Source organism: Rhea americana, unplaced genomic scaffold, assembly GCF_003343005.1.
Source record: "Rhea americana isolate MKP2758 unplaced genomic scaffold, rheAme1 scaffold_92, whole genome shotgun sequence".
Lineage (NCBI taxonomy): Eukaryota > Metazoa > Chordata > Aves > Rheiformes > Rheidae > Rhea > Rhea americana.
Window position 1 is genome coordinate 461,148 of NW_028187111.1, and position 72,089 is coordinate 533,236.

General features: G+C 41.0%; 2 protein-coding genes across 5 annotated transcripts in view; one reads left to right on the top strand and one right to left on the bottom strand.

Annotated features, from left to right (window-relative positions):
• Nucleotides 1-8,923: 8,923 nt before the first annotated feature.
• On the top strand, nt 8,924-48,389 carry CLCN1 (chloride voltage-gated channel 1). Its single transcript, XM_085324650.1, has 23 exons — nt 8,924-9,115; nt 17,123-17,276; nt 17,801-17,932; nt 18,698-18,826; nt 18,931-19,064; nt 19,427-19,504; nt 23,148-23,226; nt 23,633-23,758; nt 29,356-29,440; nt 32,698-32,799; nt 34,616-34,700; nt 35,111-35,260; nt 37,930-37,999; nt 39,494-39,604; nt 39,738-39,951; nt 40,608-40,741; nt 41,272-41,498; nt 41,618-41,723; nt 43,494-43,576; nt 44,325-44,363; nt 45,000-45,104; nt 47,360-47,446; nt 47,915-48,389. Exons 1-23 carry the CDS (start codon nt 8,927-8,929, stop codon nt 48,305-48,307), a joined length of 3,012 nt encoding a protein of 1,003 aa, XP_085180776.1. The 5' UTR covers nt 8,924-8,926; the 3' UTR covers nt 48,308-48,389.
• Nucleotides 48,390-61,840: 13,451 nt separating this feature from the next.
• Nucleotides 61,841-72,089, bottom strand: part of FAM131B (family with sequence similarity 131 member B) — a 31,676-nt gene continuing 21,427 nt past the window's right edge. For 3 of the 4 annotated variants that reach the window (XM_085324656.1, XM_085324658.1, XM_085324657.1), the window contains exons 3-7: nt 71,259-71,294; nt 66,464-66,557; nt 65,669-65,866; nt 65,203-65,346; nt 62,827-64,794 (exon numbers count right to left, since the gene is read on the bottom strand). In XM_085324656.1, the coding sequence (XP_085180782.1) occupies nt 64,256-64,794; nt 65,203-65,346; nt 65,669-65,866; nt 66,464-66,557; nt 71,259-71,294 (1,011 nt within the window). In that variant the 3' untranslated portion in view covers nt 62,827-64,255. Of the gene's footprint in view, nt 62,399-62,826; nt 64,795-65,202; nt 65,347-65,668; nt 65,867-66,463; nt 66,558-71,258; nt 71,295-72,089 lie in introns of those variants that run through there. The other variant, XR_014898186.1, reaches the window with a different exon arrangement.

Below are 72,089 nucleotides of genomic sequence, written 5' to 3' on the forward strand. Positions count from 1 at the left end.
TCCAGCTGACGAGAGAACTACATTTTTTCTCTGATTGTGCTACGCGTTATCGCTGGTCATACTACTACTGGGGAGTGTGTTATGGGAAACAGGGAACAGAGCAAGAGACTACAAGACCCCTGGTGTGCAGGGGGATTAGGTGTCCTTGTACGWATACCTGTATTTGGTTGGGGGAAGGAGAAAGAAATGAGAAGCTTAGCCAGAACTGTAAAATATCTACTAGCATAAGTGTTGGTAAATGAAGATTTAAAAAAAAAACCCTTAATGGTAGTGATAACATGTCTGTGCTACTGCTTTCATATTGATTGATATTATTTATCTCACGTAGCTGAGACAGGAAAGAACACACTAATACAGTCAGAGCAACTGGTACATGGCATTCATGGGGTCCACCTGAGTAGGAGTTTATAGCATTTGCTCTAGTGATACAATTTGAGCAGCAAAACTCTGAAACGTAGGCAAGACCTAAGTGTTACTAAGAGAAGGTTCATAGATGCTTATGCCTGTGCAGTGATCAGAAACCCTCTTCTCATTTGTAGGTGTACCACTGTCTTTCCTAGTGTTCACATGGCAGTGTATCAGATGGATTAGGGAGCTAAGCTGGCCAAAAATGAATTTTCTTTTGTTGCTGCATCAAGCTTCTTGATCATTACTCACAGGACCTCAGATGAATAAAGTGGGAATGTCTTTTTCAACCAGCCTGTTCCTTAGGTCCCTTAAGCCAGTAATGTAATCACCCTCTCAGAGAAACCAACAGATCTTAGAGCCTCCAAGAAGTGTATTTTCAAGCCTTTGAAAACTTAACATACTCCTGCAAAATGAAACAATTGCTTCTCTCCCTGTATACTTCTATCCCAGCCATGTCCTGCTGGAGATGATGTCTTCACACTCCCAAGGCCCCTCTTTTTCCCAGCCCCTAGCTCACGCATCCCCCTAACATGCTCTTAAAACTTTTTCTTTTCACCTCTGTCCAGATCATTTTGCTTTGTAAATCAGTCCTCCACCTATACTTTTCAGCTATTATCACATTTTTTCTTGGTTAGACATGGCTTACCCAGAAGGCAGTATTCTTCTCTTGCAAGTTCAATGTGAAATGAAGAACACGGACCAGCCCTGTTCTGTACAGCTCAGCAGTCCATTTTCTTCCTACCCTTACGATGTCAGGTCATGCTGTTTCCACTACTGCAATTGCATGATTGACAGAYTGAAAATGCAACTATTAATTTTAGCTGTGCAACAAGCAATCTGCAGAGAAAGGAGAGAAAAGAATGAATCGTCTACAGACCGTGGGCTACCTACCACTTCACAAGGATGGCTTTAGCTGAGAACAAACTACAGGGCATAATGCAGATGGCCTAATAGGGAATATTCACCATTTCAAATAAGAGTTCATCATCTGAGTACATAGAAAAAGACTAATTGCCCCAAGAGGCTGTAGATTCTCCATCCTGGAATAACTACAAATTCCAACCTTGGATGCATCCCTAATGAGTTTGATCACTAGGGATGAAGCTGCATTTCCTAGACATTCCTTAGCCTCTTCTACTACAAATGGCTTCAAGCTGATTATATCATTAATGCTTGTGATGCTACCTTCTTCTCCTAGAAAATAATCAGAGCTCCACTGAGCACACTTCAAACAGCTCATTGAGTGTTTATTAGTCCATGCTGATTTGAGCAGCATTTGGATGCCTAATACAGAATTGAAAAGCTTTCCAGATTGTAAGCAAGAAGCAATCTAGTTTTATTCTTTATCTCTTCTTTTTGCTTTACTTTTTGATACTTGTATACACACTGTACCTATTTTATTTGTTTTTGTTTTATTCAGAGACAAAGAAGGCAGATCARGTCTTACCCTTCCCAGTAAGACAGTGATGGTCACTTCTTCCTTTAGAGAGCTATGGAGCATAGGCAAGGAACAGATGATTTAATAGGGACCACAGGGTGCTGTAACAGAGAAGATAGAGGGTTATAATTTAAGAGGAGGGGCAGCTGTAGGGGAGGAGCCATCCAATCCTTTGAGATGGTGAAAACAATTTCTCAGGCAATGGAGGGTGAGTGCAAAATTTTAATAGCTCAGAAGGTCATTGAGTTAATTGCAACCAAACTGGGCCTGGAAGCAAGATTGTATCCTGCAAGGTCACAGTGGGTGAAGAATGTGTATGAACTATGTACTTACTCCTTCACTGCCTGACTTAGACACTTTGAGTGTTATTTGTTTAAAAAATCAATTATTTTTGTTTTTATTCTAATAAAAATTACTCTTTTTTAGAGGTTAAAAGTCTGTTGATCTTTTCTGAAGAGCTCTCAGGGAGATCTAGGCAGATTCACCTTAAAGGTTCTGGATGACATGGAATCCACTCATAAACCCTAATTTTGCTGTCTGCTCTTTCATTTATTTTTTTGTACCTTGTTCTGGCTGCTGGGCTTGTTAAAGTTCTCTCTGCTTGTTCTTTTTGCTATCAGTTCCAAACTGTGGCCATACTACAATGTAAGATAAGACAACCTCAAATTAACTAGTGATCTAATTACGTACTAGCATCTACACAGATACGGCTTTTTTGATTTTATTTGGGGGTGAATCTGCACAGTGCTCTATGTAGACCATGAGAGTTGAGTTCTTTCTGGGACATAAACCTGTTCCTTTAAAACTCACTTGTTTTTTGCTACGATCTGTAAAAAAGAATGTCATGTCATAATCTGTTCAAGTTTCCTTCTAGGCTCATCTACTCTATCTACTTTAATGGCTCCTTTGTGTCCTTTTTTTTTTCCTGTTAGTGTTTTTCTGCTTTCAGTTCTGAGATCTACTTTTTCCCCTTCCAGCTCTCTTGTGATAACATCATAATTTCTCAATTTGAGTTACGAAAGCTGAGGATTCTCTGAATCTGCCCTGTTTCTGTCAATTCTCCTCTATTCAATCTATCAAAAATCCCCTTAAATATCTTCGTATTATCTTCTGCTTTCTCCATGAGAGCCCTTAAACTTTCTAGACTTTCTTTCTAGTCTTCACCATGAAGTCTACTCATCTGTTAAGATATCTTTAAGAGTTCTCTATTATCATTTCTCCCTAATCAGTTTTGTTCAMAATGTCCTGCTGCACAGCTTAAATTTCTCACTACTGTGAGAAACCTTTCTGTTTCCTTACTGTTCAAACCTTTGTCCATGCTCTGTTTCTTCATTCACTATAAAAGCTCTGCCTGTCTCCTTCCCTCCAACTAACTCTTTTCAAAGCATTCTTTCTTACCAAACCTCTGATCACATCCTATAGCTCTTTGAGGCCTCATTGGGTACCTTGCCTCATAAAATGTCCTATTAAAGCTCATTTTCTGATCTACAAGATATTGCTTTATCTTAGGGCCGTTGAAGTCTTTTTCCTGCCTTCACACGTTTTTTTTGTTCCATCCTTATCTATTGCTCGAGGTGAAGTACACTTGCTGTGGCCTCTTCCTGTCCTGCATCATATCTCCTTCCATGTTCTCTTTGCCTATTATTGCTTCTATCTTTATCCCTTATTGCCTCCTTTAGTCACCCTTCTCTTTCTCCTTTTCTCCTTTCTTCTCAAAACTCCTTTTTCTCCCTTCATTTTTACAGTTTCCTTTGTCTCTCTTATATTATCTCCTTTACAATTTTATGGAATTCTTGGACTGAATTCTCTGAAGCATGAAATGTAATTTATTCTTTATTTATAAATTACTCCTTTTATTTATAAATTACTCCTTCCTGATCTTTATGTGTCGTTCTGAGTAATAATAACTCTGCCTCCACAAATTCAACTCATGTCAATTTAGGGCAGTAAAGGAATCTTATAATTTCTGTGTATGTAGAATTGATGTTGACTGTTAAACAGATATTAGGTTTCATTCTAGAGAATTCTGCAGTCTAGTAGTGGGCCATGAGGTCTGTATACAGTGAGGCCATAAAGTGCTCTAGATCTTTCAGGATGAAGCTGCTAGAGTAACATAAAAAGAGCTAGTATAAACAGAAGATTTGGAAATTAGTATGTTGTCTGATAATTGTGTGGGAAAGGCACAGGGGACAATATTAACCTTGTCCCCCTTGATTAATAGCACTGTGATTTCAGGTGATAAATCTCCCTGGTGCAGGACTATGAGAGAAGTGCTGATATTCAACGTCAGCCTGTATCTCCCTCTCACTCAATCATTTTTTTATCTCCCCCCACCCCCTCATACTATCAGAATTTTCACTATATAGGCAGTAGGATGGGGAGGATCGGGACTATATTTCTGCATTCTGAAAGACATTCAGGAAAAGAGAATAGAGGCAGAAAGAGACAGGGAGACAAGGCAAAAGGGTAAGACCTGAGACAAAACTGAGAAAAGGAGGGAGAAAGATAAGATGGCTGACTGGAGAAGAGACCTGTCTGGGGTGAGACTTCTATCTTCTATTCCTTTCTTCTTCTCATTTAAGACCTTACTTTGGGCTGTAGTTGGAGTTTCATGCATCATGAAGGTGTCCTGCTTAAAGGAGACACAATGGAGATGGCACTTTGGTGTCCCTCTAGGGACTGTAATATATGAAGAATGAACTACTATACAAGCAGGTGCAATACCTTTTCTCTTGTGTGCTGTGGGGCAATCTAGAAACTGTCATACTGAGGCCTTTGCATCTTTTGTAAGCTCTTTCAAGAGGTTTAGGTGTACCTATGGAGTTGTGAAAAGTCTTGTCTACAGGGGGTCGATGTCTGTGACTAGTACAAAGATGATTATTACATCTTCCTCTATCTTTCACAGACATCTAAAATGAGATTTTTGTACTGCTCTCCTGAGTCTTCTGATAACCTCCCAAGCACTAGCAGTACCACCTTGCTATGTCCTGCCAGAAGGGTAGTGCTAAATCTGGGTAGCAGAAAGGAGGCAGGGCAGAGAGTAGGATAGATGCACAATAGAAAAGATATATAGAGAGAAATTATAGCAGGAAATTACAGAAAACATGAAAGGGGAGGTCTAAAAGCATTTGTGCAGCCATAGTGCAGAAAGGCAAATCTTTGTGGTTGTGCTTAAGATTCTCTGTGCTTTGGGGGCTTTGTTGGTCTGGAAACATGGATAAGACAATAGGTAGAGCCAGAGCAGTACTCTTGATTAGACCAGCTGGGGCAGCTGGATAAAGTAGGCAAGCTGTTGCCCCTGCAAGTTCTACTTTGAGTCTGAAATAGAAGTAGCATTGTTCAAAGCTAAACACAAGTTGARAGTAGTTGCTTTGAACTTAACTGGGTTAGTATCAGTAAGACTCTCTGTGACAGAAGGTTGTTGCTGTCTCCTGGAATAGAGAGGATGTTAACAGCGCCAGGAGAGCTGATAAAGTGCTTACCTTTAGGCAAAAGAGAGGAAGGGATGATTTATAATCTATGGAACATGGTAATATTAGTGTGCAGAAGATAAATAATAACATGTCATAAAGTAAATAGCTCTACAGATAGCATATATTTTGTTCATTGAAATTCGCTGGAATTGTGAATTTCATTTCTCAGTCTTATCCTTGTAAGACAATCTGTGCATAACAATTGTTCAATTTAATCTGCATAATTATCTGTCTACCATTTGGTGTACTGAATGAGGTGTATTACACTACAGAAAGGACAAGTGAGGATACACAGGTTTTGTGGATTGTCTTTCTCATGAYGATAGTAAAGGTTTCTTGTTTGAGTAACACCTAGAGCCATTCAGTGAATGCTGGGCCTTGGGGTCCTTCATGCTCTTAGTGATGAGTTGAGTGAAGCTGAGACCCATTTGGAGCCTGAGAGGGACAGTACTGGAAAATATCTTTCAAGGTAGGATCATCTTATTTTATGCTATAATTATATAATGATTTTCCTTGGGAATTCCACAATAGGATCATGTGTGACAGGCAGTAGTGTTTGGTTAGCTGTCAATAGGAGGGTCTTTTTCTACTGAAGCAATTTTTTATGTGCTATTCATGCACCTCTTGAAAAATGAGAGCTAGAAGAGTGCCCTTCTGAGTAAAGGTTCTCTTTAGTTTACTGAGGTGGGTATAATTAGTGTTTTCTTCCAATAAGTATGATAATGACTGAGGATCTGATGCTGTATTACAGCTTTGACATTTGCTGGGGTTTAGAGCTGTTGGTCTTTAGGTTTTCCGTGTACGGTATAGATCTGTATTCTATACACTTTTTTGTACATTATATATATTATAAAATGTATGCTATACACCATTTTTCATGTAAGCCACAGTTCCTACATAAGTGACATTAGTCTTCCAAAAGCATCTTGATAGGCTGGGAATGGTAAATGAAATTGTGATGGAAATCAGTGAAGCTGTCTGGAATTTCTGTGAAGATAATAAAGACAATATCTATGTATCCTAGACACAGTTACTTAGAAACTCTTCTGTAAAGTGATTCATGTCAAGTTTTGCCTACTGACAGGCCACAGTCTTCCTGGAAATATTGTTTATTGAAAGTAAAGAGGGTTCTGATAAGAATCAGACAAATGAGCCTACATGTTCAGGGCCAGCATTGATCTGGCTTTTGTAAGTTTTCAGAGCTTGCCTGACATGCCATGTGGTGTGGGCTGTTAGTGGACAGACTAACAATATCCTTAGTGATCACATATGTATTGGTGGGGACGTGAAGAGGTGGTTTATGGAGGAAATTGAGTACATCTTCATCTTGAAGACTTTGTAACCTGCTCTGCAGGATCAGGCAGAGTGAGAGAAAGCAAGATACATCTCCAGGAAAGCTGTTGCAGGGGTCTGCAAAATGGAACGCTTTGGAGACACTACGTGCTGTGAGGCTGCTGTGCTGAACCAATGAGAGGATCTTTTGCCTCTTTCTCCTATCCTGCCTCTGAATCTTTTAGCTTGCAATGCGAAATCTGGGGATCCATAATTCTGGAGAGATGATAGTTTATGCAAGAGAAAGAAGAAGGAGTTAGCAGTAGCTCTTTTGTGTTTGTGCCTGAGGCATGCGGGAGTCTTACTTTTTTTGCAAACAATTCCTAGGATCTTCAGCCCACTTCTCTTTGTTGATTAATAGCCATCAAAAGCCGTGAAATCACAGGTAGACCACTGACAGTGTGGGAGGTGTCTCTAGGCCACGTTTGTTGGAAAATGCTTCTCATTCCTGTTACTGTTTTGTAGTTCAATGGCCTTGATTGAGCTCATTGCTTTTCACTTGGCTGAGAAACAGGTGTCAGATAGAGAGGGGAAACTACTGAATGCTCTGATCTGTGGAAAAGTGAGCATCAAGAAGAAATTTCTGTGTGTAATTGAATACCCACAGAGTGATCTGGATCTGATCTGATCTGGTCTGATCTGACCTTCAGAGAGACCTGAACAGACTGGAGAGCTGTGTGGAGAGGAACCTCATGAGGTTCAACGAGGGCAAGTGCAGAGTCCTGCACCTGGGGAGAAATAACCCTAGGCACCAGTACAAGCTGGGGGCTGACCTACTGGAAAGCAGCTCTGCAGAGAAGGACTTGGGAGTGCTGGTGGATGACAAGTTGACTATGAGCCAGCAATGTGGCCTTGTGGTCAGGAAGGCCAATGGTCTCCTGGGGTGCATTAGGAAGGGTGTTGCCAGCAGGTCAAGGGAGGTGATCCTGCCCCTCTACTCAGCCCTGGTGAGGCCTCATCTCGAGTACTGCRTCCAGTTCTGGGCTCCCCAGTACAAGASAGACRTGGAGGTACTGSAGAGAGTCCAGCAAAGGGCTACAAGGATGATCAGAGGGCTGGAGCATCTCTCCTATGAGGAAAGGCTGTGAGAGTTGGGTCTGTTGAGCCTAGAGAAGAGAAGACTGAGGGGGGTTCTTATCAATGTCTATTAACACATCAAGGGAGGGTGTCAAGAGGATGGGGCCAAAATCTTTTCAGTAGTGTCATGCAACAGGACAAGAGGCAACAGGCACAAACTGAAACACAGGAAGTTCCACCTGAATATGAGGAAGAACTTCTTTACTGTAAGAGTGACAGAGCCCTGGAACTGGTTGCCTGGAGAGGCTGTGGAGACATTCAAGGCCCGCCTGGATGCAACTCTGTCTAACATGCTCTAGGTGACCCTGCTGAGCAGAGAGGTTGGACTAGATGATCTCCTGAGGTCYCTTCCAACGTTCCTCATTCTGTGATTCTGTGATTCTGTGATTCTGTGATCTGGTTACATTCTCTAAAAGTGTTCAACATAAGGAGAAGCAGAAATGCTGGGATTTAGTAGTAATGCCAAAAAATTTGCAGAGGTGCTTCGGAAGTGCTTCTGTTGTGTACTCTGGACTTGAGACTTAGCAAAGGTGTCTTAGGACAGTAGATATGCACCCATCTTGTTCTATTTCACCACAGAAACTGGCATGGTCATCTTTATGATGTTTCTCACTCTTTCAGAGGCTGGTATCTGAGGAGAAAAAAAGGAAACCCCCTGAATTTTGTTCCCATTGCAAATATGGCTTGCTCAGGACAAGGGAGATGTGCAGGAAGAGATCTTCTGTAGAAGTAATCTTGCCTCCTCCTGTCTGCTTTGTGACTCTGTATTTCTAACTCTCTCTTTCTTACTGCTGTCTTTTCTTCCCCTCCCCCTTCCCTCTCCTTCAGGAGTTCCCTGTGGCAWACACCTGATATTCAATCCTGGTGGAGTTAGTGCCTTTTGCTCAGATCAGATGTGGCATTGAGGAATCATGTGACAGAGGAAGGTTGCTATAAATATAGTTAAGCCCTGCAATCACTGCCTTTGGGCGCTAAGAGGAGAAAGTGAGAGACACAAGGAGGAGGAGGGGTAGAGAGAAAGGGTGTGCAGAAACAGGGCAAGTCGGAGTGGTGTGAGAAGAGAAAGAAAGGAAAGAGGGAACAGAAGAAGAAAGAGTGCAGAGGCCATGCTCAAGGCCAGACCATGAGTTGGTTCTAAGTAAGGTCTAAAGTAGCAGCTCTAGACAGTTACAACTGAGCATGAGGAAACAATAGAGGCATGGAGAGCTCAGAGCACAAGAAACGGGAATCTAGACCGAAATCAGCTTTGTGGGGGGGCACATCGCAGTACAACTATGTCCGCTTTGAGAGATGCACCCGTTACGGGATACCTTTGGAGGCAGAACGCGAGGCCAGGGGGACAGGGGACGACCTGCACTATCTGGAGAACTCTCTCAGCCACTCACAGGTAGGGCTGGATAATGGGGACCTTTATGGCAGCACAGGTCTCATTGGGAACACATAGATTCTTGTGGATCCTAGGATGGTGCTATAGAGTGCACAACCCTGTCCATTCCTAGTCCTACCAACTCTCTCCTTCTCTTCTTGACTCTCAGGTCAGGCATTGACTTTCGCAGTCATACTTACACCCAGGAATACTACTGGCATTTCAAATTAGGAGTTAATTCTGCCATGGCCAGCAAGAGAGTTATAATGGGCAAACTGGGATGAGGAATCAACCCATTAATGTATTTCTGGCATTGAAGGCTAAGGCTGCCTTCAGCTGCATTGTGATATTAAGTAGAGAAACAGAAGAGTGAATACAAACTGAGTGAACAGAGTTGTATAGATGGGTATCCACTGGCACAGCTGTATAGACAAAGTCTTACAGAGCTCCATTCTGACTTTTCCCTGACCGAAGAGCAATTCGTGCTTGTAGACCCATACATGTATATTGATAGTTCTGGTAGCTCTTTTGGGAGGTRTAAGTGAGGGATTTTCTAACCCTTACACCTGACCTGACTCTTGCTCTGACTCATACAAGCAGTAGTTGCAGAAAAAAGTGCTTGAGTCATAAATGGACTCTGGCTATGGATCTTTTTCCCATGTCCTCTGTATCTCCTCTACCTCTCCTCTGGGACAGCCTCCTGCTAAGTTCAGGGGTGGGAGGGTGAATTTGCATCAGAGACTTGGTGTCTTGTTTCTGACCACTCCGCTCAGACTAAACTGACATAAAAGGACATCGTAACAATGAAGGAACTAGTCTAGTGATGACAGAGAGAGAGAATATGTGAATATGAAATTCATACAGGAAAAACATGAGGGGAGTTTTCTTGAATCCCCTTCCACAAATATTTAGGTGAATTAYTGGAGGTAGGAAAATGTATAATCTCTGAAGGAGTTTTGTGATTCAGTGATAGGAAAAAAAACATATCTGCCATAAAGAAAATCTCTTCTACTAGATAAGCATCCCAGCGGGGATGAAGTGCCACATTGCATGGATTTGGGAACCAATCTTATGGCCATATTCAGGAAATTCTCTTCTGAAACTAGCTAAAATGACTAAGAATTTGCAAATGTCTTCTACACTAAACTGTTCCAAAACCATTCACTGGCTGATATGGAAGAAGCAGCAAAAACTGGAAGGTGTCTGGAAAGACAGTTGACTTCAGTAATTTACGTTATGTTTACAATGATGTAAGGCAACAATTTGGCTGTAGCAGCCATACTAAGTGGATGAGTGCTGCAGGATGAGCATAGGTAAGTGATGTGATGGAGGTGTGCTGAGGTCCTGCCAGCAAATGGGGTATGTCAGAATTCAATGCTTAAGGAAAAAGCATTTGGAGTGAGCAGAGCAGGGACAGCCACTGTCACCTAGCTCCTTTAAGAGCACCATAGTCACCCCAATGGTTAAAGCTAGCAGTAGTGGCCCTCATTACCTACTGCCACAGGTGGGGCACCCACGCTGGGAGATGAAGCTCTCAGGTAGAAGGGGCCCAAGTGAGTGGCTGCTCACTTCAAGAGGAAGTGTCCCATCTCCATCAGCTGTACCTGACTCTAGAGCTGGCTCTAGGTAGTGTCACAGCTCTGCTGGGAGGATGCTACATGCCTGGCATATGGAGTACAAGTGGAACAATGTCTAGGGCCTGACAGTTGAGGCAAGATATACCTTGTGTTACAGGGACCATTAGTGACTTATATGAAAGGGGCCTGTGAAGTACAAATTGTTTCTCCGGTAAAGCACATCCATGCACAAAATATCCCAATTTACATATATCCACCCCACATGATATTCCTAAATGCCTAATACCACTCTCACAAGCAGGCACAGATGACACAGTGAAGCAGTACAGCCTACCTCCATGTTCTTGCTTCCTGGCACTGGAGTGTCTTTGCATTCAGCTACAGCGGCATGCTGGTCATGTGGATGTTGACAATCTCCTGCACAAAACAGCAGGCCATCAGATGCATTCCTCATGCATACCTTCAACCAGTAATGTCCCCAAACAAGCATGCATATGCAAATATGCTTTGTAATCTTGAACTGAGATATACATAGATTTACTGAAAACATACCTTAGAAATATATTTGTGTAAACACTCAGATACACATATATGAACAATTATGTTTATGTATACGGCCTTGTATGAAGACACATTCCTGAAAAAAATGGCTTGCTGTGCATATATATATTTTCTCATGCATTTGTGAACAGACAGTTGAAGTACAAATATGCATACTAATGTACACATCTTGTACAAACACGCATGCTTGTGCTATTTACATGGAAAACAACCTGCTGCACATTTTCATCTATTTCCATGCAGAGTAACTCTTAATATTTCTTTCCCTCTTGTGATGTGTCAAAATACCTCGCAGAAGAGAGGTTTTAGAATGCATGGAGTTCTCAGACCACTGCCTGTTGTTCTGATAGCTATTCTGTCATTTTCTTGTGCTAGCTATTGTCTTGTGTTTTATTATGTAAGTTGAATCTGTGATTTGACTGGGTTTAGGCAGGACTCAGCACAGTGGAATCTTTGTCTTCTAATAGATCTAGCAGTTAATAAATAATAAATTAATAATAATAGTAGATAATAATATATACATAATTACTGACAATTAAGATAGTAGATACCAGGCATACAATAGAAGGTAAAAATACATTGATAAAAATATACAAACCGGTACATGATAGGATTTGGGATTTTTTTCTTTCTGCATTAGAAATAAGAGCCTTTTCTCAAGCAACTCCAAGTGGTGAAGTATTTAGAGGTTATGTTATTCGTGACTGAAGAAAGGTTGTTTATGGAAGAGAGCTCCCTTAGACATGCACAAGTTTAACGCAAGGGACATGTAATGGGTCATTAAGCAGTGCAGTATTATAGAACAACAAATTCACAGAAAGATTTAGGTGACTAAAGGCCTCTGGAGGCCTTTAGCTCTAACACTTGCTCGCAGCAGGGCTAACTCCAAAGCAAGATCAGGTTGCTCAGGGGCTCATCCAGGTAAGTCTTGAACATCTCCAAGAGTGGCAATTCCCCAGCATCTCTGGGCACCTGTGCCAGTGTCGAACCACCTTTGGGAAGCGGCAGATGGGGATATGTTTTCCTTACATGCAATCAGACTTTTCTTTTGTTGTAAGCTGTGCCTGTTTCCTCTTGTCCTTCACTGTGCTCCTCTGAGAAGTCTGGTTCTGTTGCCTTTCCAACCCTGCCTTTAGGTAGAGGGAGCTGATATTAGATTCTCTCCCTTCGCCTTCTCTTCTCCAGGGAAAATCATTATTTACTTGCTGTCACATCCCATCCTAGCTCCTCACATATGCTTCCTTGGGTCTACATCTAAGCAGTTGAACCTAGACTTTGTACAGAGATTTAGATCTACTTATGAAGCATGGGTTTTGGAAGTCTTAACCTTGAGATCAGATATCGCTACTCTTTTGCTACCTGCCAATAAAGAACTAAAAAAAATAAAAAAAAAAACATTTCAGGAATAGCAGCATGGCTGCAAGGCAGGAGTGAGAGGAATGAGCATTTTATAGAGCCCAAGGTTGCCACAAGGTCCAGGAGGAGAAGATTAGAAAGAAGTGTGCACTAGCAGTGCTGGAGGAAGAGAATTCAGCACTAGATTATGCTATATAGAATATATTGTTTAGTCTAAATGGCATGAGAAATAGCAAAGGCTTTGGGCTGAGAGGGGGAGAGAAGTTTTATGCAGGTATTGAGCATCACAATARCTCTTAAAAAAGTCTTGAGATCATTGTAGTATATATGTTTTTGCCCGGAGATTCTGCACAGCTATTTCTCCAGTAACTCAGGCAACAGAACTTCCCAGTCTTTTGGGGAAAACAAACCCTGCTGGTTTACAGGTCAACATTAATAAATGTTTCCTTGCTGAAAATGAATTTTACCCAAGTTGTGCTTTCTCCTTGAATTGTTTCCCCCCCACGCCTTAGTAGTATTTATACCTTCAGCTGCTTGTATAACATTATCATGTTCCCACTTACTCACCATTTGGCCAAGCTAGACATAATATTACCTTTCTGGCTTATCTCTCTAGATGGTAATTGGTATCTACTAAAATTCTCTCCCATTTTTCTGATGCTCAGAAACTCTGTGTTCCATGTGTTACAGAGGTAGTGTTAGAAGAACAGAACAGAGTAAGCCTTATTGTATTTTTAGTTCTATATGTCTTCTGATGGAAAGAGTGTTTCTGACCTAAACTGATATTGCTAAAAGGTCATCTCATGATTTCCAGATTCTTACTCTGTCCCACAATCTCCTACAATTTGAGATAGTGCCAGAATCCAGAAGAAGCAAAGTAAATGTATGAAATACTCTTTTAGTTGAGACTAACTTGTACTCCCAGAACAAAATCTTCATTTAAGACCTTCCTTGTATCCTGAGACCAACTCATTTTCTTCCATGTCCTGAGTCAATCATTTTCCAGTCAGATTGAATGAGTGAATTAGGATGCTGTACCAGAACTTTTATCCCTTGAACTTCATATTTGGCATGAGTTTATAGTTTGAATTAAGTTGTATTTGATAGGAACTCATCCCTCATGAGTCTGTGATAGCAAATTAAACATTAGTTGAGATTATTGTTAGTGTAAAGATGATTTATCCAAAATCTGTTACTGCTTGGCATTGCTGGCTAAAATAGGCATGGTGAGGGAAACAATTTGCACAGTCTTCTGTTTAGGACTGGATTTTGTTTCTGACAGCTTACCTCGTATGTGAAATCTGTCAGAACCTTCAACTTAATATTTCGCTGTCTTGTTCTGTATTATGGGGATCGGAGATCCCTCACTGCTGGGAGTCTGCATTGCTTAATTTGGGGCTTGTTGTCATAAAAATGATGGAGTTAATAAATATATTAAAATCTTTCAGTTTCCAGTACAGTGATAAGTGGAAGAATACTTTCAGATAGATGTCCAGATAGGATGAATCTGTTTAAGCGACAGTAGGAAAGCCACCTAGAGGTGTATTCTGGGAACGAACTGTTGTGCATGTAAGTTGCACAAACATGCGCAAAAAAAAATGCTTAGGACTTTCAGTCATATTTGCTATGTGGAGATTTGAATTGTTCAGCACTGGAACAGGTGCTCAGAGAAGCTGGGGAATCTCCACCCTTGGAGATGTTCAGAGCATGCCTGCACAAGATCCTGAGCTGCCTGATCTAGTTTTAGAGTTAGCATGCTCTAATGGGCATGCTGGGACACTTGAGCCTGGAACTGGACTAGATCTCACCAGAGGTGCCTTCCAGCCTAAGTCTTTCTGTGAGCCTCTGAATCTACTTGATCACAAATTCTCTCAGATCAGCTGCATTATCCCCTTTCAACAGTTGATGTCTGAGATCCTGGAAGTCCCAAGGGAACATGAGCAACACCTCCTGTCACTTAGAAAAGAGATCAAGCAAAGCTGTAAAATATAAGCATCACCTAAACACATGTAGTTATACTTGATATGTCTCAAATGTCTTGTGATTGTCCAGATGAAGTCTCTAGTTTTGCTCACCTGAGCATCAGCTGCTCTCCTTCTACAACCACTCAGAAAATCTTAGAGAAGCAAATTTGTGCTGAGGAGGAAGCAAAGGGTCACAATCTGTTAGCTGTGAAGTGCCAAGACCGCAGGCCATGCATCAGATGGGAACTTCAAACTCAAATGTATTTCACTGAAGGGCATGTGGAGAGGAGAGGCTTATTCTGTGTTTCTTAGACACCTCCACCTATTACCTGAAGGAAGAAGGTAGGATGGCTGCTCCCAAGGGAATCTGATAAATGAACAAGTGGGCATAGTCAGGATCCTTCAAGCTTCCTTGAGATCTCTTTGCTGAAGAGAAGGCGCAGCTGCCACATTTACTGCAGATCCACGTGCAAAAATGTCATATATGTTCCTCAGTAAGCTCATGTAGCTACTTGTGAGTTGCATGTAACCAAACTGCATTTCAAGATCAGTATCTGGTGGCAATGACTAGATTTGGTAGTTAGTAATGTCAGAGGAGTTGGGCACTTAGGAGGGTGGTTTGGATAAATAATGGGAGGTAGCGCGCAGTACCCTGTGATAACTCTGCACTGATGCTGCTTCTTTTCCACTGTGTACACCATCCATGGCTGCATGCCTCATTAAGCTTTTATTGGCAGCAGGATGAACATTTGCAGGCCATTACTGCAGCCTGTTTGGTAGCATGATACCTCACTAAACCTTCAAAGATGTTTGACAGTGTTGCCGCAGTGTATGAGAAAGCCCTGAGGGTGGCAGCCTCTTGTGTATCTCTATTCTTTTGTATCTCTAGAAAGCATATTTAATCTCTTTCCTTCAGACCTGAGCCTGTTCTGACTCTTTCTGAGGATATTAGAAAGTGATTAGCATTCTGTGATCATATCTTGTACCCCCAAAAAGGAACTGAAAAGATTTAGGAGAGATGGGGAGCAGGGCAAATGGAGGAAAATCTAACAAACCTCCATCTTAGGTAATTTTTCAAAAACTAGGAGTTAGCCAGACCCATTCACAAATAGACTGTAGGTACTTACAGTGGCCAAGGTCACCCCCAAATTTCTAGACCAGCTGCCAATGGATATTGGTCCATTAATGAGTCTTTGAGCTTAGTACTTGTAGAATAAATCAAGTCGTAAGATAATGTCAGAAGTTTTACACACAAATGTAATTCCTGCAGTATTCTTTTAGGAGAAAAAATCCTGTGTCCCTTCATTACTTTGTAAAACCTTACGGCATCAGTTATGGAGTAGCATACGCAGTATCACATAAATATCAGTGCACATCTGCATCTTTTGAAAGGGTACATACATTTAACCATGAGAAATTTTATCTGCCTTTAGTATATCTGATATTTCAAATTCACCTATTTCCTTTTTCCTCACTACGTAGTATCTGACGTTCTTTTAGAGCTCCCATCTTKCCCTGTCAGCTGGAGCAAACTAGAGTAGCTGATGACTTGTACAGAAATCATGTCTCTGTGTGGGTAAGGTACTGGCTGGTCATGCTCATCACAGTGACACTTGAGTGGGACAGGCATGCTCAAAGCAGGATTGCATTGGATCCCTCAGAAGCAAATATACTTAGTGTTTGAATCTCATATGAATGCTATTGAGGAGGAGGAGGAAGAGTTTCATTATTGCAAGAAGATACCTCATCTTAGCCTCTGTAATTAAACCTACCTGGCTTTTTCACCCTCCTCTCCTTTTTCTTTTAATTGTATGATTAAGTTCTGCCTAAGATCCTTTGGCAATCTGACCCAGAGAGATCTACGTGTTTTTTTTTTACAGACAGAGCTTTCAGAACAGAGCACCATTCTGTTCCAAGACAGAATGCAGCTTTAAAGCTATTGTTAAAGTTAGGATACAGAGAAGTTTGGATTAGTACTGGTACCTTGATATAGAGGAAAGAGAGGGCACATTGCTAAAGACTTTTGCTGCCCCCAAATAAATATCCAGGTTCTTTCTGGAAATTAACATGTTAGTTGTACATGACAAAAGGTTGGGAAGCTCAGTCAAATGGTCTGTCCCAGACCTGCAATTGTATATAAGAAAGCCTAAGGATCTTCTCCAGCCATCAGTGTTTGTGCTATGTACAGTATGCATGCAGAGCAGCAGAGCAGCTGCTGTTAGTATGAACAAGACTGTCTCCTTTCACTCTGCAGTTTGGTTACATGCAACTCACAAGTAGCTACATGAGCTTACTGAGGAACATATATGACATTTTTGCACGTGGATCTGCAGTAAATGTGGCAGCTGCGCCTTCTCTTCAGCAAAGAGATCTCAAGAACCAGAATGGAAAAAGAAAAAAAGATGGGTTATCTCTGTCCTAAATTTTCTGTGTTCTTGTTTCCCTGACTGGATACCCATGTATCTGCACGTCTAACTGTTAGTAGATCTACCTTTTCATGTTTCATGCTGTCTGTGAAGCGATTGGCCTTAACTTTTCATCTTGATCTCTCTTGCTTTCTGCTCCTCTAGCTTTATGGCCAATACACAGACCAGATAACTGACTTTGCAGAGAAGGAAGAAGCAAAACTACTGAATAAGAAACAAGTCCAAAAGAACAATGGAAGACCCCTGAAACATGAGAGTCAAAAAGAGATCAAAGAAGAACACTATTCCAAATATCAAGGTAGGGACAATTCATCTCTGCTTACACTGAGACCAAACATTGGGCAGGACAGCCAGAGAGATGGAACTTAAACAGGGCAAAAAGACAAGGAAGCTTTGACAGGGGAGAAGTGAAAAAGGAAAGAAAATGAATCACAGTGGATTGAAAAGACATTTCCATGTCCCCTTTCATACTAGAAATATCCCAGATTTGTTTAGCAAGAAGTCACAAGGTAATCTCTGCTTCTACAACAGATCCCTGTAACATGATGAGAAGAACTTTCTTGTGTCAGATTTTTACTGCTCATGTCCAAGAGGTTAAAATCCTTAAATCCTTTTTTTTTTTTTTTTTTTTTTTTTTTTGTAATCATATAAGACTTTGCAGAACTGTGTTTGGTGGGCATGAGTTCCAGTCCTTCAATGCTATGCCCAGAATTCTTCCAAATAAGTCCTTACTCTTGTCAGTTCTCAGCACAGGAAAGGAGAGACAGACGCAGGCTTCATTTCTGTCCCTTCACTGTTTCTGGTTTACTATCTCCTCAACAGACTGTGCTAGATGCATCCAGAAGTATGTTACAAAGAAGCTTGGAGAGGACTGGATTTTCTTGATTCTGCTGGGTCTGGTTATGGCGCTGGTGAGCTGGGGAATGGATTATGCCAGCGCAAAGAGCCTACAGGGTGGGTCCCATTCAAATACTGCAAACGCACATTGTAAATCAAATTAATGTTTTACAAAGCCCAGTGATCAACGTTCCTCCTCCTTTAATGTCAGTGTCCCACCCTTACTCCTTGCTGCCAGGGAAGTTTGAAATACTTGTAGTATAGTAGAAAGGAAGTTGAGTAGGACATAGCTCTTTAAGGGGATGGTAGGGAATAATGTGGAAGGAAGTGGGCATGGAGCAAAGGATATGTGTGTGAATCAAAGACAAACCATTATTTTGGCTTCCTTTCCCTCCTGCTCCCTAGTAATTATAGGACCACAAGGAAGTGGTAATCTGGTCCTTCCTATTATACTGGTTCCCATCCGCCCCAGGTTTGTGTCTTTATTTTTAAATGATTGAGATAGAGGGAAGGGTACTAGCAGTTGATGGACCACTATTGTGATCCAGGGCTAATGTCACCAAATGAAGATCCCTCATTCAATAATTCATCCCCACAACTACATGCAATGTAACTTTGCTAATGCCACATTAGGATACAGGTATTAATATTGACTGTATACAGAAGGCTGTTTCTATCCATTCCAGCAGAATCCCTGTTTTATCCAGAAAGCTGTACTCCAAGGCATTGTCCTGCTTCCCTTAGAAAACTAGGACCTTAGGATAGCATTTCTCAGGGAGATTTAGTATGGGCAAGTTTAGCAAATGTGTGATTCCTTGATGTTTACCAAACTGTTTGGAGCACCTGCGGTTACTGACAACTTCTTTGCTTGTCTGTCAACAGCCTACAAGTGGATGTACAGAGAGCTGCACCCGAATGTCACTATGCAGTATTTGGCATGGGTCACATACCCGCTTGTTCTCATTCTGTTTGCGGCCATTTTCTGCCACCTCGTCTCCCCACAGGCTGTTGGTGAGGGCAGAAGGCATGGAAAGATCTGTTTCTGTCTGTCTCTTTTTCTTGTTCAATTTGGCTGTTGACTGTTTCTTCATCTCCTGTTCTGTTGTTGTTTTCAGGGTCTGGGATTCCAGAGCTGAAGACAATTATGAGGGGAGTGGTCCTCAAGGAATACCTCACCCTCAAAGCTTTTGTGGCCAAAGTTGTGGGCCTTACAGCTGGACTTGGAAGTGGCATGCCCGTGGGGAAAGAGGTGAATGTTGCTATCTTCATATGCCATGGTTGCCAGGGTCTGAGAGGTGGGAGGTATTGTCTATGGAAGAAGAGTCTATAAATATTTTCTTTCCTTTGTCACCATTCCTCTTCTCAAACCTCTTTGCTTTCTACCAACTTTTATCTCCCATTGGCTATTTTCCTTTCTCTATGAAAGGCTTGATATACAGAAGTTCAGAGACTCAAGTCACGTAGTCTTTGAGAGGAAGAAGAATGAAGGACAGGTTAGGATAGTCAAAGTATTTGTGAGATCTGCAATGACTAAATGGTCATTTAGGTCATAGAGGTCATATGGTCATAGAGGGCAACCCTCTCTGATTTTCTCCTTTTCTTCTCTTGCAGGGTCCTTTTGTGCATATTGCCAGTATCTGTGCTGCTGTACTCAGCAAGTTCATGTCGATCTTCTGTGGTGTGTATGAGGTAAGACATGTCTCTGCATACAGCTCTTCTACACATCAGACTCCTAAGATACTAGCTGATTCCTCCTGTGGAGGAAGGATAATATGTGTAGGTCCAAGATACAGAGGGATCATACTGATCRATTTCATCACACTGCCACAGAGCAGTAAATTACCAAGGAAAATATGGGAGGCCAGATATACAGCCCAGTAACTGTGTAGCACCAGCCAGGTATATTACCTACTACATTACATAGCGGCTGGTTAGGAATATGAGTTTGGCAAGTTTTCTGTCTCTTGATGCGGAAACCTTTGCACTGCAGTCAATGTCTGTGTAAAACAAATTCTTAAGTAGCTGTAAACAAAGATCAATTTGTCTTTAAACCAGAATATGTAGTGCATTGCTAATTATAGATACAGTCTCCAGGCTTTTGCTGTCATAGAACAGCCTGTGTGGGGAGATCACTGTACCGACTAGTCGTATAAAAAAATCTATTAACTGTCTATATACCTATATGTAATAATTGCTTTACATACAGGCTCCTAGCAGAAACTGGCTATGCAGTACAACAGTAGGAGGTGCTGTTGTACTTGAGTAGATCCTGTCTGCGCATAGTGACCAGTTCTCACTGCTGGAGACAAGCTGACTACACTAAAGACTGTACTAAAGCGTGTAGAGGCTGCTATTTAGAAAAGCAATGGTTGAATCTGCTGCTGGCTGTTGCTTTATTTCAATGTTATGAGTACTAACCCCTCGGCTTTGCTCCCTCTAACCCCAGCATGCCCTTCTCTGCCTGCACTCTCTGTTCCAGAATGTGCACAGGCAGCTCGATCTCCTGGTGGCGGCTTGCGCAGTTGGAGTTGGATGTTGCTTCGGGGCTCCTCTTGGAGGCAAGTGTCTTCCTATATGTGACATTTAACATACATCTCATCTTGCTTTTTGCTATGAGATCTGCTCTTGGGCAGGTTCTCCACAAATGTCTCTCCAGCTCTGTAGCATCAGGACTTATTTCTTTCCTCACGTAACTGGTGGCAATGGAAGAAAGGGAGAGCTTTATCCTGCAAAGGCCATAGGAAAAGCAAGACCTTTTAAGGTGTTGATTTCTAATGACATAGCTTGTTCATTCTCTGCCTGCCTTCCAGGGACATTGTTCAACTCGGTCTATTCACAGAATAATAAAGATTTAGTAGAGAATAGAAGCTAAAAATCACTTCACATAAGGAGTGACATAATTTAAGGGCAGGAGATGACAGCAGTTATGACAGGAAGTGATAGCATGAACAGTGAACGACTACCTATATTTTTATCAGTGGACTGGAGAACAGAAAAATCTGTATGCAAAGTTTTGGGCTGTCTTGTGTGAGAGAAATGCAGAGGGCTAATAAGATGCTTGGGAGGCTGGAGTAATAATACAGAGAGAGAGGCTGAGGGAGCTGAGTTAGATCAGCTTGGAGGAGAAAARGCTAAAGGAAGATAGTTTATTTGCTATCTTCAACCACTTAAAGGGGAATTCTAAAGAAGATGGATCAGACCCTTCTCAGAGGCAAATAGTGCAAAAGGCAATGGACACAATTTGCAAATGGGAAATTTGGACTATTTATAAAGAAAAAATGCCCCCTTCCCCTGCGGCTGGTTCAGTATTGGCACAGATGCCCAGAGAGGATGGGCACCTTGGAGATGTTCAGGACTCAGCTGGGCAGGATCCTGAGCAACCTGATATAGCCCTGCAGTTAGTCAACCTCTGAGCAAAGAGTTGGAGGACAGACCTCCAGAGTCTGAAGCCTAAGACTTACTGTGAGTCTGTGATTACATCATAGTAGAGGAATTAGAAGTTATCGTAGTTTCCCTAGCCCTAATTGTATTCCTCTTATGGATTCCCATGAGCTTCTCAAATGTGATTTCCATTACCTGGGAGACATAATCTTTAGTTTACCTTAGTCCTGGATACAGCTTGCAAATTTATACGATATCACCCATGGTGTATGTTTTTTTGATATTATTGCTGATGAACACCAGCCTGTGTATTTACAAGCAGACCTCAATTCGTGTTGGAAAAGCCAGTTTAGTCCTTGACAAGCAAACGATGCACAGGCCTGCATTTTCTGAGAGTCCTCTAGTACTCTTCAGTTTTTTTGTTTCAGTCTCTCTGGATGTTTCCATTCTGCTAGAAGCATCAGAGAACAAGCCAAGATCATCCTCCATACTGCTTAAGTATTAGCATGATTCCTGGCCTGGTTTTGGTCTGTGCCATTCAGCGGTCTGATACAGTGCCAGGTTATGGTTTGAGGGATGCCACGTGCCAGTGACCATTCTCAGTGGCCAACACAGATAAGAGCATACCATGCGTGAGTCTTTCAGTCTTACATTGTTCTTACACTATCCCATCCCTCTACTCTGTATATGTATTGCCACACTTCAAGCCATGTAACAGATATCCTCAGTTTCAAGCTGTGAATCACTGTGCTGGTGGGCTACAGCACAACCCTCACACTACTCCAGACACTTAGAACRGAAGCCCCTGTCATGTCTTCCTTCCCACCTTCCACAAATTATTGTATCACAGGGGCAATACACAGTGCCCAGAGGAGACCCAGGACAAAGATGTGGATTTGGCCAGACTGTTTTGGGTCAGGGGATGGTCCCTGGCCCTTTTTTGTTGGGCTGTGCAGACATGGCCTGGACACATCTCTTAGCTGAAGCTCCATCAAGCACTTGCTCAGGTAAGTGGGACTTCATAGCCTTTGCCTTTAGAAGTCACCTTGGTCATTTCTATTCCCACAGTAACACAAAACCGCTCTTTCTCAAAACTCCACTCCTGTGGGAGATTTAATACACTGCTTTAGGGATGTGCGATAGCAGGAAGTACCAAACACATAGACTTTAACCCTAGTGTTCTTTATATTAGAAACCACCTGAGATATAGACAACACAAAATAAAACCTATCTTCTCCCCTTTCCTAAGGCTCTTCACCATTCTCAGGCACTTTGGGGTCCTCAGGTGCTCTTCCAAATCTTGGAGAAAGAGTAAAAGGGGATTTTCTCCCTTTCAGCAGCTCTATGTCCTCCAGAACAGTCTCAAGAGAGACTCTATCTTTTATAACATCTATTTCACTTTAGTATCTTGATTGCTTTCACAAAGAGAGTAAGAAATTTTACTGCATGATTGGTTACCCACTTACCTACTCAGGATGACAGAACATACAGCAGCTGTCTGAGTTCAATTCTGGATATGCATGTGCCTTGTGCATCCAGACTCAGAGTTATTTTCTTCGAGGCGCTCTCTGGTGCATGTGCATCCTGAGATTCCCTGCCAAAGTAAAAGAGATGGAGTAAAACAAACATGTGGGCCTCCAGCTTCCCAAGGATTTTCCATGAGACATTTCTTCGATAGTGACAGAAACGTAAATGTTTCAATGATAGGATGCTGCCTTCTCCATGTGTCTTGAAGATGTGGTTCCAGGCGTATACCTATCTTGAGCCAAGTCTTTTGAATATTTTGAAGCCATCCAGGAGGGAGAAGCAAGATAAGCATAGATATAACTCTAAGATTGGTGACACAGTTAGAGGACACCATTGGCTGTACCTTTTATTCTGTTACTCACTCTTTTGTTTCTTTCCTTTTTTCTTCTGTTTGTTTGTCTCTCTTTGCCTCTTCCACCAGTAGCAGCCATATTATTATACAGATGTCCTGACTGTGGGTTGTGCTGTTGGGGTCGGCTGCTGCTTTGGGACACCACTTGGAGGCAAGTGGCTGTTCATTTTGCTTTTGTTTTTTTCAGGTACTTAAATCCTCTTCTGTCTAGTCTTGTTTTCCTTTTCCCCTTTCCTGCACTCTGTTCTTGGTCTGTCACATACCTTAAACAAGCAAATTTGCCTTTAATGTTTCCAGTATCCTCAGCTTCTCTGACACAGTCTTTTCTCCATGTATTGTCAGCCTTCTGCAAGCAAGGGCAGAAGGCTCTTTAGAAGCCTATCTAGGAGCCTTTCTCATGCTTCTGACATTACACTTCTGATAGGATTTTACTTTGCCCCCTTTGCAAACTCTATGGTGCAGACACTATGACCATAGCAGGAAGATGACAGCAGTGTCAAGAGAGTGTGAAGAGTTCTGGGTTTACTTACAAGTGACTACATCTTTGTTTTTTCCAGGGGTCCTTTTCAGCATTGAGGTTACTTCCACTTACTTTGCTGTGCGCAATTATTGGAGAGGTTTCTTTGCAGCTACCTTTAGTGCCTTCATTTTCCGAGTCCTTGCTGTCTGGAACAAGGATGCAGGTAAGCTAAGAACCATTTTTCACTCTGTGCCAAAGTTGCTCTGTTAATTTATTATTTTCCATCTTTCTCAAAGCCAAAGCTTGAAACTTCTGCCATCCCATATGACTTCCAGCAGTAGGGAAGGAAACAGAAAGAGAAGCATCTTATATCACCACTTGTCTAGCTTATCTGTTCCTAGGTATATGGGGCAAATGACCAAAAAATGACTGAATATGACTCCTCATCAAGTAAGAGGGCCCTTAAGGTGAGATTTTTGCCTCTAGTCAACAAAATGTCAAGGCTGCCAACCTAGAGGTATCCCATCATAGAGAAGATACTACAGTGTAGGTTGCTCTAGTGCACTACAAGTGCCATGGTTAGGTTTGGTCATCTCTTGACCAGAAGCATAAAAAATAAGAAATAATTTAGGGAATTGAGGTGGTAAGATGATTAGGAGGCCACAAGATTAGTGGGATCTGAAGAAAAAGAAGACTGAAAGGTCCAAATGTACTCCATGGTACTCCATGGCAGCTCTGAAGGAAAAAAAAATAACTGTCCTCAAGTAACTGAAAAAGGTAAGTTCAACTTTTGTGCAGACAGAAATAGCAGAGCAAACCTGTTCAGGAAAGCATTTCAAATACTGTAGGAATGGAGTTCCAGCTGATGCAAGAGGCTGCCATTTCTTTGCAAACTTCTTGTTTATTATGCCTTTATCGTTTATTCTTCTACTTTTATCTGTTTTATATATCTGAACTAAAGGTGGCCCTTCTTTTACTTAAAAACTACTATAATTTATGTCTGTATTGACTTCACAGGGTTGGATTTCTCTATGCAAAAATATCTCTATTTTACTTGAATGTGCTTTTGAATCCAGATAYAGAAAATGACTACATCTTTGCCTGTGGAAACACTGCCTTCTATTGAGGGATATTCAGCCATCATACCAAGCACAAAAATATGTGTTCTGTTCTTTCCAGAGAAAGATAAAAGGAATTTTAAGATAAATGATAAGAGATAATCTCCTTCCTTCATTTCATCTACTCTAGTTCCTTCTCTGATCTCTCAAATCATTAGAAATTAGCTTAATCCTGAAACATCAGACCTACTATCTCTTCTTCAAAATCATCTGGATGGCCTTAATATCCATATTAATGGCTCCTTACATTCTGCCTCAGTGACTCTCTGGGTTAATAAGTTCCATGATCCCACTGTGTATAAAAAATACTTCCTTTTCATAGTTAYGAATTTGCTTTGTCTGTGTCACCAGTCTCCTTGTCCTTGTATTAAGGAACTAGAAACTTTTGCCTAGACTAATCATTTATTATCTTATGATCTTTTATCATGCCTGTTCTAACTTACCTCTCCTGTCTTTCCTTGCTCACTTCCCTTCAAAAGTTACAAGCCCAGTCTATTCAGTCTTTGTTCATGCAAGGATTTTTCTTAAGCCCACTCTCTGATGCCTTCACAATTTCTTAAGTCTTGTATGCTCTCAGAAATTAAGCACTCTGTAGATAAGCTGATGATTTTATGCTAGTTTCCTGTGTGAACACTGTTATCAGTTAGTAAGAATACCTTTGTATGAGATAAGTAAATGTACTTGAACATGGAAGAAATTGCTTACCTTAGTGTGCGCAATGCACATCCACTTGTAATGTTCATGCAGAATATCTAAACTACTGCAAATTCTTACATAATTCGTGAAGTAATTTTTCTGCTTAGACAAGCATTTTTCATCTTCTTCCCAAAAAAAATTTGGGATAAAACGATCAGAACTGCAAGCAGATGAGATGAGTACTGATTTATTTGAAGGTAATACAATATTTTTTGCATTATGAACCCATTCCTTTTGCAACATTTACACATTTCTAGCAGCTGCAGTTAAAAAAAAGGAAAAAAGACATTTCTATTAGAGCTGTCTACACTGATCAAATCTCTTTCTTGAGATGGTATCATTAGATTTCTTTATCATGTATCAATAATCTTCCCCACTGAATGCATCACTTGGCATTCATCAGCACGGAACATTGCCTTTCTTACACGCTCTTCTCTGCTCCCAGTCAGGCTAAACCAATTTAGTAACGTGTACACATTCTACTACCTTCCACAGAAAATTATTAATCATAGACTCATAGAAAGATTTAGGCTGAAAGAGACCCCTGGAGGTCTTTAGTTCAAACTGCTGCTTACAGCCGGGCCAACTTTCCACTGCTTCTCTGGGCATCTGTTTCAGTGCTGAACCACTCTCAAAAGAAGCAGTTTTTCAGTATATATTGTTAAAATTTCCTTGCTGCAAGCTGTGCACTTTGACTCTTGTCCTGTCAGTGTGTTTCTATAACTTTTCTGTTAGGTACAGGAACTCTCCTTGGCCTTCTCACTTCCAAGCTGAATAGAGCTAGTTATCCTTTTCATGTACATCATGTACTGCATGCCCCTGACCATCTTGAGACCCTTCCCTAGGCTCTCACAAGTTTTGTTATATTTCTTTTATACTGGGGAATCCAAAATGGTTGCGGTATGCTAGATATGGCCTTATCACTGCCGTATGGAGGGAAATAATTCCTTCCTCAGCCTGCTAATTGTGCTCTTGCTAATGTGGCCACAAGGGTGAAAACTGAACCAGGCCTCCCAGCCTTTTCTGAAGAACTCTTTCCATTCACTAGTTCCCTAGATTGTACAATGCACCTGCCATTCCAGAGCAGGCCCAAACATTTGTCTTTGTTGAACTTAGAGGTTCCGACCAGTCCAGTCCTGAGTTTACTGAGGCTGCTCTGTATTGATGGCTGCCCAGCCCTCCAACTTATTCACCATGCCACCTCTCTCCTCCCATTTGGTTTTATCAGTAAATTCACTAATCATACTTTCTACCTTATCATCCAGGACATTGATGAAAATGTTAAACAGAATCGGCTCCAATACTGACCCTTGAGAAAATTCATTCAACACCAGAGTCCCAAGAAAATAATTTGCAGCTCCTATTATATGTCTGTTGTGACAAACCCACTTTTTTCTCTCTTTGGATTAGCTTCTGATCCATAGTAACATTTTCCCTTTTTCCATTTGATCAGTGGAGCTCAGCATATAGCTCCACAGTCTCATGTGGGAACTTTCAATAATCTAAGTAGATAATATTCCCTTTAATCTTGTTTTACAGCCTTATTCAAAAGACTCCAGGTGACAAACAAACTTCCTATTCATTTGAACTTTTTTTTTTTTTTTTTTTTTTTTTTTTTTTTTTTTTTTTTTTTTTTTTTTTTTTTTTTAAATTTTTTTTTTTTTTTTTTTTTTGCCTTGGCTTTGAGGTTCAAGAGAAAAATTTCCAGGCTTTTACTTGTTTTTTAAAATCTATATATATTTTACCAGTTTGCCAGATACTAACACAAGATTCTGTTTGCATTTCACCACATTGTTCTAGAATCTTCTTAAAAACAGATGCTTCCCTCAGTCACAGCAACCTGTAGTGCTCATCCCACAAGGTGACTATTTTGTTAAACAACGCACATTTGTATTTCATCATCTGCCTCCAAACACTTCTCAAAAGCATAATCTCCAGAATTTTATTGCCTTCTAAGTCATCACCTTGTTCTAATGCCTCTTTAATTGTTATTTTTTTAACCTCCAAGCTGCATCATTGCTCCCAAGAAGTAGAAAGTAAGGAAGCAATATCTTTAGAGGAGGCAGCTGCAAATAAGTTGTGTAGCTTCTGAAAAAAGTTCTTTTTTTTCTTATACCCACAAACTCCAGGCTTCTGGATACTGTTGTCTTTGTTAGTTGGCTTTGTGTCACATCCTCCAGAACATCTGGCCCATTCTGCTTGGCTGCTGCAACTTCTGCCCCTGTTAGTTAATCATGGAAGACTAAAGTTCTGCAATTGTCAGGATTTCTACTTGGCCACATCTTGAGCCTTTGTCTTATGTGTCACAGTGCTTTATGCCTTGCCTTCCTTCTACCCTTTCTGGTCACTTCTACACATGGCTTATTGTTATTTTAATATCCACAGATTTTTTAAGTAGAACTTCCCATTTCACAACAGTCTTTTTTTGTGATGGAACATTTTTCTCTTAACATTCACCACATTAGAGTTTGGTGGCTACTCTAAACTACTTAACTGGCTACATCTGTAGCCAGTGGAGTGCCTCTAGAAATCAGCTTAATCATTCAGCTTCAGGACATAAGCTGAGGGTAGATGCACTAAATCCTTCTATGGATGTCTCTTGCTATCTCTTTGGAACATAGAGGGAACCTAGACTAAGTGCTGTGACCTGTTTACCTTCACTCTGGTCACTTTTGCCACCTTGTCAGACCGTTGGAAATTGAGGTTATTATACTTTCGTCACTGTCAATTGGTGACTTAGACTGTCTGTTTCCTACAACTAAATTAAAATTATCCCTTTCTTGGGCTCTTCTACAGAAAAGAGGATGTCCTTCTTTTCACCATCTTCTACCCTCCCTTGTCCTGACTCAATTTTCTGCCCTCACTTATGCCATTTCTACTGTTCAGTTGACCCTTCCATTCAACTCATTATCCTGGAAAAGGACTAATTCAGGAAGTAAGAAGATAGGTTTTCTGATGTATTAATGAGGTGAAAGAACTCCATGAACACTCTGTAATGTGTCAAAGGAGGGAAGGAGCAGAAGGAGAAGAGGAGGACGAAGAGAGAGGGAATAAGAGATTCCCATTTTGGAGAGTAACATGCTGTTACACAGGATCGTCTATCTTAGGTAACGTAGAGCATAGCGAACTGATTAAATCATTGTTCTTAACCTGGTCCTGTGTGACCAGTTAATAAGTAATTAAAGTCTCCCATCGTTATCATATTATGCTTGATCTTCACTGCTTCTTTTCTTTTCTCATTATGTATATAATTCCTTGATCCAGAAGTCTGTAAAATTTGGTTGGAATTTATATCTATACCCATTCTGTTACGTTTCCACCTTGTATTGGCTCGGTGTTTTTGACTTCACCAGCTGGCATACAGGTTTTTACCATTTCCACATAATTAGGCACCTACATGTAAAAGCAGGGGAGGCTTCACAATCTGAGTCATTTTTGCTGTGCAATACTACCAGGAGAGGTGAGCTGGAGAAGATGAGTCTTAGCTGATCTTTTCCATCTCTGGTTTCTAACACTGTTTTATTCTTTTGGTACCACTCATAAAAATTGCATAGATGCAACTTCAGAGAGGATCTGAGCTGTGTTTCCAGATGGTAATCACAACTGTATGTGACAAGGGTTCTCCAGGGATGTGAGCACTGCCTGCCTCTGCAAAAAGGGTTTTTGTAGAGTCAGTGAGCAAAATGGGAAGACCTTTTATATTATAAAGAAAAGCTAAAAGAAAAAAAAAAAAAAAGAAAATCCTGTAAAAATCTAGGATTGCAGCTAAAAATACATACATTCTCTGAACACAAACCTATATCATCTAGACTACTGGGATCACAAGTGCTCAAAAATAGTCAATACTAAAATCAGAGCGGTTTGCACATCTGTAACATTGTATATAATATCATACAACCACACACGTGTATAACTATTTCCCCTCTCCCTACCCCCAGCTTTATGGCATTTAGCATCTCACCTCATTCTTCCCTTTCCTTTTCTACCTTTTTCCTCTCTTACACAGTCACCATCACAGCCCTGTTCAGAACTAACTTTCGCATGGATTTCCCCTTTGATCTGCAAGAGCTACCAGCATTTGCTGTAATAGGGTAAGTCCACAGGGACTCAGCTCCTTGCACTATGAAGGATATCCAGTGAGCACTGTTAGGATTTCCTTTGCAAAACAGAGTTACAGCTCCTTGCGGCATTTTGACCATCACCAGTAAGTCCTCTTCTTGTTGGGATTCTGCCTTAAGAAATGGTTCTCATGTAAACAAATAGGTAAAGAAGGAAACAAGGGCAGTACGTAGGCGTATGTCATTTCCTTTCCATATATCTTTTTCAGATATTAAGTTATGGAGAGAAAAAACTAGCTCAGGCTATGTTCTAGGTATAGATTTACTCAACAGTCCTTTAACCATCTTGATGACATTCTCAGATGACCTGAATAAGCCAGTAAGGCCTTTTTGCTGAGCAGTAGTTCCTTTTCTTTATCATGAGTTTATTTGCCCAGATCTTGAGGACATGAGGGCTATTGGTGAAGAGAAAGTGGTATTTCTGAGACTTCTGCTATCTTCTGCAAGGCCATCTCCAGGCAAAAATGCTCTGTCAGCCTGGGTTGGAGAATGGGAGGAATGGGTTAGAATAAGTTAAGACTGATTTGCATGTTTATTTTCTATCATTTTGGAGCAGTTCTGCATTAGAAACTAAGGCCAAGTCTTTTCTAGCTTGGATATCTAGGAAGYTATACACAATTTATTAAGATCTGGGCAATCAGTACATTGCAACCTAATGCTCCCATAGTAAGAAATGAAAATTAGAGAAAACAAACTTCAGAGGATCTAGGGGGGTGGGACAAAAGAGTTAACCATGAAGTTTGACTTTTACAAGGACAGAATGATTATCCTTTCCAAAAGAGGTATGTTCCATAGAAGCACTAGTAAAAATAGCTGAATAATAATTGGAGCCAGTAGGGACAATGGTTGGATTGTTAAGTTCTGTGCCAGTCAGTGTTTATTGAGATATCTGAGTTAGTTTTAATTGTGTAGAAAATTTTAGGAAGTGAAAGAGTAAATTTGAGAAAAAATGGGAACAGAATTGTGGAATACTGGAGAAAAAWCTGAGTTTGGAATTGCTGCTAGGGAAAGTTTTGGGTTAGAGTGAAAAGGCTCCAGGGAAATCACTGCAGAACAGTAGTGAGGGCAATACATTGTAGGAAAAAATACTTGTGCTGGCATGATGAATGTATTCTGTGGGGGCCTGGGTCCAAGATGAGAAATATAGCTCAGGTTTTCCAGCTCCTTTTGGGAGGCTGCTCACATATTCATTTACTTGACTTGTAAAACTCAAGGGGGATTTTTAAAGACCTCAAATACATTTAAAATCTATCAATATCGAGGAGCTTTTGCTAATCATATTTATCCACTTTGTTCTCCTTGCCCTTAAATAAATTGCATGCTTTCACTTGCTTGCTGAACATGAGGGAATCTGTTTGTTTAGATAGGTAAGAAAAAAGACAATCCTTCTGATTTACAACTGATAAAATGCAAAACTTGTTGTCATTGGTTTTTGAACTGAATTGGCAGATGTGTTTTTCTGTGGTGTTGCACATAGGCTAGGGAAAGTGTGTAGTGTATGATGGATGTGAAATACTTTCAAAGGCCAGGAGGACCAGTGNGGGGGGGGGGGGGGGGGGGGGGGGGGGGGGAGTTAGAGATTTAGAAGGCTACAAATTCTCTTAAAGTTTAGTCTCTCCTCAAAGCTGAACTCTCTATCTATCTAGCTTACTTCTTTACTTTCACGTAGCATGAAAAGCTGAGCCAGTCCAAGTGGTACAGACAGGTAGATCTTGTCCTCCTGTGCCAGCAAAAGTTGATAATTTGCAAAACTCGTATAGGAGAAGCACTTCTATTTTCTTGGGAAATTGATAAGCAGGAATGGAGGGATCTGCTTTACTGATGCAAAGTATTATAAAAGAGATTCAGTTCACTGTGCAGCTATCGAATGCTTATATTGCCCAAGGGACTGGTCTAGTTCAGCAGTACTACTGAATAGTGCTAGTTTAAATTATTTAAGAGAAGTTCATCAGACACATTTTGCTTTCTATGAATAGTATTATATTAGATATAATTTGTTTCTATGTCACTTTCAAACAGCCAAGCCCATGGCAAGAATTTTTCAAAATATGGATTTGGCTTTCTTTTTCAGTAAGGTAAAATTGTCTTTGAATGAGATTTTTAAAAGCAAAAACCTGCAAAACATATGAAAAAAGRAAAAAAATATTATTTTTAAAAATAATAGAATGAATAAATTGTTYATTTATCCTCAGTGTTCTGTGGCTTAATAATATGCTGCATAAAATAATAATTCTTCTTAACAATTTTAAAAGGAACTCTTTTTTTAATTTCATGTTTGAGTATTAGGCCCTATTTACCCAGGTCTTGTTAAGACAGAGAATATAAGAATGAAGGACATTTCTTACAGCCAGCTATACTTTCTTGGACTGATTAGGATTAAAAACATAGAGTAGTTAGGAACAAATACCTGACATAATTGGGTTTAAGAAAAGTTACTATCACTTTTTATACACAATATAGAAAAATAATTTTGCTGAATCAGAACCAGATTCCTTCCTTCCTTCTTTTTTTACTATCCCCTCCTCTAATTTGATGTCTAAGTTCTGATGGGACAGATCTTTGTCCAGTTGCCCTTCTCCAGTCTCCTCTGAGATCTATCAGTCTTTATTTATAGGTTCTGATACTGTTCACATCATCCAAGCATTTGACCAGTTCAAATTAAAAATAGCCACAGAAAAGCATGCTCTAGCTAATTTTCAGTACATTAATTCTGAGCGGAACTATTGACAAACCCTATATTCAACCAAGGTGTAGCTGAGATAGAAAAGTCATCATATGATATCTGTCTTGCCAACAAAATCGTACTTTATTTCTCCACTGATTGCACGTGGTTGTTGGGGTGGGGGTGKGGGGGGGTGCATTTATAGGAGGCATTTGTAAGACAGAGCATTGCAAAGAAAAGGAGAGGAACAGGTAGAATTCAGAAGCAGCCTTATTGTGTCCTGGAACTGGTCATCAGCTCCTGACATGGGATTTTCCCCATTTAAACAAGCAAAAGTTTAAGCAGTAAAATGGGATTGTGTGCATCAAGGAAGTCCAAAGTGGTCTCTCCCTTTTCATCAGGAAGCTAGTGTCTTCAAGAGAGTTGCTATAGGAACACCCCTGTAGGTAACATTTGAAAGGCTTCATGAACAGCTGAAGAGGAAATATACTACAACTCATTTTTTTGGTTGATAATTTGCATGTTGTGTTCTGTTTTGTACTATTTTATTTCATTTCCTTCACTTTAGGATATGCTCTGGATTCCTTGGAGCACTTTTCGTTTATCTCAATCGCCAAGTGGTCCTATGCATCCGGCGTCATACAGCTCTAAGTCAGTTTCTCACCAAATAGTGAGTGCATTCGAGGATACTCTCTTTTAGGGACCAGCTTTGATACCCTACTCGTACCGGATAGTAACAAATGCTTTCTGGAAACTGGTAGAACTATCTGAGGTGTGAGACAGTAAAAGTATGAGAATCCGAGTTTATTTGAGGGTAACATATCTGTTACCCTCATCTGCAAACATAAATCTGATGTAAGCTGGATTTTCCTCTTGACCAGCTCCAATAGTTTCAAATAGCTTCTTAAATTCAGAAGGAGAGTATACTGCAATATATATTAAGAGGACAGGGCAGACAGTTGACTGAACAGCAAATATTCTTAATTAGAAAATCAATTATAATGTTTTTTAAGAGGCACTGCTTAATTTTTAGTATATATTAAAGAAAAAAAGAAATCCAAAATTTGACCTAGGAGTTCAACATTGTTTATATTTTAAGAAAATTCAATACAACTGAAATGCAGCTGCATCTTAAAAATCTAAAAGTTATTTTTAAATCAAAATGTATACAAAAATGTAAAAAACCTGCTGCAGCATTCCAATTACTGCATACTTAAGAACCAAAACCTGTAACTGAGAGTAACCAAATGATATGAATTGCTGCATGGAAGAAAAATGTGAACCAAAATAAAGARCTTAGCAATAAAGGTTTTACAAAGCACTTAAATATTTTTGTCCTCTCTAATAAATCCAAAGTTACTGTTAATAATTTGAAGAAGAAAATGTATCTAATTTTAAATATTTTGAGTCTCTTTACAAAAGAAATGTGATGCTATGAGAATTTTTGTAGTTGAGAGGTGTGGAGGACCTACATTTGTTAGAAACTTGCACATTTGAGCAGAAAAAAATCTGTAGTTAAAAGAAAGTTCAAAATAGCTTCATTTATGATGTGGAAGAAAAAATGTCTTTTGTTATTTTATAGGATTATCTGTAGAGCCATCAAAATTGTAACAGAGGAAATACAGAAGTGGAGTGAAGCCTGAGAAGCAAGGAATTTGCTCTAAAATTTTAATAATTATAGGTTCTTAGACTGCAATGAGTTAAAGATTATATGATATGTCTTCTTGAATAACATGGCTCTTCAGCCAGAAACCCCTGTAATGGACTCAGTGATTTATTGAGGGAGGCCTAGCAATGACAACCGAGCATGTGGAGGCAGCCTAGGTTCTGAGGGCTCGCAGCATACCCTTGCAGAAACGCAGCCTGGGATTGGACACACTGGTGGCAAAACGTGGATGGCTTCAGCCTGCTGTCCAGCCATGTCCCGCATGGCCCAGTACTACCAGACACCCGAAGTCGTGGTAGTCAGCAATTCAAGAGAAAGTAAAGCAAATTTTTCCCATAAGAATTAATGCAATGGGAATGCATGAAGAAGGCTATGAAATACTCRTGTTTAAACATCCACATTTAGTAACTATGTTTACCCAGTAGAACATAATAGATAGCATGGGGGATGAAGAGACAAAAATGGAATAATCAAGACAATTGGAGGAAGAGCTGGCTTTTAGGAATGGGTCAGCATACCATTGTAAATGCACATTATCCTTGTATATTTAATTTCTGTGCATTTCATACATCCCTGCATGTATCCATCTCTCCCCCTTTCCCATTACACTATTTGTGACTGGAAAAAAATTGCTTTGCTGGCAGTTAAACTCTTCATGACTGATGATGATCAGTGGAGCAGGGCATTAAATTGTCAGCAAAAGAACTCCAGAGCAGATGTTGCAGATATCATTCATAGAAATAGCAGTAATAGTCCTGAAGTGATAGTGCTATAAGGATGTGAGGTTATGTTTTAATAAACTTCTCTTCTTTCTTTTCAGCCGCCTCATATATCCAGGGGTTATAACCTTCCTTATAGCAACAGTGACGTTTCCTCCAGGATTTGGGCAGTTCATGGCAGGAGAGGTGAGAGCGGGAAGTGCATTTGCAATTCCATGTAATTCTGGGGAACAGTTTCCCCTTCTCCTAAGCCCCAAAATGGAAAGGGGAGGGAAGATTTGAGAGCAGTTAAGACTGGAAAGATACTGTTTTCTGAGACTTGTGATCTCTGCTATCCCCTTCATATAAATTTTGTAAAATGTGTGTTCTCCTAAGCAAATTAATAAAGAAGATGTTACCTCATGTATATTAAAGGTGATATACTCTTTCAAGAGTTCCGGTAAAGTCCTATCTCTCTTCCTGAAGATTAAAAATGTCAGTGAAGTCTCATAATCATGACAAGCCTAGAAGTAAAAATCTCCTCCACTTTGTAGGAACAGAGATAGAACATTACTCCATCTAATGTCATGTCTCATCACTGTTTTCTTGCTGTTTAGTTGATGCCACGGGAAGCCATCAGCTCTCTCTTTGATAACTATACCTGGGCAAAATACACAGGGGACTCCCAGATTCTAGGGAAATCTGCTGCCTGGATCCATCCCAAAGTCAGTGTCTTTGTCATCATCCTCCTTTTCTTTCTCATGAAGGTAGGAAACACAGACCACCATACCATAACCTTTCTGCACTCAGGGTGAAAATTCTCAATCCTTTTTAGAATAGTTTGTGCACTGCCAGTGACAAGCTGTTGGGTATTGAAGGAAGCGCTACAACTGGAGCGGGATCTCACATCTTTTGATGGGATGTTTGCCCACTATGAATGCAAAATGACCAACATTATTAGGGAACAGTTTCCTGGCCTTAATTTACTGACCTCTTTCCCTCCTCCCTAGTTCCTCATGCCTCCTTCTGAATGACTTTCATGGTTCACTGTGTAGTAGCTGACAGTGAGGATGCAGAGGGCAGGAAAGATTTCTTAAGGTCCAGGAAAATAAGTTACCAAGTAAAAAGTTTTCCAATAATTTATATTTGGTCTAAGTCTGCACTGCGTGCTTCATATTCCTGGCTACAGACAGGAGACTAATAAGCCCATGCAAGCACATTTTATATGTGCATTAGGCTGCAGGATTTGCTAATCACACTGAAACTAGAAGGAGAAATTCAGCTGAGACCAGTTTTGCTCACTTGTGGGAAAGCAACAACAAATTAAATGTTCTGAGCTGACATAGTTTTAGAAAACTGCAACTGTTCAGGCTTCGAAAGGATCAGCTGTGTAATAAATGCATGACAGAGAAAAATAAGAGATTTGAAAGAAGAAAATATATTCCAGTGTTCAAAATACAAGTAGCAGGAAAGGTTTTCCTAAGAGTAAAAAAATAAAGAGAAAAGGGGGAGAATATCATAGAATTGATGTTTTTTTTTTTTTTTTATGAAGAAGTGAAAGAGTAGAGACAGCCTGGCAATATCAATCCAATATTTTGGTAGATCAGAAATTAATGTTTTATTGACACAGATGATTCTACCTAAAGTAAAACACTGTATCAAATTTCTGACAGGTAGTTCAGAGTTCTGCTTCTATGATAACTCTGATTATAGTGTACCATGTAGACATGGTCATATTTGTTTAAATGAAAGGAGAATGGACTACAAGCTCTATCTATCCTGAGTCCATCCGTTCTCCATTAGAAGATCTGTATTCTGAAAATCTAGGTTTGTTGGCCTTGTCAGTCAAATGACCAGATAACTGCTTCAAGCCTTTTTTTTTCTGAATATATTTGAGCTGGGATAGATCATACAAAAAAAGAACCAGCTGTTTTGACTCTGGGCAAAGACTTCGCATGATTCTCCACTGCACTATAGTCCCAGTCCTCAGCTTCATCTGGCCTAGGTTTGGCACAAGAGGAGGGAACTGAATTAGCAGTACTCCCCTTTTACAGTTTCCTGGACTTTGTAGCAAGCCAGGAGCTTATCCACTAGAAAATTCAGATGGCTTTTGGATAGAAGAGCAACAGCCAATATCAAGTAGATGGTCTAGCCCATTGTTCCAGCATGTCCCTTGATCAGGTGCTGTGAGAGATGTTCTCCTTGTTGTTACCTTTGTACAGCGAGCTTTCCTAAAGGGCAAGCTATCTCCTGGCTTCTTTTTCCCATTTATGTCAACTATTCTATTAGAATTACACCGGAAAAGCTCTCTTGGCTGTATTTCCTGTCACCAAAGTGACTATCTAATGAGATAAGCATCTCATCTGTCTACAGCTACAGAAGTGTCTGCAGAGGAATCACCTCTTCAAAAGTGGACCTTGAACAGCAGGAAGGCATTGCCCCATCTGAAGAAAACACATCTTTCTGAAGAGAATATAGCTTTCTAGTTCCATAAGGGAAACCTGAGAATATTGTTCTTGATGTGCTGGGCCATGGTTGCCTTTCCTACCAACAATACTGCTATAGCAAGGGAGATCTTACCAGTACACTCCCTTGTACAAGCTATTGAAATAACAACATTCCCTCTCGATTCCTTGACTGTGGAAACTGCTTGCTATATTGTCTGAAATGGCTGAGCTTATTGCCTTTGCAGTGCATGTGAGGTTAGGCTGTTGCCTCCAGAAGAAAACTACTTATGCTGGGCTAAGGCAGGATTTAGCAGGGCCTCAGTGCTGTCAGGCCAGATTTTTATCATTGTCCACAACATAGTAAGAGGACAAGAGGCAATGTATACAAGCTGTAGTAAAGGAGAGTTATCACAGTTGGACATCAGGAAAAAAATTCTCCTCTGAAGGTGGTTCAGTTGTGGCTTAAGTGCCAAAAAGGCTGGGGAATCTCCACCCTTAGAGATATTCATAAGTCACTTGGACAAGGCCCCAAGCAACTTGATACAAGTTTTGAATTAGCCCTGCTGGGAGCAGGGAGGTGGAGGAGAGCACCTTCAGAGGTCCCTTGCCAACTAAATCTTTCTGTAAGTCTATGAAATTTTGACAACATTGTTCTAAAAAAAAACATAGCTATTGGGAGCAGTGGGAAATCCCATCTTCCAAATTCTTAGGCAAAGGAATTCTCCATGTTGATTTATCTCCCTTGTGACTCAGCCTTACTACCATCATAGTAGTTACCCAGAAGTCCTCCACCACTGTGCTGGTGTGTTGCTGGARTTCTTCTAGCTCCCCTTCAATCCCCACGGTCCTTTTGCCCTTCATTTTCTTCTTAGGCTGCCAGATCCCTTAGAATGTATCTCTTTATAGGTTCACAGGCTGGGCAGTAGAGTGGGACTGCAGGAAATACTATTGCTGCTCACTAACAATCACACCCTCTACCTCTGTTCTAGTTCTGGATGTCTGTCATTGCCACCACCATGCCAATCCCCTGTGGAGGTTTCATGCCCGTTTTTGTTCTGGGTGAGTTTGAATTTATGTTACAGGGTATGTGTCTAACAGATGGAGCGGGTTAGAGAGGCAGTGCCTATGTACACAATAGGATTCTTCAAAAGGATGAGATGTCTATGCCAATCTCTCTTAAAAGCCGAGATGCTAGTCTCTGAGCCTCTGCTTCTGTCCTTTTCTTGGCCTCCCAGGTTCAAATGCTGAGGAGGAAATCCCTATCCTTTTATATACTGAAATCCAAGCTGTGGGAAGCATGCTGAATCATGGCCTTCTCATCTCCCTGCCTCCTCACCTGCAAAGGAATTCTCATAACTATAATTAGTAAGAGTTGTTCCTTTCCCCCCTGAAGACCAGCGAGAAGGATAGGAGCTAGAAGCTCAAAACTAGTATCAGCAATGTAACCCACCACTTATTCATTCCTTCTGACTGTAATATCTGGATATACAGCAGCTTATTGATTTTTAATTATTTTTAATTTCAAGATCAAAAAAAGATACTGATGCTGCAGTTAAGAAAAAAAGGCTACTTTAGATTAAAGTATAAGCTAATTAAATTCATTATTAAGTATCCATAACTCAAATGAAATCAAGTGTGTTAATGACCTGTGGATTCTGCTAGGCACTACTGAACATGAGTCAGTAGTTTGTCCTTGCTGGAAAGCTAACTATGAAGTAGGCTGTATTACAAAAAGCATAGCCAGCAAGGCAAAGGAAGTGGTTACGCCCCTCTGTTCAGCCCTTGGGATATCATTCTGGAATACTGTGCCATCCCAGTTCCCTCAATACAAGAGGTGCTGATCAAGCGCAGGAATAGTGAAGTGCCACTTCAAGAGGGGATCTAGCTGCAGTCTTTCACCACCTAATATGGGGGCAAATAGGGAAGATATACAGATTTCTCTCAGAGATGCACAGTAAATAGACAAGAGGAAGCAGGCATAAGTTGCAAGGTGGGAAATTCTGATGGGACATAAGAAAAAAAATTCTTTCTCTGGCTAAGGTGTCCAGAAATGTTGGGGCATCTCCATCCTTGGAGACTTTCAAAGCTTGCCTGATAAAGATTGGAGTGGCCTGATCTCAGGGGGTCAGACCAGAGACCTCCAGAGGTCCCTTTCCACCTAATGCATTCTTTGAGTCAGTGATTTTAATGTCTGGACATTCAGAGACTGAGTGCATGAAGAGCCTTAACTGTGATATGGATTGACATTACACACAATATTCCAAAAATGCTAATGTCTTTAAAAGATACTTCCTCCTCCCTGGGATTACAAATATTTCTAAGCCTAAGCGGAGGAAAAAGGAGTTTACAAATATATTTATACATCTTTTTGTCCTTTTAGAGTGTAGCTTCTCTAGTAACTGAGCACTACTCTTTAGCCCCCAGTGTCATTTTAACATAAGTTTGGTTTTGTTTGCGTTAGAAAATATGCTAGTGATTGTCCAGCATAGATGCTCAGCACAGACACCATATTCCTTAGATGCTAATTCCATAATCACTCATGATGCTTTCCAGGTGCTGCATTTGGCCGTCTTATTGGGGAGATCATGGCATCACTCTTTCCCAATGGGATTCTCTTTGATGGTATTGTTTATAGAATCTTACCTGGAGGGTATGCTGTAATTGGTGAGTCTCTGCATCTTTCTCTTTCTTCATCTGTTTTTGCTCCTGTGACTTTCCTGGTTGACATGACATTCTGTTTCTATGTGACACTCTTTCCTCTTCTCTCCTCATTCCTCCTCCACTATACCTGGGAAAGGTGCAGCAGCTCTGACAGGAGCAGTAAGCCACACCGTCTCCACTGCTGTAATCTGCTTTGAGCTGACAGGTCAGATCTCTCACATCCTCCCCATGATGGTGGCTGTCATTCTTGCCAACATGGTGGCCCAGAGTTTGCAGCCCAGCCTCTATGACAGCATCATCCAGGTGAAGAAATTGCCCTACCTGCCAGACCTGGGCTGGACTCACATAAGGTGCAGTACAACAAAGGTAGAGGTGGGGAGTGGAGGAGAAATAAAACAGAAGACGATTATACCATGGGAGAATGAAAGGTCATAAAAAAGGACTAGGACTAAAAATAAAATAAAAAGGCAGAATAGGACTAAAATGAGAAAAAAACAAGAGGTGGAGTAGAACAAGGTTTCAGACACAGAAATGGAGAAAATTCTTTTTCTTTTTTCACTGAAAGGACAGGTCTGAACCATCTGCAACTTTATTGACTTTGTGTAATTATCAAACTGCTCCAGTTAAAAAAATCAAATGTCTCATTTCCATTGTTTTCTGAATTTGTTTTGTGGATTTTTTTCCCAAAAAATGTTTAAGTATTTTATTATTTGGATAGTTGGCTTAAAAGAAATTTCAGTCATTCATATACATATATATATATAATGTAAATCTACGCATGTGCATTTTTTTTTGTGAGGGTCAGTGGAATGGAATGTAACTGTAATGAAAATCCAGTTATTCTGTGTTGATCACATTGAGTAGTCTTTTTTGCATACTCTCACAGAAGATTTTTTATCAACCCTATAGAAAACATTTTTWAAATAAATGGTCATTTTATATGTTCTTTAGGGAATTTATCTACTGGACACTTTTAATATGCTAACTCTTCTCCATAAATTCACAGCAAGTATAATATCTTTGTTGAGGATATTATGGTCCAAGATGTGAAATTCATCTCCTCCAACTGTAAATACCGAGACTTGCAAACGCTACTCCAAAGCACCACTGTTAAGACTTTGCCTTTGGTGGACTCACCAGGTAAGCTGTGTGTAGAGAGACAGTCATTCCTGAAGACTTAAAGAGACAAAGAAACTAGCTCTCTAATTGCATACTTTGAAGGAGGCAGTGTGACTACAAGTTAAAAAAAAATCATCCTAAAAATCTCACCTATGGTCATGTATAACAAAAGGGTGTTTCAGATGCTCAGACAGGTAGGCTAGTGCATAGAGAATGAAGCAGATACAGATGGTAAGAGAGGTATGTGAGAAGTTCATGGTCCTAACTTTGGCAACAGGGAGGAGTCTTGTATAAGTAAAGAGCTTGCTTTTGATGTGGTGCTGAGGAGTGGTGGAGCTCAGGAATGGTTAGCTATCCACAGCCCCACAGTATACTACCAGTAGTTAGCAGGGCTAGTCAATGCCCCTTGCATAGCTTGAGACAGTATGAGTGAGCACCATTGAAGGGGTTGGAGGGCGAAAGGGACAGAGTGTTAAAGGGGATTTTCAAAACCTTGAGGGCTGATATTATCGACAGGGTGCTTAATGGCTTCTCTGCTATATGCTTTCCAGAGTCCATGATCCTTCTGGGGTCTGTGGAGCGATCTGAACTGCAGGCTCTCCTTCAGAGACATATCAGCCCAGAACGGCGACGACACCTCCACAGAGAGATGCAGCAGAAGCTGGCTGAGGCACCCTACGATGGACACAGCAAGGGACCATGGTCAGCCCTGCCCAAGCTGAAACATGAATCTTTTGCTTATGTTGATGAGGATGAGGATGACAATGAGAAGGCAGAGGTGAGGGAGAACAGAATAGACTGCAACACAGAGATTGCTCAAAAAGCAGTAAGACATTGGGAAAGGTTGAAAAAGAAACAACTCAGGATAAACCTTATTTTGTTTCCTTTCCATAACAGTTACCTCAACCCCCCAGTCCCACTCCCAGTCACCCAGAGGAACCCAATGGCCCAACGAGTCCTCTTAAACAAGTTCCAGAACCACTGGGGCCAGAGCAACCCCCAGGTATGATGACCTCTGGCATGCACCAGCATTATCACACTAGCCAGCTTGTAGAAGCTTTTAACTCTTACTGTGCATACATGCCTGTGTGAGGCGCTGATATCCCAGAGACTGAAAAAAAGAGATTGGTCACTGTCAGCTTTCTCTGCTGTTCTGGTATTAAAGGCACTTTATTAATGTACCTCAACATCAATCTGGAATTATTTTCAGATTGTGATCCCTTGAACAGCATAGCAAAAATAGGCTCATCCAAGCTGCCCTCCCTCTGCCAGTACTCCTCACTCCATCCTTTGCAATAATATTGCCTCAGACATGTTCTAGAGATTCTGCATCCTATCTCTTGCCTCTCTTACCTGCTGAATGAATTTCCCTAGGAAAAGTAACCTAATAGCCAACCAGCCATATTTTTCTATGAGTAACTTAGGCTGTTTCTCAGCTATCTTCCAAACCTAAACAACTCCTCCCTTGGACACACATCTGTCTGATTCAGCTGCATAAATAGGATGAACAAATATTGGATTCTGCTGTTCTCCATGTGCTACCACAGCCTATATGAGTTTTGCTTCCAAGACTGTACTCATATCTCATTTCTGATTCCTGTATCATGTACATTTCATGGAGGACTTTTTTCCTTGTTGTGTCTTGAACTATGCAGAGAGGAAGTGGGCACAATGGTGTAGCACAATTTTGAGTGTGAGTATGTAAAACTCTGGCTAGTGCTTTTAGCCACCCTAAGATAAAGAAGACATGTACCATAGCATGTAACACAGTTTTATTCCTTAACACCACTCATGTTTCACTAAGCTTTTAAGGCATAGGAAAACTCACTCAGTGCTAGTCATAGCAGTAGGTGGGACAGCCATCTACTTTCCTCACAAAATCCGACAAATAATCACATCAAAACAAGGACATTGTGTGAGATATTTTGAGCAAGGCTAGCACTGAGTGATCCAGAAGTACAAGAGCAGATGGAGCAGAGAGGACTTCACAGGGCTTTCCCTGCCTTAATTGGATTCACAGCTGTCATTGTTTCTGACCTATCTTCCTCTACAGCCTTATACACTTCACAAAAGCATCAAACCCTATTTCCTCCCTTTTGTGAAGTCCTGTCTGCACTGTCCGAGACAATAATTTTGCAGTCCTTTTCATTACTAGCATTGTGCTGTTGGCACAACCCGTGGACTCATCACCCTTTTGTACCTCTCATATTCTCACTGTTGATATGTTTAGTCTTTGAAATCATTTCCAAATCCTCTCCATCCTCATTTCCCAAACCACAATCTATTTGTGGACTGCAGAACCCTCTAGTCACAGCAGTTTCTGTCTGTTTTCCTGTCACTTAATCTGTGTATAAGCAAAATAATTTTTCTCATCCATTATTTTGACTTTGTTACCTCCTTTCAAATATTAATTCCCCTCCTTTGTGTTTAATCTTTTGTTGTGCCAGTAGCCTTATTTCTGTTTTCGTTGTAGTAGTTGTTGTTGTTGTTTTCCCCAGGGACCCTGATCTCCAAATACCATCTACAAGGGCTATTTTGTAATGTTTTATTTCCTCTTCTTGAGGATCATATCTTGCATGGGAATATTCTGGTATATCCCAGCCACCATTTCACAAATCAAATGATGTATTTTGACTGGCTGAACCCTGTCATATACCATCTAATATATCCTTCATATAATTTCTCAGACTGCCGTGGGCAAGGAGATGGACATGTGGCTTTGTATTTCTGTCTCCTACTTGTTCCGATCTATTTGTTTGGTTTCATCCTTCAGGTAATTTCTGGAGTTTGAGAAAAGTGATCCAGCAACTCTTGTGCTATTACAGCCGTCCACCTGAAATGGAGAGGACTGTCCAGGTCAGTGATCCAGAAAGCCTAGCAGTTCCTTGAAGAGGGAAGGGATGGAAATAGAACCTGTACACATAGCCACTCARCATCTGGCCAAAGGGTGGACATGCTTATAGTCCTAAACTCTGTCAAGTTCAGTGGAGAACTCCCTCCAAGGAAAAAGGGTGTGATTAACATGAAGTATGTAACCTCCTTAAGAAAACCATCTGTTCTCAAGTGTCAAGGCTGCCATCATGACTGAGTTTGGGAATCTCTTTCCCAGCAGAAATTTTAATGTCATTTTGGTTAACCTGAAAAAAGTGAAGTTCTTGCCCATTTGGCAAATAGTTTTGGACAGATTAAAAATGGAAAGATACCTTTGCCTTGTGCCATGTTAGATGCCCTTGTGTATCTGAGTTATCTGCACAGGGTTGGTGGATATCATACCAAGCCTATGGGAGACTCATCCAGTCTAGAACAGTGCCTGAATCCCCATGTGGGTTGGTCCAGAGAATCTAGAGCAACACTAGATGCCTATATTTAGATACCTGAATGGCTCCACAAGTGTTCCATAGTCCATCTTTGACAAGGAAAAGACTGCAAGTATAAAGTACATCATATAACGTTTAAATATAAACAAAATCTAATCATTCACTAATACACTGTTTGGAACAACAAGTGGACCAGAAGGATTGAGGAGACAGTGTGCATCTTTCCTTTCTGTACTCTGTGAAATTGTGGGCTCTGTCTCTGTCCTGAACAGCATTTTCTCCTGCAGGAGCTCGCAGAAGCCRTTGATACAATGAGTCCAGAAGAGGTAAGACTGGATGCATAAAAGGAGTGAGGGCAAGTGGCTGCTTCCTTTGCTCATTCCCTATCATTTGTAATTCTTCCTGTCACACATCAAACAATTTTATGTTTAGAAAGTGGGGGCAAGCTTCACCAGGCAAGAGAAGAGATTTTTCTGCTGGATGGGCTGAGCAAGGCTATGAGTAACCTGATCTAGCTTTGAAGTTAGGCTGGCTGTGAGCAGGATGTCGGGCTAGAGACCTCCACAGGTCCTTCCTCACTTGAATCTTTCAATAGGTCAATGTTGTGCCTTCATTCTTTGCATAACGGGACTATTATCCTGCAGTCACAAGGAGAAGGTGCACTCAGAAAGGAAAGTTAAGATGTTCACTCCCCCTTTAAGCAGGAAGGAGCAAAGCTTCACCTTCCCAGATGATTTTCTTGCTGCTGAGGTACTGGAATTGCTGTGTTCTCATAGGAAATTGATATCTGGCAAAGAAAGAATGTGAAATCTGAGGAGGCTGATATAACAGGCAGGGTAGATGGATGAACTACCTAGGAGAGAAGCAGCATTAACAAGAGAATGCTAGGTATCTGGTTTGGGTGTACAAGCTAGGAAGACTGCTGATTACTCTAAGAGTGATTCCTCTCTTTTCTGTGTCAGATAGATGCTTGGGAACAGGAGGAGCTGGACAAGGATGTATGCTTTGACAGCTGCCACATAGATCCTTCCCCTTTCCAACTGGTGGAGAGAACTTCCCTGCACAAGGTGGGTGTAGAAATCCCTCTCAGACACAGGTTTTTTTTCATTGTCTGTCATGTGATGACAGACACATGATGCCTGTCAATTTATAGGCAGATCTAGCCTATAAATTATTTCTTCTTCTTTTCTTCACCTTCCACTGGCTCACCTTGTCCATATCCAGATATATTTCTCATCAGCAACTTCAACATCCAGCTACAGAAATCATTTTGTGCCTGTAACCTTCCGCATATACCTCCAGTCTCCTGGAAAATAAAACGCTTGTTGACAAGAAGCTTGAGTTCATTTATTAAAGTAGTTTTTGGAYAACACATAGGTTTTTTCAGAAGAGTTATATGCCCTGCTTCTGGGGCATTACACTGTGATTTACACTCTGGTTTGTCAGTGTGCAGCACTGGAATGAGTATACTCCTCAGTTTTTCAGAGTGTTTCTGCCAGGGTTTAGTCTGCTTCAGTCTGTGAAAAGAGTTGCATGAAACTAGCCTGAATCATAGGCTCTTCATTGATATGAGGCATAGGCAAAGAGAAAGGTAGGTCATATGACTCTTAGAGTCCGCTCACGATGACTCTAAAAGACAAGCACAGCAGGCAGGAACAAAATTGGAAGAACCAGAGTACAAAATAACTTGCAGATAGGAGGGGACAACCTGTACATCAGAAGGATGTACCTGGAAAAAGTACATCAGGAATATTTAAGTACATCAGAAATAAGAAATGATTGGGCATTTACTCAATGGAGAGGGAAAGCTGCCCACTGAAGCAAAACAGTCCAGTGCTTTTTTTTTTTTTTTTTTTCCCATCAACAGGCCTTCCACGGATAAATTAATTACTGTTACCAAGAGTGTCACATCTTAGCATTGGCAAGAAAAGAACAAGTTAGTATATAAGTAAGATGAGTTTGGAGTTTTCTAAAGGACTGGCTGTAATCTGAAAATGAGCTAACAGTTATCTTTGAGAATATAGGGTGATAACAAATGATATGTGAAGATCACAAGTGGGGAAAGTTCATACTTCTCTCTAAAAAGAGAATATTAGAAACTCTGAAACAACAGACAAATCAGCCTAACTTGTATGTACAAAAATGCTGGAATAAATAAATAAATAAATAATCAAACTATTTGAGCCTTACATAGCTTGAGCTAAGTGTGATAGTACTGACAATGGTAAGAGTAGCCCAGCTTATCAAGATCAAATTGTATCTAACCAGTCTGATTTCCTTCTATGTAAGGGTAAAATGTCTTGTGCCTGAGTACTGAGATTGTCCCTGATTTACATTTGAACATGAGATTTAACATCTCATGTGAGGTTAAAAAGAATGGCAAGCATTAGCTCTGAAAGAATTATTTCATGTAAGGCCACAGGTAGAGTCCAGCTTCTCTGCAGCTTCAAAGATAAAAACCAGCTGGAAATGATCCACAGGTGAGCACTGAGAATGCTGAAAGTTTTGAAAGCCTGATCTATGAAGAAAGAGTAAAAGAATAGAGTATATTTAAGGTTGAAGAAACAAAGACTGATGAGCAGCATAATAACCTGTCTTTTTAAGAAGGTTTTCTAAGAGAAAGGGAATAACTTGTCCTCAGTGTTCCCACTGCACTGGATAAGGAGTAATAGGCTTAAATTTTAATGGGAGACATTCTGGAACAGGAAAAAAAGTCTTCTAGTGGTAAGGAAAGCATTAGAATAAATAGCTTAAGAAGGTTCTGACATCAAGAACAGATTGTCCAAAATAGTCCAGTAGACAGTGCAATAGTCCAAAGATGCCAAGAATAATGTAGGCATTATTAATATTACCTTGGCTGAGCAGATGGATGGAAGTTCCTGGGATGAGTGGGAAGACCTCCAGAAGTTTCCTTCAGACTCCTTTTTTTCTGATTCTGTGATCATTATATCTAGAAAATAGATATGTATATTGATATATATATTATTACTTACTATTTCCAGCACCAAAATGAAATAGGATCTATACAAGTCCCCAAATGCACAGCTAGTTGTATGTTAATCTTGGTTGCTACATGGAGGATGGGAATGACCTTGAGAATGTTCCCTATATCATCAACACGCTCACAACTGTGGTTATACAACAGAAGGACAAGTATTTGCTAGTCGTGAAGAAGGAATGGAAGTAGTTTTTTACTAGAATGACTGCAGAGCTGTATGCCTTTGGGAGTCCTGTTCCTAAACCCTGTGTCCTAGGTCTACTGCAAAGTATCACATTATGAGCCCCCAATTCCTGAAACAGTCTTTTGTATTTTTGCTCATAGACACATACATTGTTCTCATTACTGGGCCTCAGCCATGCCTATATAACCAGTATGGGGAAGCTGAGGGGAGTGTTGGCTTTGGAAGAGGTAAGTAAAGATCCTTCCATTACCTCCTACTCAGCTGCAAACATTCTGTGAATCACTGCAAAAAAWTTACACCTGCTGGGGATCCAGCTTGGAATATAAACGATTGTGACTATTGTATTTTCAATCCAGTCTTGAATTCTGAGTCAACCCTTTGGGATCCATGTAGAAGAACTAGATCAATGTATTTTAGAAGGGGCAGCAGATGTTGTTTACATAGATGTTAGATGGTTGGTCCTTTTAGTGAAAGTAGGATTCTTAACTAAGTCTCTGGAAGTGCCATGGCATTTGTCATTTACTGTGGAAAGAAAAATCACCAGTGTAAAATATGAACTCCTTAAGCCTGGGAGGTAGAGCTGTGATTMTCTCTGTGAGCCCTTTACCCTGAACAGTAGCTGAGCTGCTGCTGGGTATGGCTGGGTCAGCTTCCCTTTTATCCATTTTTTTTTCTCTCTTTTTCTCTTCCAATAGCTCCAGAAGGCAATAGAGGGCTCCACACGCTCTGGTGTTCGCCTCCGCCCACCCCTTGCCAGTTTCCGTGATACTAACCGAACTTCAGTCAGCAATGAGAAGATCAGCCAGGCCACTCAGGTGTGGAACCAGCAGAACAACTGCATGGTGGCATCACAGCAAGCAGCAGACTTGGGGGCAGAGAGCCCACTGCCTCCCTATTCCCATTCCCCCCAGCCCTCACATATGTGCGATGAGGAGGAAGGCCTGTGCTCTACCTCTGCCACTGATACTGACCTGGAAGAGATGGAGTTGACAGGGCCAGTTGCTGAAAACATCACAGACATCCTCAAGGACCTAAGCCTACGCTCCACTGACCTAGATGAGGATGAGGATGAGGATGTCCCCTTATAGCTGGTGTGAGGGGACCAGTCTCCTGGACTCTTCAGCTGAGCCAGTCTTGTTGAGCACACTCTTCAAAGAGAAGTGTGTGGATGCTCTCTTTAAATCCCATAGAGGATTGATTCAGCTGAGAGAAGGGGCATAACATTGACCCTTCTTTCTGCTGCTTTCTGTGCCAAGACTGTTGGGCTGTGTGGACTATATGAGTATGTGCAGGAGTGAGATGTGGACTGTAAAGTGCCTAAGAGCAAGTTCATAATGATTAAGGCCTCTGCTTTCATTTGTAGTGAGCCAATGTATACATAATGTGGCAGAAGGAACCGTACCAAGACGTGGATGCTACTGGACACAAGCAGGACGCTCTGGGTCTATCTGCCACATAGAAAGKAGGAGAGCAGCTCTTCTCATTCTGCATTGCTATCATCCTTCCAGACTCTCCTGACCTACACACACTTGTACAAGCACAGCTAGACCTTCAGCCTAGAAGCATATTGCTGCTTCTGCTGGCAATCCCACCCTTGTCGCTGCAGATCCTTTTGACTAGCTCTTATCTTGCACCCCCAGAAACATTCCCATGTGGAATATTTTGACTCTTTCTCAATTTTACTCTGGGATTTTCTTGGGTAGAGGGGGGCAATTAGAAGCTTGTCCTCTGTGCTTTAGCTGACCTGTCCCTTAAAAATAGGTGGAAGAAAAAGTATTTGGTCCATGTCTTATGTCTTGAATACAGCCAGGGCTTTAAGAAAAGCACTGGAAGTGAGGAAAGCCTTTTTGTTTTCCCATTATCTATGGTATTTTTAAACAGAATGGGAAAAGCTTAAGCAGGGAGATCCTCAGTGTTGAAAGGAGAGGAGTAAAACAGCATGTATGTATCTATATTTCAGATATCTGTGTTTGTCTCTCTGAATCACTGTTCGTAATTTTTACAAACTTACAGTCTTAAAATAACTACAAAAAATGAATTTGGGAGTGTTAACAGGCCACCCAATAATACAGCAGAGAAGCCACATTCTCCACACTTTTGTAACAGGTTTCTCTCTAAAACTCCTGCTCTCTTTCCCGATAATTCTATACTGCCTACTTTCCACGTTTTTGTGTGCCTCTGATCTGAGAAATCCAGCTCTGATTTTTGCCAGCTTGTTTCAGTTGTAACTAAGAGCAGAAACCTCCACTCTTGACTGTAGCATCTCTATTCCAGTTCCAGATCTGGAGAGTATCTTGWTCATTATCTTGACAGAATATGTCTCATCAGTTCATGTCATGTATATGAAACCTTGGCATCCAAAGATAAGATGTTGTTTTGTTAAAAACATTGTCCTTGTGGGTTTTTCAGTAAATAGGCAAAATCAAATTCTGTGTATTCTGCAACTTTCCACTATTCTACATCTCTTTCTATCATAGTTTTTGTGTGTCTAGATGCTTAAGTGCAATCCCAAGCAGTTTGTTGGGTGTGCTTCTACTTATAAGCATCAGGAAAGCAATTCAGGGACAAAGACTATCTTCTTAATATTCCCCTGGCTGTTGGACCACATGCCTTTGCTGGTACTTGTAAAACATTATCTTAATTAGATTGGCCAGTTTCATCTTTACAGGTGTTTTTCCATAAGCTCTCTTAGAAGCAAGTTGAAAATATGTTTGCCTCTAACCTGGYTTGCTAGGAAAATTCTGTCCAGACTTTAATTCCAATGATTGACTTTGTACCAAATCCTCTTTGGTGATTTTTATTGATGGGGGGAGTCTGTGACAAGCGGGTGGTAGGGGGAAATCTCCCCAGCTATTTTCTTGGAGAAGATGATACTTGCTTTTGTTTCCTGAATTGCATTGACCTATTCTATGTTCTCTTTGACACATGATCCCTCTGTTTAAGCTAACGGGACAATCTTTCCCTGTTTTTCAAAGTGACCTTCACTCATTTGAGGGTAACCCTGTCCTTGTGAGAAGATAGCAGCAGTCTGGAGGCAAGTATCTCCTCATTCATACCAGGTGCCTCCTGCTACCAGAGGGCTATGTTACATTTCTGCCTGCCAGGTAGTAGGACACAAACAGGCTCTGTTACTTTTGTGTTGCCTCCCCTCTGCTCGTGGAAAAGAGACAGAAGCACTGCTATTTTTTCTCAAGTTAACTATGATATGCCTTTGTGTAAGACGGGGAGAAAGCATGTTCTTTTTAAACATACATTAATGCGTAGTGTATTCCAGTCAGTGGCAACCAAACTGATCTGGCAACACAGCTTCATAGAGGGCCAGGTTTTTCCAAGTGTCTCTGCTCCTACCTTAGCATGTACAGATTTAATTTCACCCCATTTTTCAGCTTAGCCAAATGGTTACACTGAGACAGGGAGAAACTCTGAGGCTGGAGTCAATACACATCCGCCATCTCTACCTGAATATGGAAGCATGCTCTGCTCAAGTACTGTATYTCTCCTACGGTGTGTTACAGAAAAACTGGATGAGAAAGCAGATGGAGTCTAAATTAAAGCCAGAGAGCATGTGAATCATGACAGACAGATTGTGAGCTGAGGGAAATTATATGAGGCCCACAGAGGGACTGGGGAAGCTCAGAGTAAGATACAAGATACACCAGAAAATTTCATGAGGTTGGTCATCTGCAGGGCACACATATGCAAGCCCACACACATGCACACACATGTGCCTGTATCTGCCCCAGAGTTATCATGAAGAACTGGATTGCTCTCTGTGGTGAAGCAGAAAATTGGGACGTTGAGTAAACCCCCTGCTCTTTGGAAGGGTTACTCCAGATCCATTCCATGTGTGCCCCACCCTTGGAGTAGAAACAGCATTCATCTGCATCAGTTTCTCACTTGTAAAAAAGCATGCATACATAAATGTGTGTTGGAAGCCAGAAGGAGACAACAAATATACTGCAAAGATGGTTTGGGATGGCTAATGATGTTTCTGCTTCCATTTTTATTAATAAAATCTGCATTGAGCTGATGCCCACATACTTTAGTAGGTGAGAATTGTACAGTAATGAAGATACTGAACCTTTGTCAAGAAAACTCTAAGCCTGCACCCTGTTAGGCAATCTCAAGGTGCCTTCTCAGAGTTTAAACTTGAAATCTTTGTCCTGCAAACAAGGCAACATTGAACTGCCGCTCTAAAAACGTGCATCTCTCATCCTATCCAAGTAGCACAGACTGCGCCTTATAGGCAAAAAAAAATGTTTTTTTTCTCAAACTAAAAACTTCCTAGAATTTACATCATCACTAAAACCTTCTTATTCATCTAGAAAGTCAAATATCAGATCTTCCTGCAAAAACCCAAATACATATCTTTGAAAAATAAACTCTGAGGATGTTTTGAACCACAGAGGCTTGCTTTCCTCCTAATTGTCTTTTGCACTGGTTGGAATCACTTGTTTTGGGCAGAGATTCATGTTACACCAAGCTTGTCAGCTACCACTCAAAGCAGTAAAATAGAGCTCATTTTACTCAGCATTCTCAACTCTGAGTACCTGCTGAATAACATTTGGTACTTGACACTGGAGTTAAAAATCTCCATCAGAGTACAAAATTTTGGGGACTCACCACCACCATTACCACCATCACAAAAAGATACAAAATAAAATAAAATAAAGTCGTTTACCTTGTATCTTCAAGTGAAACTTGATCTTAATCTCATCTAATTGTCAGTTTACTGATATTTAGTTAATGGAGGCAGGAAGTTATGTATAAAATTCTACTCTAGCTAAATGATGAGTTTTCCCTCTTACTTGCTATTTAAATGTGAAAGCAGAAGTCTCATTTTTAGACTAGTGAATAAAAAAAGGGAAAAAAATAAGGAAGAGTTGAGATTGACAAGACTATGGATAGATTTTTGGCCAGCTATGATACAGCTCAGAGGCTTAGTCATGATTTGGCTGGGAGGATAAAACATTTGGAGATAGACTGCTGGAAAACCACAAAAGAATGCCTGAAAAAAACAATGTAACTTTCTTTGGCTGGCACATTCTTTCAGACTAAAAATTTGCAGATTGCCAACCCTATGGACAAAACAAATTAATACGAGTGATTTGAAGTACAGAAACACACTGGATCAAGCATTCACAAAAATTATCTTCCTTCTCTCCACTGGCCCRAATATACAAATATTACATAGGACTGTGTGTTTTGTGGCCAAACAGTACAAGCCATGGCAATAATTAGCTGAGCTAGTAAAGATCCCTCTTTGTTAAATTAGTCCAATATTAATATGGGTATAATTAAGAACATATTATTAAAAATACTGTCACAACGTGTACTAAGTCATCCATGGCCACATAAATTTGGGCACAGCTCTCAAAACTTATTTTGTCAATTTTTGGAGACCAACTGGAGACCAATAAATAATATTTCTGGATAAAAACAACACCTGAGCATTAATATTCTCAAGTAGAGAAAAACATTTTTAATCTTAATCCATGTCATGCAAAACTTTTTGTGGCTTTATTTGTGGGAGGCAACTGATCCTGACCATAAACCACAGGTTGTCATTGTGCCCCACTCCCAAATAGGGCAGATAGATAAACCCGGGCATGTGCACTCACATACACACAAACACACATGCAAATACACACACAACTCAGGACCCTTGTTAAATCACAGGTCAAGTGTTTAGTACATAGCTCTGTAATTGGATTAAGCCACATCTCCCACCTCAGCTTTTCAGTAGTCAGTAAACTCTGATCTAGTCTCACAGTGCTAAAGACAATATAGCAGACACTGCTGGAAGTACACTAGCTCATGGAGCCAGCCGCAGCCAAATCTTCTACTGATTTGAGCACTGGGCTTTCAGATGAGCATTTGCTCATATCACAGCAGTTTTGGTGTGCTGGTTGTACAAACATCCTGAGCACTGTAGTAAAACCAATTATTGAAACGTATCCAGCCAACTTGAATGATTGCATCTGATTTAGAGGACAAAATATCACGAGCAAATTCCAATAACAAACTTACAAAGGAAGTTGAATGTAGAGAGAATTGTCTATTTTATATGATGCCATCTAAAAGCTGCTAATATCTAGCTAGTCACTAAATAGCTACTTATTTAGTCTGAAGATCAAATGGCAAAAAACAAGACTTACTAAGATGCTGTTCAGAATTAAAGTCATACAAACTCAGGTTAGAAGGGTTTCCCCCACACACACATAAACAAGTGCAAAATACAGTAATGGAAGCTTTATGAGGCATATACTTGCAAAAAAAAAAAAAAAACTGTTTTTTTCCCCCTCAAACTTCTACAGTGCACTAAATCAAAATGGGCTGTGAACAAAATGGGAGTTGTGAGATGGCTGGATTATGACCAAACCTGTCAGAGAATCTTATGCTCAAATTGGATTTGCAGTTTCTCTGGTACAGAGGTTGCCTAAAGGATTGTATAAAAAATACCCTGGCAACTGGAAAAGTATGGAGCCAGTGAGATGTCAGCGAGAATTGTCTTTAGCCCTTTCTATTTACTGTTTTCATTAATCATTTGAAAAAGAAGGTAACATAGGAGAGCTTATAGGAAAGCAACACAAGAGAAATATCTGGTAGACTTGCCATCCAGTCTAAACAGAAAAATAAGAAAGCAGTGTAGATCAGAGACTGGGGAAGTTACCACAGAATGAGGTTCATATTGGAGCTGTGCAGCTAATTAATCTAGGGAAAAATATCCAGAGGAGACATACTTAACAAAGGGATAAATCTAAACTAGTATGAAATTAAAAGAGATCTGTAGGTGAAGCATTCAGCAGCTGAGCAGCATCTTTGTAGCATAATGTGAAGTGAGGAAAAAAAGACATTTTCTACTATATTGAGTTATTACTTCAGGGCTCAGAGACATGGTCTTTTCCCAGAGGCTCAAGTCTTAAATATATGTGGAAAAACTTGCTCCATTCAGGACACTACATTTCAAGAAAAACAGTGACAAACTAGAAGCTGTTCAGAGAAAAAAGAGGAGTAACTATTAGGGGACTTGTCGGACTGAAGAAAAAACAAAAAAATACCTGAAGGAGTTAAATAAGTAAGTCACAACTGAATTATATGAACATAATTATGCAGACATACATATCAAGGGATGGCTGGGAAAGGGATGGCTATTCAGTAGCAAAGGAATGTAAACTGGGAGGAATCAGATCAACTTCCAATACAACATGGAGAGTACAGATCAGCTAAGTATCCCTGACTGTGAAATATGTCTTAAGCAGGACAAGTGACACAGCTTAGCCCCATGTAGTATGAACTAGCATGGAAAAGTGCAAGTAAGTACCTTCACAAGGAAATAGGTATCTTTAATGCCTAGAGTTTAAAATTCTCATATGATACACAAAGCATTGCTGGATCTGGCCTAATGTCCTCAGTTCTTTTAGGAACAAGCAGATGATACAAAAATGTTGGAAGTGCCAGAAGTACCTCTTTTCCTCTGGATCAACCAACTTCCCAACCTATTATGAGGATAGAAGGCTGAGAAGCGCTGATTTAAAAATGAAATGTGAAGCAAAAGTCTTGTTACTTATGGTCAGTGCCTGTGGCACCACAGCATTAGCTTCTTGCTGGTGTCCTGTCCAAACCTGCTGTTGTGAAACTTCTGTTAGACGCTGTATCAAAGGTGTCTGCATGTCACTAATACCTGAACAACTCTTATATATATCATCTGCAAAATGCTGTTCCAGCATAACAGGAAAACTCATTCTGTCCTAAGATGGAAGATCCCACTGATGTGATACTGCCTATCATCAAATCTATCACAATGGCTTGGGATCTGTAGCATGGTAGTCCCAGGCATTCACAAGATTTTATCCATGTATGAACATGAACTTCTCAATGAGAAATACTGCATCATATATTTCCTACTCTGAGATGATTCTCCAGACCATCACAGATTCTTTTCAAGGTCCCCCATCAGGCTTTGATCCTATCTCATTGAGAACCACCCCTCTTTTTAGGATCCTCATTCCTCAGACGCAACTCCCCTGGAACCAGTCCCACAGAAATAAAACACTTCCACCAGCCAGGATGGCAAGACCACATTCTGTTTAATAACAACTCCATAAAGGACTGTACATGCTATTTTGAACTACCTCCCCTTCTTTACTGTGGTTGCTGCCACATACAGGCATGGAGGTGTATAGTGTCATATAGTTTCCTAAGTCTATATGTAGTGTGTGTACATGTATGTATGTGTTTGTATGTGTGTGTATTTATATATATCTTCGTAGAAGTGTTATTTCATAAGTCACATTATCAAAACATGCGAAGAATATYCAACAAAAAAATTTCAGGCAAACACGTTTTGGAGCTGGAAGACCAAAGGCAAATCAGACTCATTTCAGTTATTAAGGGCTCGTATGGGACAAGGTAGGGATGAAAGCTTACAACAGTGAGCTCCTTTCTTTTTGTATTTTACTTCCATTCAGTACTTTTTCCCCAAGCATTAATTCACCTCTGTAAACACTAGCTTGAAAGAATCACCATTGAGCCTCCCCCTACAGAAAATGTGTACAGATGAGAGAGGCTCTTTAAACTGCACAGCTGCAAACTCCATTGTCCCATACCCTGATGCTAAAGTAGTTTCAAGCATTTGAAGCCCCCAAGCTCTAGTTACTTTTCAACATGCTTCAGGAATTCATTCCCTATTCCACCCATGAAACCCTCRTCCACCACCATTGTACCTCCCAAGCTCTCAGTTTGTACCCTCACATCTGTGGAAAGAGCTAAAACAGAGAAATCCTGTTCCCTGTAAAATTACTTTGGAGTCTCAACTCTACAGTCTAGGGATTTTTGAAGACCTCTAATCATGCACAATACCCACAAACTGGAGAAGAAAAACTGAAGCCAAACAAGAATATGTACTTTCAAAAGAGCTTTTGGCTTGCCACATTGCTCACACATACAGTACCTGTAAAGAAGGGAAGTCCATCTGTAGTTGCCTCATTAAAGTTCAGCATACCCTAGAACAGGAGTTTTGAGCTTTTGACCTCCAATTCATAACTGGATTTCCATGCTCAACAAAAATCATTCCAGCAGGCAAGTGAACCTGGACTAAATGCTTTTATCTCCCTAGAAGTAATATTTGGCACATAATCTGATCTTCATGATGGAGAAAAATGTTTTTAGAAATTTTTTCTGACTAGCAYGGACATTTGTTTCCTTAGGGGAAAACAGAAACAGGACTAGGTTTCAGAGAGCATTTAAAATGGGTCTGATCAAAAGAGGACAGAAGGATGCTTACTAATATTTTTTTCATTGAACACAGCAATCCCTCTTTTCCTAGAAGACAGCAGCTATCATTCATCATCAGGCAAGTACCTTTATGACTGCACCAAAAAAAAAAGTTCTTGCTTGAAATAGATTTTGTAATTTTAAGAAAAGAGTCCCTACAAGTTTTAGCAAAAAAACTATTTCTCAGAAAGCCTTGGACTGACAGTAATGTTTACTGTTCCAAAAACGTGTATCTGCTTTGGCAAAATACATTGCATAGTCTCTTCTGGTCCATATTACACATGCACAGACCAATGCTGAGGATCATAGAGCTTCTTCTGATTTCCAAGAAAAGGACTACACTTTGTTATGCCTATGCTGGGAAAAATGTCAGTGCAAAGGCATAAATAGATTGTAATGTTCTAAGTGCAGCTCTTCCATATCCATTTGCTAAAATAATAGCCATTTGGTCTTTATCCCTATCTAGTAAATTCATAAAGTTGGTTGTGCTGCTGAGAGCACAGTGTCCCCAACACTCTTGTCCAGGCTCCGTGACATGTTCTGAGATGAAGAGAGACACTGATCTGGCACAGATGTCGAACTGGTCTCTTCTGCTCCTATGCAGATTCACTACTATTTAGTCTGGGAAAAGCCTGTGATATAAAAGAGGTAACTGATGTTGACTTTGCAGCTTGCATTCTTTTTTGAGACTGTGTTTTAATGACTGTAGGCTATGTTCCACATACATTTAGTTTTAATAGGCACTGTTTTCCTCACATTTTCCCACTTTATTTTTCCTTTCCCTGAGCCGCAGTATAGCAGTCTTTCCCTGTCAGATTGCGACAGAGGACTGGGGATTCCCTTTTTCTATTCACTAGTCTAAACTATTGTTTATTTATACTTTTTTAGATGTAAGGGCACTAGCTGGCGATAATCTCTATATTGGAATGGTTTTCTTTTTTCTTTCTTTTCTTTTCCTTTCTTTTGGTTAACAAGTTAGTTTAAGGGAAATGCCAGATTGTTTTGAATCATCTGAACAAGAAATAAGGGAAATTCAATCTGGGGTTAATTAAGAGGAAGAGTTTTAGACTGCAAGAGAACAGGAGCTTTGGCAAATTGAATAGATTGATGTGACACTGATCAAGGCTACAAACAACTAATGCTAGCCTTGCTCTGACTCTATGAGTTTAGAGGTGCTTTATTTTACTTATCCTTTTCTTTCCCTTCCTAGGCAATTACCAATGTAATAGTTAAGGCAAACTGAGCTAAATTTAGAGAGCTGGGGTTCCCAGTGAAGACAAAATTCACATTAACTTCATTTGGACTAGGACTGAGTTATTTCGGGGGGATATTTCTTCAGGGCATTCATATAAGAAATATCCCCCCAAAACAGCTGTGAGTTGTTTTTTAAAGCAATAGCTGCCCAAATTCAGATGGACCTCCGTCCTATCACTCTGTCTTATACAAACAAGTATGTCTTGGACTAAGGAGTACCAAGAGCTGTGCCATTCATGGAGCTGTAGCTTGTATAGCAATTATCTGCCTGATCTCATTCTTCCTAGATTCTTCCAGGAAGCCTTCTACTTCTGTGTAAATATACAGCTTCAAGCTTTTCTTGGTCTTTTCCCTCAGTATGTCTCCCTCTCTGGCTTCACTTCCCCTCACTATTGCAAGGAGCATACATAGCTGTCCACAAGTCTGTCCTGTTGCACCCTGCCTTGCCCCATTAGCATACTTCTGTTAAATGAAGAGAGCAGTTTTATTCTCTTCAGTCATCTTTTATCAGCCTGCAACTAAATTTTATTTTTTGGACACAGTTGATCACTTGGACTCTGCCTAGGTGTGAAGATTCTGAATCTCATGCTAGCTCGGAACTGGCTTAAAGATATGAATAAGCCTCACCTCCAAGAGCTGTCCTCCTCCAAAATCTCATTGTGTCTCCCACTCCTTCATAAGGCTTTGCCTCTTGTAATTGCAGAAAAAGATCCATCAGTATCTTCATCTGCTGTGGAGTGTAATCACTGGGTGCGTGACAGACTTGTGCGTGTTAATTTTATGAATTCCAAATGCATGTCAAGTTACCCATCTCCTCCTGCCTGATTGCAAGGGGTTAACTCAGAGGAGCCTGTGGAAGGGGAAGAAATAATGAGGGAAATTACCAGGTGTTAAGTAACAGCAAGAAGTAATTCAAATAAGGGAATACTAGAAAATATAAAGAAAACAGGAAGGTACTAGGGAATGGATACATTCTCCATGGTAGCTCAGGTGGGTTTATTATTCTCAGCCAATTTCATGATTAGTTTAAGCCATTTTAAGTTGCATCTGCAATCGAAGAAGTATCCTTTGACATGATGTTTCACCTGTCCTCAGTGATGCTTGCCTAGCCAAGTGAACCAACACAAGGAGCTGATTCTACTGAAATCTCTGTTTTGGTAGAGGACTGCATTAGTTTTCAATGGGACCAGTTCCTGGATAGTTAAATGAATGTTAGTACTGGTGCTACTTAGGCAGCAGAAATATCCAGCTGATAGTGAGGGAGGGGATGAGAAAGGACAGCTCCTTTCAGCAGCTTAAACTTAGCATGAAGATGATATTTCAAAGTGCAGTTTCACAATTTATCTAATTGATATAAAGGCCACCTGCTGCTGAAAATACTGCTCACTCGCTCTCTCTCGCTCTCTGCATCAGAGCTCTTCCCTCTTCWCTTTTACAGCAGGGTTCACTTCTACCATTGTGACTTTCTGCATTGGCTTGCTATGAGGTGAGTTGTGCATCAGCATCTGCACAAGGACTGTGAGAAGTGAGCACAGTCAGGGCAGGCTGCCTCTTTCACAACAGCTTGCCATCTGATCAGCTGAGAGGTATAGTTGAACACTTCTCTTCGCTGCAAGCGTACCATGAAAGATCATGTTGAAGTCTTGGTGTGGTAAAGAAAAAAAAGATGAAGGGATAGGCTTGTCAGCAGCCTCCCAGAAGAAGATGCTGATTTAGAGACACAGAAACTGAAAGAAGCAGATTGACTTCTCCATCCTAGAGCCTGAGGTAATGGGGTTGAAGAGAACTCACAAGGCTTGTAAAGAAAGCTATATATTTATATAAATAAAAGCTTATGTAAGCTTCCCTTGTACAACCCTTGACTTTGAGTTTTAGAATGAATAAGCAAAATGCTCGATAGTTTCAAAGATTATACAAGTCATTTTAATCCAAGACTCCTGAAGAGAGCAGGGAGCAGGGCCTGTAGACCGCATGTGGGGTGTTTGAACATGGAAGACTCCACTAGATTTGGATAAAGAAAGTGAGATTTGACCTCCCCCTGAGTTATACAACCACAAGAATAAAAGCATTAACTCTACTTCCTTCCCCACACCACCACTGGAAAAAGGGGCAGGAGGGGGTCAGTTAATCAATTTCAGATTCATCAAATCACATTTACAGTCATGTAGGGAAGTGTTACAGCTACCACTACATAGGTGGAGGCCTAAACCAGTGACCTAGGAGGGAGCCTCAGTTCCCAAGCCACCTTTTATCAAGGTCTTTAGGATAAAATCCTCCATGTACCATTGAGCATTTCCTTAACTTTTTCAGTTTTCCTCAACATATGGAAAACATGGAAGCCATAGCTTAGAAATGAAAGAACCCCATCTCCTATGCTTTGTTTGCTCTGAGGTAGTCACTTCCCATGCTTTATTAGGATATATTGAAAGTGCTGGCTCCAATTCTTAATATACTAATCCTGCTGAGACTTTTCCAAACCTGTGTTCCTATTCCTCCCTCAATTCACTTTCCAGGTTTAAATGCAGTAGTGTAACTGATCAGATACAAGCAACCAGTGGAAAGGAATATGAGAGAATTTTCTTACAGTGTAATCTGCAATCTTTTTCAAATAGGATCACTTGTGTTCAAGCACTCATTCATATTCAACACAGTAACAGCAGCAGCAGCTCCCGTTGAAGACAAAGGCTTTAAGTTGTGAAGAAAACAAAAAGGGAATCTTCTACCTCTGAAGTAATTTCCCAAATTTTWATGTAGTATAACTGTGTTCTACAAAGGGTATGTACAAAAGAACAGCAGGGCTCAGTTTCTTAATAACTCCAGATCAAGCATATTCAGCTTACCTTTCCTGCTTATTGCCAGCCTCACAAATTCAGTTTGGGCTCTGAGTACTTGGCTGGACTCCCTCCAACTCATCTATCCTCACCAGAATAAAGGAACTACAGGCCAAGTTTTGCTCACAGGGCACCTGTGCCTTCCATATGCTTGAAAAGGTGTAGCTATATAATACAGGCTTTTCTGAGAGATGTACAGTAGGTTCCAGGCCCTTCCCTCTGATATTGGATACACACAGGCAGCAGGCCTATTACATAAGAAAAAGCCAAGTTATACAATCCTTTTTCCATTTTCAGAGAGATCCAAACTGCCTTTCCAGTTCAATTCAGGATGCTCACATAGGCAGCAAGTAGTAATACACAGCACTGCTCTCTCCAGTTAAGTTCCTGGCAACTGGAGAGGCAGATACATTTCCCTTTTGGATGGTGGAGAGGTCATGAAAAATAGCTATTCCCCTTTTCAAAAAAAAAAAAAAAGGAAGGAATTTTATTCACAGAAAGGGCAGACCTCTATGAAAAAGTCTTATAATTTAGTAAGCTTGAATTTAATAAGTTTATATAGTGATTATTTTTCAAACCAGGCAGATTTCACAGAGAATGAAATACTATCTACAGGTTTCTAGAGATCAGGTTATGGAATTACACAGCGGGATATAATTCCCTAATCATTCCACAGAATTTAGAAAACCCTAAAGAAAGGTTTTCTCTTGCTGTTCAGTTCTGTAGAATAATCTGTAAGGTTGGGGCGGGAGGGTCAGGCTTTTTCCCATGTAGTATGATGTTTCCCTGTCACTCCCTTGCTTGGAGAAAATGTACATCTTATATACATTGATTATACATCTCAGTAAATGTACCACATGCCCACATTAAAAGAAAAAGAAGCCCTGGACAAGTTGACCCACTCGTCCCAACCCTGTAAACGATATGGAGGGAACTATATTGATTGAAGCTACACTGAAAGTTACCATAAACATCCAGATTGGTCCTGGAGAGGCACATGGGGACAAAATAGTTCAGAGAAAAAAGCAACAAGCCATCCAAACTATCTCCCACAAAGGAACATATCAAATCATTTTTGTTTCCCTGAAGATTTAGGAAAAAAAAAAGACAATAAGAAAAAGTTAACACTTATTCATTTTTCATGTGCTGAGGTGCCCTTGTCATTTGCCCCATCTCCCCTTTCTGGCTAGCTGATTTCTTAAGCCCTGCTCCATGACTAGACCCAAACCAGTTCAGGACATTGAGCTCGCACTGCCCCTGCAAGAACTGTAGGAGATCATCTTCATCAAATCCTCCTGCCTAGAGGAGGTTAGCACCTGAATGTGTAAACATCGTCATTCAGGAGAAGAGCTACCTCCTAAGAAAGATGTAGGCAAGCCCAAGGAAATGGGGGAAAAAAGGTGGTCACAAAAGCTTTTATCTCTTACCTACCCCAAATTATCAGTCTTACTTAAGTCTCCCAAAGGTGTTTTCCTTTCAGGTGCAATGGATAGGAAAGACAGATCCGCTTGAAGTGGAGTTGGCTGGCAAGACTTGGGAGTTCATGATGGAGTTCCCTCTTCATGCAGCTGCATGTATAAGTGATGGAAAGCTGAGTGGGCTAAAATCCTATCTGAGAGTCCCATTCGCACTTCTCATAGTTCCTGGACATAATCTGCTTTGCTTGCCAGGAGCTGTCTGAACTCTTAGCCTTGATGATATTACTTTGGTCACATTTTATTCTCCTCAGATTTTCTTCCTGCAAATATGTTGGGGTCTAAATCTGAATCAAGAAAGGATCATGTATCACTCTCCTGTCATCCAAGCAATGTATCAAGCCTGAAGAGAAGGCAAAGAAGAGACAAACGTATCATGAACAGAACAGAGTAGATAGGAGTTGGAGTAAGTGAAAAAGAGATGCCCTTGGGATACTGTGGCAGTGTTCAGGCAGCTTCCTTTCTCTAGCTTATCTCTGGCACCAGATCTAAACCCATGCTTTGCTGAGGCTTCCTTACAAGTAGTATTGCAATTAAAACTCAGCACCTGTGTAATCTTTGCTGGTTCTGTTCACTCCTGCAGCAAAATCAATAGCCTTATACATTATTTTGTTTGGTTTGATTTTGTTCTCATTTATTTTCTGATGGAAGCTTGAGTGAAGATTTCCTTTCAAAGCCCCTTTCCCCAAAAAGAATGTCTGTAGAAACAAGGCAAGGAGAGTGACCAGACTCCCATTACTCAATGAATCATAAGCCTTTTTAAACAAAACAAAACAAAAAAAAGAACTTGTACAAATAGGGAAACTAAAACCAGCTTTCTCCACTCCTAAAGAAGAAATGGGAGGGAAAAGAAATGAACAAAGTACTGAAGATTATTTACATTGTTTGGAAGGAGGAAAAAAAAAGAAGGAAATATAAAGAGGAAGAAAAAACAAACAGGAGAAGAAAATTTTCTCTCTCACCCCTTTTGCTCCATTTACATTTGACATTGTAGAAGGAGTGGCAGAAATGGGAAAGGTGCAGTATTTCCAATTAGCAATGGCTGGAGCATGGGCCTTTCCCAATATAACTGCTTTGTTAAGAATGCTCACCCAGCAGTATAAAAATGTAAAAAAAAAATAAACAAACAAACAAAAAACCACACAAAACTTCCAAGACAAACTGGAAATTTGTTATCTCATAGCTGTATACACTGTTCCTGGATCTGCTGTCTACTTTCTGGTTCTTAGCGCTGGCAAAGGAAAAGACAGAAGGATACTGCAGCAGCACCAGGATGGACATGTTCTGACATTGTCCACTCCTGCATGAGTCAGCTTTTTATGACTGTCTCTGTAGCTGAAAATGTCCTTTCCACTGGCAGCTAGTGCCCAGCACCAAAAGCACACACCAGTCTTGCCAGATCCTGGGCAGGTAGAAATGTCAAAGGGAGAAACAAATACATAAAAGATTAGAAAGAGGCCAAAGCACGAGTATCTGAAAGCAGGGTTAGATTCGTATCCACATCCATTCCTCCATGCCACAGTAGAGCCATGCCCACAGAGCCACAATATTTGTACTGCAGCACAGCCTGTGTCCACAGAGTGCAGCATTGAGCCTACAATTTCATATCAAGGTGCTATTGCGGATCTGGTTACAGAGCCAGTCCTTCATCTCAGTACAGTCTGTATTGAATACAACCTTATCCTCTGCATCAGCCATGATCACTATACTAGTGCAATCTATATTTGTAAAGCCATATCTTCAGTTTAAACAGTCTATATTCACATATTCTACCAAAGGGGACTGCATCCACGAAGCAACATTTATTCAGCCAAGATGGATCCTAGCCACATAGCCACTCCCCATATCAAGCCTGTCTCATCAGCCACATCCCCAGTACCAGAAGAGTTTGTATCCAGAGTCAAAGCTTTGTATTAAAAAGATTTAGAAATGATTTACCAATCCAGATTTCTCCAAGCACCTCATGTGTGTGGCCCAGAGCAATGAAACTTGGAAATAAATGTCCATGGTGAAGGGGAAGAAGAGATCTTCATTTGTCAATCACTTTCAGATTTTCTTCTTATTTAAAAAATAATTAAATGTCAGGAATGGAAGGTGTGTCTGCTTGGAAGTCCAGGAAGCCAGAGAGAAGAATTCCTGTCATTTCATTCCTCGCCATTCCTTTCTTTGTTTAGCAGTGATGAGAACTTCACAGAAAGCATCAGTTGTTTGTCTCTCCCTCTTCCTCATCAAAGGATTGCACGCCAGAAGAGGTGACATCTGAGACTTTGCGGCTCAGTGCAGCATGCTCCAGCTCCTCCCTAGGAGATAGTGATTCTAGGTCCCGGCACACTGCATCATCCTCCTCTGGAGAGGGCTTCTTGTTTAGGAGAGGAGCCTTCTCCAGCCGCGGGTTCCCTTCATCCTCAACATGGTCCTCCATATAGGTGCTGGACTCAGCCCCACYCCCACCCTGAGCAGTCTGCAAGGGCCACATGTGGACCAGCCCTGTGCTCTGGATGAAGTTCTGCTGCTGTTGCTGCAGCTGTTGCTGCTGAATGAGGCTGCTCTGAATCAAAATGCTTTCCTGAAGGTTTGTCTGGGAGTCATCAAAATTCTGGCCTAAGTAGGAGCCAGTTGCTGGGGAAGCAATGAGGGACTGGTCACTGGTCTCCCAGGCATCAGATGAACCTAAGCAATACATGCCCTGTGAGACATAGGAATGAGGCCAGCTATCATACTGCGTCTGGGCCATGTGCTCTGCAAGAAAAGGAGGGAAACAACACATTGTTAGACACTATCTCTAGGCCAAGCCTTCTCATTCAGAGATAGCTTGGGAGTCTACCCATGGCACTGTATTGTGCAGGGAAGGTAAATCCTTTAGAGAGCAGAAAAGTGAAGAGAAAAGGCAGCTCAAAGCAGTAGATATTATACCCACTACTGACTATGAGAGCTGGTGGCTCTCCTCAGTTGTGCCTAAGCAGCCTGGGCTTTAGAGCCTCTCTGTTAAAGTCAGATTCCTTGAACAGCTCCACAAATAAACGACACATCTGCTAGATCCCAATCACAAAAATAAAGGCTATAATATAAGGGTGGAATGGTGAAAAGCAACATAGCAATAAGAGCAGGACAGAGGTGTTTCAGGATTAATGAGGTGCTGGAGCTTACCTTGGCTCTCCATTAGCTCCTGATAGTTCTCAGAGTAGTTGCCTGCTGGATTATCCTGATTTGAGTTTACACTCACATCCTCACCATCCATTGAGGACCAGGCCATGAGAGTTGCCTCAGAAATAGCGAATTGCTCCATCACTCCTGTGCCAAAGGAGACAGGGAGAGGAAGAAAGGATGTGAGAAGGTCTCCACTTCTTGCTAACTTCTTTAACTTCATCTGCTGGTCACACTGTCCCACCCTAGTCTCAGCAACACCCATCACCCACAGTTGGCTGTCACCCTCTCTACTTTGTATTCTATTGGCAATACTCCAACCACAATCTCTCATCTCTTTTTGTTATTTGAACAACCCCCAGGCTCTCTGAAGTGTGGTTTTTTAATTTTTCAGCACTTAGGTATCTCAAGGATTCTTCTCTGGGACATCCCAGCCAACCCAATCCACATGCAGAAAAGTCAGAGCTACCTGCAAGAAACCGAGCCTCCTTTTCACCGTCACTCAGGTCTGAGTAGGCATCAGCATCTTTGCGTGCCGTCTCATGCGTGTGCTGCTGCTGCTGGCTGTTAGCTTTACCCCAGCCTTGCCATTCAATCATGTGAGCCACGCGGCCTTGGCCCATAGCCGTTGGCTTTGTGACATGGTCCTTCATGCTGCGGGATATCCCTAAGGGGCCAGACATTAGAAAACAAGGAGGGGCTATTACACAGCTCCAGAGTTGTCTGTCACTCTGCTCATCCCTCATCAAAAATGGGATTTTCCCCTCCTTTCCTGCCAGGATTCAGGCTTTGTGCTGGATGTCTCCTGCCTTTCACTGTATCATTCTCCAGGTGAGTTTCTCCAACTTTCTTTCCTTGGATGAGCTCTCAGGAGAAACCCATATGTGAAAGACCTGGAGAATTGATTTTCTTCCTTGCCTACAATCCACTTAGGACAAAGTTGGGCATGAATGGTGAAACTTCGAATTGAATGAACTATGAAATAGAAAATGGGGTTAATCCCAGTACACTGTGAGGGGAAGCAATTGAAGACGTCTCAGCTGCAGTGCACAGTGAAAAGCCAACAGGCGTTCTGCCCTTTGAAGGTGCAACAGCTAAGAGATGTCTGCATCGAGACCATGTTAGTGTGGGTAACTTTAAAACCTAGACAGGGCAAGAGTCAGAATGAAGTAATTAGGAGACCAACAGGCGGAGCAATGGGGAGAGGCACAAAGGCACGTGGAGGGAAGCTGCATAGGATAAACCCAAGTTTTGAGGACCTCACCAGAGAAAGATGATTTAGCCAAAGCCCCAATCCCATAAGCATTGGAGTTGCGTTTCAGCTTGGGGAGGATGGAGGTTGTATCTTCCATGGAGAGCTGAAAAGAGAGAATATGATGAAATATATGAAAGAGGGACGGGATGGACGGAAAAGCTAATGGGAAATAAAGAAGAGAATGAGAAAAGGAAGGGAAYGGAATTGAGAGATCAGTTTAAGGATTTCAGAAGGTAGGTGGAATATGAGGAGCAGAAGCAAGCAACAAGAACATAACAGAAGAAGGAAAAAGCGGAGACAATTTAACCAGGACTGGATACTGTGCAGCTGTGGGACTGGGTGAGGCAAGGTTAAGGGGAGAGGCAGAGGCAGGCTAAGAAAAGCCTCCCTTTCAACTCCACAAATCCTCCATGGACATGCTGCAATGTTCCCAAATCTTTCTTAGAGACATAAGACATAGCTGATGGACAATTAAGGGAGCTTAGAATGGGGAGCTGACAATGTGATAGGTAGGCAAGACACAGTAAAATGGATTATAATACAGATATTAATTTGTTACATACAGAAAACTGATGTTCATTTGCTCTCACATTTTAAAAATCTTAACAAAAATGAGCATGACTGTTTCAGCGATAAGTCCAGTTTTATTCAAGTTCATACAGCTATGAATAAAGAAATCAAGTCCACAGTTCTGATGAATTCTCTTTATTCTCTTCCCTGTGTTCAGTTTCAGTTTCYCTAAATAACAAGGTCAGGGAACTATCAGGAAAGGTAGTAGTCAGAAACATCACCATAAAAACACAGTCCCTCAAGACAAATTCCTTGGGCTACTTCAGAGATGCCAGGCATTGCATTTTAGGCTTCATTTTCACAAGCATTAAAAAAACATTGCTTCTGCTTTTTATTTCAACTTCTCTGAAAGTCAAGACCAGTGTGTTTCACACYGAGTATCAAAAACAAAGATACTCAAAAGCAACGACTATAATTCTGGAAATTTTAAATCCTAACATGAAGCAAATATTTGGTCTACAGGCACAAACCTCATGAAAGATGAGAGGAGCAGTAATTAAGCAGTCTAACAGTTGGATGTAAAGGAAGCCATTACAAAGATATTGAATTGCAAATAATCCCAGTCAGCTGTTGCAGCATGACAGGAGAGTTTCTCTGAAAACTGAGTGTAAATACAGTGGTTGGGGCATTCTATTACTTTGGAGCCAGAAATGTCTGCATGCAAAAAGTGAGCTGAAACAATCAGAAAGCAGGGAAAATGTAGCAGAAAGTGAAAGATGGAGCAGAGAACATAGTCTTCATTCCGTGACAAGCTTCCGTTGGTGATGAAGCTAGTTAACAAAAGCCCATCCATGCCACAACTGGTCATTGCTGCCTAGGCACTGCTGTTCAGCATCCATTCATTTACTTCAAAATAGTCTGGGGGCTATGCTGTGAGGTACATTCTAGAAATAATCCAGAACAGAAAGCAATCTGCAAGAAGCCAATAAGTAGGATTGCAGCCCTGAACTTCAGGAGAGCAGACTTCGGCCTCTTCAGAAAAGTACTTGGAGGAATCCCATGGGTTAAGGCCCTACAAGGAAGGGGGTCCAGGAGAGCTGGTTAATATTCAAGCATCATTTCCTCCAAGCTCAGCAGCAATGCATTCCAAGGAGAAAGAAGTCCAACCAAGGGGGCAGGAGACCTGCATGGACGAACAAGGAGCTCCTGGCAAAACTAAGAAGAAAGTACAAAGAATGTGGAAGAGGCGACAGACCACCTGGGAGGATTTCATGAGCACTGTCAGAGTATGCAGGGGTGTGACAAGGAAGGCTAAGGCCCATTTGGAATTAAATGTGGCAAGGGATGTTAAGGAAAATAAGAACGACTTCTTCCAATACATCAGAAGCAAGAGGAAGACAAGAGAAAATGTGGGCCTGCTGATGAATGGTGTGGGGGCCCTGGTGATGAAGGATCCAGAGAAGGCAGAGTTACTGAATGCCTTCTTTGTTTCAGTCTTCACTGCTAAGGGCAGCCCTCAGAAATACCAGAGCCTGTAGACAAGAGAGCAAGTCTGGAGAAAGGAAGCCTTTCCCTTGGTCGAAGAGGATCGGGTTAGAGATCTTTCAGGCAAACTTGACATTCACAAATCCACAGGCCTTGATGCGATGCACCGATGGGTACTGGGGGAACTGGCAGATGTTGTTGCTAGGCCACTCTCCATCATCCTTGAAAGGTTACAGAGAACTGGAGAGGTGCCTGAAGACTGGAAGAAAGCCAGTGTCACTCCTGTCTTCAAAAAGGGCAAGAAGGAGGTCCCGGAGAACTACGAGCCAGTCAGCCTCACTTCCATCCCTGGAAAGGTGATGGAACAGCTCCTTCTGGATGTCATCTCCAAGCATATGGAGGAAAAGAACGTGATCAGGAGTAGTCAGCATGGATTCACCAAGGGGAAATCATGCTTCACCAATCTGATAGCCTTCTATGATGGAATAATCATAGAAGGCTATCAGGTGTCTATCTTAACTTCAGCAAGGCTTTCGAGACTGTCTCCCATCACATCCGCATAGGCGAGCTCAGAAAGTGCAGGCTAGAGGAGTGGACAGTGAGGTGGATTGAGAACTGGCTGAAAGGCAGAGTTCAGTGGGTTGCGTTCAGGGGTGCAGAGTCCAGTTGGAGGCCTGTAGCTGGTGGTGTCCCCCAGGGCTCAGTACTGGGGCCAGTCCTATTCAACTTATTTATCAGTGACCTGAGTGAAGGGACAGAGTGCCTCCTCAGAAAGTTTGCTGATGATACAAAGCTGGAGGAGTGCCTGGTACTCCAGAAGGCTGTGCTGCCATTCAGAGAGATCTGGACAGCCTGGGGAGTTGGGTGGAGAGGAACCTAATGAGGTTCAACAAGGGCAAGTGCAGAGTCCTGCACGTAGGGAGAAATAACCCCATGCACCAGTACAAGCTGGGGGCTGACCTGCTGGAAAGCAGCTCTGCAGAGAAGGACCAGGGTCAAGGGAGGTGATCTTGCTGCTCTACTCAGCCCTGGTGAGGCCTCATCTCGAGTACTGCATCCAGTTCTGGGCTCCCCAGTACAAGACAGACGTGGAGGTACTGCAGAGAGTCCAGCAAAGGGCTACAAGGATGATCAGAGGGCTGGAGCATCTCTCCTATGAGGAAAGGCTGTGAGAGTTGGGTCTGCTGAGCCTAGAGAAGAGAAGACTAAGGGGAGATCTTATCAATGTCTATTAATACATCAAGGGAGGGTGTCAAGAGGATGGGGCCAAAATCTTTTCAGTAGTGCCGTGCAACAGGACAAGAGGCAACAGGCACAAACTGAAACACAGGAAGTTTCACATGAATATGAGGAAGAACTTCTTTACTGTGAGAGTGACAGAGCAGTGAACCAGGTTGTCCAGAGAGGTTGTGGAGTCTCCTCCTCTGGAGATACTCAAAACCTACCTGGACCCAATCCTGTCTAACATGCTCTAGGTGACCCTATTTGAGCAGGGAGGTTGAACTAGATGATCTCCAGAGGTTCTTTCCAACATCAACCATTCTGTGATTCTGTGAAGAAGGCTGTACCACTACAGAGGTAGAAGTCTATGGTATGAAGGCTCGAATGAATAGAAAGAGAGGGAAATTCATAGGCCAGCTTTGATACCAAAGAAGTTATATGAAATTACACTGATAAAGAGTCACATTGAGAAAAAGCTGTATGGATCTAGAATGAGTTGGAAAATGAGAAACTACAAGTAAGGAAACTGTCTTCTACTAATTTAAGGACATAGGGCTTTCTCTACTTTCAGCTAAACAAAACTAAAGTGAGGAAAAACCTGACAAATTTTCCCTAGACAGTAGCTGCACACACTGTAATATTCCTGCAAAATTTTTTCTCTAACTGAGCCTAGGAACAAGATTGAAAGCCATTTGAGATGTCAACTGTATGAAGGTCAATGAAAAATATAAGTCCTGCTGATAGCCAATGGCTCAAGTGCCATGAACTCAGAAAAGACCAAAAAAAATCACACTCATTTAAAAGTTTTGAAAGCTGCTGGAATTTTAAAATGTTTATACCTCCAAAAATGCAGTTTCTGATCCTGCCTTTCAAAGTAGACAAAACTATCCTCTGGCAATTTACATGAACTGAACATTGTTGAAGAAAAAGCAAAATGATGGTTAGCATCATATGAATTTAAATGAATGCACTTTTTAAGCTTCCAGAGCAAAAAAAGAGTTTGACAGTACTAATATGTAGTGCTCCCTTTTTAGAGTGCTGGTTTGCATTATTAATTAAAAATAAAAACATTTTTATGGCATAGGTATGAAAAGCAACTAGGAATATATTTTATTAAAACGTTTGCTTGCTTCCTCCACTTGTTAACTAAAACACTCTCTGAAGGATGTTAAAACTCCTTTGTTTCTGTACGCAGCTGAATATGAGGGATACATCTCTTCCTAAAGAAGGTCGAATGATGCACTAATTAAAGACTACTAATTGTCAAAAAATGATGGAGAGACATCTTTTTTATCTAGTAGTGCCCAGAAATCTCAAAAAGGGAGCATCAGAAATGACATGCCTTTGCCCTATTAAGATCAAAGGCAATTTAATAATCACTTGCAGATTTAAATCATCACAAAACAGCCAAAAAAGGAGGCAAACAAAAATTCATCAGCATCTCCCGAACTCTAGACCGTGGAGAGAATTTCAGTGGCACTAAAAGCTTTCAGTCATGTTTCCATTCTGGTCTCCATTATATCCAATGGTAGGAAAATCTTCAGCTTCCTATGCTAGAAATTTGAACAGTAGTATGGTGTATACTCACATTAATACCATCCCAGGAAAAATCTGTTCGTGTTTGCTAAAGAAAGAAAAGAACAACATCATGTTAATGTAACCAATAAACAAGCTGCATACTACTATGTATGTTTCTAGTAGTTGATCATAATCAACAGCCATTTATTTAGTTGATAAATTAAAAACTTCTGTCTTTCAAGAGGAGAAATCTGGTGTACTTCCCTGCTATTCATTGTAGTGTCTGTAGGAATCATGGTGTTTGTAGGTATGTAAGGGAATAGGATGATACAGAGAGCAAGAGTGAGGGAGAAACACAAACACCTTTTGGTAGGAGTCCTCTTTACTTACTAACCACTCTTTTTTGCTAAGTACTATCACCCTGGCATGTCTGTGTGGAAGGCACATCTCCTGGGGGTTAGCACAAGGAGGAGCTAGACTACCTGTCTATTTTGAAAATAGAGGGTAACAACTGTAACAACTTACAGAATTGTTTTCTCCCGGAATGATTTTCTCCTGCAGTTTTTCAGGTTGTCCAGTCTGACTCAATTTCCCTTTGCAAACCAGATCCTGTTTCCATACTGACACTACCAATTCAGTGTGCATATCCTTCAACTAGGAGGACTCACCTCTCAACCCGGTTTTGGGATGTGGACACTCAAAAAAATTAAGATGGCTCAATTACAGGTTTAGTATCCATTCACATAAATCAAAAGAGTATTAAGTCCCAATATGAGCACTCTCATTCAGGAGTAAAGAGGCCTTAGTTTATTGTAACTTAATCCTCTGACAGTACCCATACAGTTCAGTAAGGCAGAGTTTATATTCATTGACTTTTAGATCTGAATTTAATTTAACTGAA